The sequence below is a fragment of the Hyla sarda genome, chromosome 8 (assembly GCF_029499605.1).
Source record: "Hyla sarda isolate aHylSar1 chromosome 8, aHylSar1.hap1, whole genome shotgun sequence".
NCBI classification, from domain to species: Eukaryota; Metazoa; Chordata; class Amphibia; order Anura; family Hylidae; genus Hyla; species Hyla sarda.
Window position 1 is genome coordinate 225,666,620 of NC_079196.1, and position 72,089 is coordinate 225,738,708.

Genomic DNA, 72,089 nt, shown 5'->3' on the forward strand with positions numbered 1-72,089 from the left:
GAGCAGGAAGAAGAGGCCACCACTTCTTCCCAAATGGAGGTCTCAAGAATTGTCCGTGGGCAACATTTCCCTGGCAAATTGCCTCCCACAGAAAAGAAAAGGAGACCCCAAAAACTTTGTCGCGTCTGTTATGCAAAAGGGGTTAAAAAATATACAACCCATATTTGTGAAACGTGCCCCTCTAACCCAGGCCTCTGTATTGGTGAATGCTTCCAAGCTTACCATACAGCCCCTGATTTGAAAAAACTGTAAAAACAAAATAAATTTCTCATACTCCCTGTTTTTTTGTTTTATTTTATATCCACTTTTTCCCCATTTTACCATCTGAAATTCCCTTAAAAACAAAAAAAATTCCCATTATATCCCTAGATGAATACTTTCATGAGTAACATAAAACAAGGAAAAATTCCCACTATATCCCTAGATGAATACTTTGATGAGTGAAATCAAACAAGCAACAATTTCCATTATATCCCTAGATGAATACTTTGATGGGTGGAATTTTCCTCAAGGAGGCACTCATGTTCTTGGATCTTTTGTGAAGGGCTTTCTAAAAAAAAACATTTAGCACTTATTTCCCTTCATATATTATGTCAAAAAGTGTACAATAGCAAAATTGATGCTCTGAAATCCTCTGGGGACTGCTATCGTTTTGGGACCTGCTATGTGTCCAGACTTCAAATTAGGACCACAACGGGGATATTTCTGATCACAGAAGAAATGGGGTTATAAGTTTTGTGGTGCATTTTGTTATTTTCATGTGCACAGTAAAAAATAAATGACTTAAAAGTGACACAATGGGGAAAAAAATGAATTTTCCCTTTTTTCCTCCTGCTTTGCATAAGTTTGCTCCAAAAACTGTGAGGTCAAAATACTCATGACACCCATGGGTGAACTCCTTAGGGGGTCTAGTTTTCAAAATGGGGTACATTATGGGGAATTTAATTGTTCTGCAAAGTGTGCAATGGGGCCTGAGACATTCCCAAGCAAAATTCATGCTCTGAAATCCTCTGGGGGCTCCTATCGTTTTGGACCCTGCCGTGTGTCCATACTTTGAGTAAGGACCACAACGGGGATATTTCTGATCACAGAAGAAATGGGGTTATAAGTTTTGTGGTGCATTTTGTTATTTTCATGTGCACAGTACAAAATAAATGACTTTAAAATGACACAATTGGGAAAAAAAATGAATTTTCCCTTTTTTCCTCCTGCTTTGCATAAGTTTGCTCCAAAAACCGTGAGGTCAAAATATTCATGGCACCCATGGGTGAACTCCTTAGGGGGTCTAGTTTTCAAAATGGGGTAATTTTTGTGGGGTTTCTATTGTTACGGCAGATTATTCCTTTGGCAAATGTGCAATGGGGCCTGAGACATTAACTAGCAAAATTCATGCTCTGAAATCCTCTGGGGGCTCCTATCGTTTTGGACCCTGCCGTGTGTCCATACTTTGAGTAAGGACCACAACGGGGATATTTCTGATCACAGAAGAAATGGGGTTATAAGTTTTGTGGTGCATTTTATTATTTTCATGTGCACAGTACAAAATAAATGACTTTAAAGTGACACAATTGGGAAAAAAAATGAATTTTCCCTTTTTTCCTCCTGCTTTGCATAATTTTGCTCCAAAAACTGTGAGGTCAAAATACTCATGGCACCCATGGGTGAACTCCTTAGGGGGTCTAGTTTTCAAAATGGGGTCATTTTTGGGGGGTTTCTATTGTTACGGCAGATTATTCCTTTGGCAAATGTGCAATGGGGCCTGAGACATTAACAAGCAAAATTCATGCTCTCATAATCCTCTGGGGGCTCCTATCGTTTTGGACCCTGCCGTGTGTCCATACTTTGAGTAAGGACCACAACGGGGATATTTCTGATCACATAAGAAATGGGGTTATAAGTTTTGTGGTGCATTTTATTATTTTCATGTGCACAGTACAAAATAAATGACTTTAAAGTGACACAATTGGGGAAAAAAAATGAATTTTCCCTTTTTTCCTCCTGCTTTGCATAATTTTGCTCCAAAAACTGTGAGGTCAAAATACTCATGGCACCCATGGGTGAACTCCTTAGGGGGTCTAGTTTTCAAAATGGGGTCATTTTTGGGGGGTTTCTATTGTTACGCCAGATTATTCCTTTGGCAAATGTGCAATGGGGCCTGAGACATTAACAAGCAAAATTCATGCTCTGAAATCCTCTGGGGGCTCCTATCGTTTTGGACCCTGCCGTGTGTCCATACTTTGAGTAAGGACCACAACGGGGATATTTCTGATCACAGAAGAAATGGGGTTATAAGTTTTGTGGTGCATTTTGTTATTTTCATGTGCACAGTACAAAATAAATGACTTTAAAGTGACACAATTGGGAAAAAAATGAATTTTCCCTTTTTTCCTCCTGCTTTGCATAATTTTGCTCCAAAAACTGTGAGGTCAAAATACTCATGGCACCCATGGGTGAACTCCTTAGGGGGTCTAGTTTTCAAAATGGGGTCATTTTGGGGGGGTTTCTATTGTTACGCCAGATTATTCCTTTGGCAAATGTGCAATGGGGCCTGAGACATTAACCAGCAAAATTCATGCTCTGAAATCCTCTGGGGGCTCCTATCGTTTTGGACCCTGCCGTGTGTCCATACTTTGAGTAAGGACCACAACGGGGATATTTCTGATCACAGAAGAAATGGGGTTATAAGTTTTGTGGTGCATTTTGTTATTTTCATGTGCACAGTACAAAATAAATGACTTTAAAGTGACACAATTGGGAAAAAAAAGGAATTTTCCCTTTTTTCCTCCTGCTTTGCATAAGTTTGCTCCAAAAACTGTGAGGTCAAAATACTCATGGCACCCATGGGTGAACTCCATAGGGGGTCTAGTTTTCAAAATGGGGTCATTTTTGGGGGGTTTCTATTGTTACGGCAGATTATTCCTTTGGCAAATGTGCAATGGGGCCTGAGACATTAACAAGCAAAATTCATGCTCTGAAATCCTCTGGGGGCTCCTATCGTTTTGGACCCTGCCGTGTGTCCATACTTTGAGTAAGGACCACAACGGGGATATTTCTGATCACAGAAGAAATGGGGTTATAAGTTATGTGGTGCATTTTGTTATTTTCATGTGCATAGTACAAAATAAATGACTTTAAAATGACACAATGGGGAAAAAAAAAGAATTTTCCCTTTTTTCCTCCTGCTTTGCATAAGTTTGCTCCAAAAACTATGAGGTCAAAATACTCATGACACCCATGGGTGAACTCCTTAGGGAGTCTAGTTTTCAAAATGGGGTCATTTTTGGGGGGTTTCTATTGTTACGGCAGATTATTCCTTTGGCAAATGTGCAATGGGGCCTGAGACATTCCCAAGCAGAATTAAATCTCTGAAATCCTCTGGGGGCTCCTTTTGGTTTGGACCCTGCCATATGTCCAGACTTCGAGTAAGGACCACAACGGGGATATTTCTGATCACAGAACACATGGGGTTATAGGTTTTGTGGTGCATTTTGTTATTTTCATATGCTCAGTGCAAAATAAATGACTTTAAAGTGACACATTTGTGCAAAAAAATAAAATTTTCATTTTTTTCCTCCTTATTTGCATAAGTTTGCTCCAAAAACTGTTGGGTCAAAATACTCATGACACCCATGGATGAATTCCTTAGGGGGTCTAGTTTTCAAAATGGGGTCATTTTTGGGGGGTTTCATCATTTTTATCATAATGAGCTTTTACAAACGTGGGTTACTGCATGAAAGAAAAAGGCAGTTCAAAATTAAAAAAAATGCTAATAAAGTTTGAAGTCTTATAAAGTATTAAAAAAATTTTTTTTTTTTTTTAAACTGATGTCAAAATAAAGTAAACAAATGGAAATATGTATCTGATTAAAAAAATGTATAGTTTATAGATACCTACGTAATATATAACAGTTGAAAGTAGCAAAAACGTAATTTTTTTCAAATTTTTCGCGAATATTGATGATTTTCGCTAATTTATAAAAATGTTATCACTTTTTTTTTTACACTTAAATGAAGTACAATAGGTCACAAAAAAACAATCTCGGAATTGGGTTGATAAGTAAAAGCATTCCAAAGTTATTACCACATAAAGAGAGACATGTCAGATTTGAAAAAAAGGCCTTGGTCATTAAGGTCAAAACAGCATGTTGAGTAAAGGGGTTAAGGCAGGGCCAGCCCAAGATATCGTGCTGCCTGGGTCCAAGAGTGAAATGCTGGTGGGCGGCCAACCAGGAATTTTCCTGGTAGGCCAGTCTGGCCCTGTTCTCAGGGCAACAATTTGCCGTCCCTGTGAACGTGCCGCCTGGGTCCAGTGGACCCAGTGGGACCCATTGTAGGTCTGGCCCTGTTTTAAAGAGTACCTGTCACCAAACTAAACATTTAATATATTGTTCGTTATGTAATTATAAGAAACTTTGCTATTTACTTGCTGTTAAAATTCTCAACCTTCCTATATTTTCAATGTGATTGAAAAAAAGGCCACTAGGTGGCTTTGTTCTGCTCCCTGCACAAGTCAGTTAGTTTGGTCCCTTCTGGTCTGGCAGGAGGCAAAACTCAGGAAGTGCATGAGGGGCATGGCGGGCACAGCTCTCGCAGGCTTCAGGGATGTCGCATCTGCTGGGAAATGCCCACTTTTTCCTGCCTGGAGCTCACACAATGTGAGCAAGGGGAAAGGTATGATACACAGCTTTTTAAAGCTTTGAATTTTTTTTTTAAGGGCAGGAGGGGTGTTCGTAGTAAATAGGGAATATAATCTGAGTTAGTTTAGAAAATATGGTTTGATGACAGGTTCTCTTTAAGGTTCTGTATGGGATGCTATCCAGATTTTTGTGGCATGTTAGAGGTTCTAATCACCTCAGGTACTCTAAGCTTCTCAGGAACAAGCTCAGAACACCTACTGACTTTCATGGGTTAACTCTGCGCCAACTGCATCACCTGATACTGTTTAATTTACCTTGGAGCTGAAACCTATTCAAGGACTTCTCCAAATCGGTTGAATTTCTCTATGATCTTGTTCTTCCACCTCCCGGTGTCCCAGCTTAATCTGGACCATCACTCCGCAGTATTATCTGCTGGGGACTGTACTCAGGAGGGTCCCAAGGAGAACCTATTAACCCCTTAAGGACGCAGCTCATTTTCACCTTAAGGATGCAGCCCTTTTTTTGTGCACATCTGACCACTGTCAATTTAAGCATTAATAACCACTTTTGCATTACTTTTCATTCTGATTCCGAGATAGTTTTTTCGTGACATATTCTACTTTATGTTAGTGGTAAATTTTTGTCGATAATTGCATCATTTGTTGGTGAAAAACTCCAAACTTTGGTGAAAAAATGTAAAATTTAGCATTTTTATAACTTTGAAACTCTCTGCTTCCCAAATAAATTATATATTAATTCACATATACAATATGTCTACTTCATGTTTGCATCATAAAGTTGACATGTTTTTACTTTTGGAAGACATCAGAGGGCTTCAAAGTTCAGCAGCAATTTTGAAAATTTTCACAACATTTTCAAAATCTGAATTTTTCAGGGACCAGTTCAGTTTTGAAGTGGATTTGAGGGGCCTTCATATTAGAAATACCCCATAAAGTACTCCATTATAAAAACTGCACCCCTCAAAGTATTCAAAATGACATTCAGTAAGTGTGTTAACCATTTTCATGATGTTTCACAGGAATAGCAGCACAGTGAAGGAGAAAATTCAAAGTCTTCATTTTTTTACACTTGCAAGTTCTTGTAGACCCAGTTTTTGAATTTTTACAAGGGGTAATAGGAGAAAAAGCCCCCAAAATGTGTAACCCAATTTCTCTCGAGTAAGAAAATACCTCATATGTCTATGTCAAGTGTTCTGTGGGTGCACTAGAGGGCTCAGAAGGGAAGAAGCGACAATGGGATTTTGGAGAGTGAGTTTTTCTGAAATGGTTTTTGGGGGGCATGTCACATTTAGGAAGCCCCTATGGTGCCAGAACAGCAAAAAAAAAAAGAAAAGAAAAAGAAAAACCCCACATAGCATTCCATTTTGGAATATACACCCCTCAAGGAACGTAACAAGGGGTCCAGTGAGCCTTAACAGGTGTTTGACGACTTTTTGTTAAAGTGTGATGTGTAAATGAATTATTTTTTTCACAAAAATGCAGATTTTTTTTCCCAAATTTGACAAGGGACTATAGGAGAAAATGTCCCCTAAAATTTTTTACCCCATCTCTTCTGAGTATGGAAATATCCCATGTGTGGACATCAAGTGCACTGTGGGTGGATTACAATGCTCAGAAGAGAAGGAGTCACATTTGGCCTTTGGAAAGCAAATTTTGCTGAAATGGATTTTGGGGGGCATGTCGCATTTAGGAAGCCCCTATGGAGCCAGAACAGCAAAAAAAAAAAAAAAAACACACATGGCATACTATTTTGAAAACTACACCCCTCAAGGAACGTAACAAGGGGTACAGTGAGCTTTAACACCCACAGGTGTTTGACAATTTTTCGTTAAAGTCGGATGTGTAAATTAAAAAATTATTATTTTTTCACTAAAATGCATTTCCCCCCCCCTAAATTTTACATTTTTACAAGGGGTAATATGAGAAAATGCCCCAAAAATTTGCAACCCCATTTCTATGTATGGAAATACCCTATGTGTGGACATCAAGTGCTCTGCTGGCGCACTACAATGCTCAGAAGAGGAGGAGCGCCATTGAGCTTTTGGAGAGATAATTTGGTATGAATAGAAGTAGGGGGCCTTGTGCATTTACAAAGCCCCCCCGTGGTGCCAGAACAGTGGACACCCCACATGTGACCCCATTTTGGAAACTACACCCCTCACAGAATTTAATAAGGGGTGCAGTGAGCATTTACACCCCACTGGCGTTTGACAGATCTTTGGAACAGTGGGATGTGCAAATGAAAAATAAAATGTTTCCATTTTCATGGACCACTGTTCCAAAAATCTGTCAGACACCTGTGGGGCGTAAATGCTCACTGTACCCCTTTTATTACATTACATGAGGGGTGCAGTTTACAAAATGGGGTCACATGTGGGGGGTCCATTGTTCTGGCACTATGGGGGCTTTGTAAACACACGTGGCCTTCAATTCAAGAAAAATGTTCTCTTCAAATGCCCAATGGCACACCTTCTCTTCTGAGAATTGTAGTGCACCCGCAGAGCACTTTATATCCACATATGGGGTATGTTCTTACTCAGAAGAAATGGGGTTACAAATGTTGGGGGGCTGGGTAACACCAGCATTTTAGTAAAACATTTTTTTTTTTTTCATTTTCCCATCCAAATTTAACAAAAATGTGTCAATCACCTGAGGGGTGTTAAGGCTCACTATACCCATTATTACATTCTGTGAGGGGTGCAGTTTCCAAAATGGGGTCACATCTGGCTATTTATTTTTTTGCGTTTATGTCAGAACCGCTGTAAAATCAGCCACCCCTGTGCAAATCACCAATTTGGGCCTCAAATGTACATAGTGCGCTCTCAGTCCTGAGCCTTGTTGTGCGTCCGCAGAGCATTTTACGGGCACATATGGGGTATTTCCGTATAATAAAAAGTATGGGGCAACACCAGCATGTTAGTGTAAAAAACAAAAAAATTTACACTAACATGCTGGTGTTGCCCCATACTTTTTTTCACAAGAGGTAAAAGGAAAAAAAGACCCCCAAAATTTGTAACACAATTTCTCCCGAGTACGGAAATACCCCATATGTGGCCCTAAACTGTTTCCTTGAAATACGACAGGGCTCTGAAGTGAGAGTGCGCCATGCGCATTTGAGGACTAAATTAGGGATTGCATAGGGGTGACTCCCAAACAGGGTGCCTCCAGCTGTTGCTAAACTCCCAGCATGCCTGGACAGTCAGTGGCTGTCCGGAAATGCTGGGAGTTGTTGTTTTGCGACAGCTGGAGGCTCTGTTTTGGAAACACTGCCGTACGATACGTTTTTCATTTTTATTGGGGGGGGGGGGGCAGTGTAAGGGGGATGTATATGTATGTAGTGTTTTACCCTTTATTATGTGTTAGTGTAGTGTAATGTTTTTAGGGTACATTTGTACTGGCGGAGGTTTACGGTGAGTTTCCCGCTAGGAGTTTGTGCTACGGCAGAACATTTGCCGCAGCTCAAACTTGAAGCAGGAAACTCACTGTAAACCCGCCAGTGTGAATGTACCCTGTACATTCACATGGTGGGGGGGGGGGGGGGGGTCAAACCTCCAGCTGTTGCAAAACTACAACTCCCAGCATACACAGACAGACCGTGCATGCTGGGAGTTATACTTTTGCAACAGCTGGAGGCACACTGGTTGGAAAACCTTCAGTTAGGTTCTGTTACCTGACTCCGTATGTTCCAACCAGGGTGCCTCCAGCTGTTGCAAAAGTATAACTCCCAGCATGCACGGTTGCAAAACTACAACTCCCAGCATGTACTGATCGCCAAAGGGCACGCTGGGAGATGTAGTTATACAACAGTTGGAGGTACGCAACTACAACTCCCAGCATGGGGAGACAGCCTTTTGCTGTTTGTGTATGCTGGGAGTTGTAGTTTTGCAAGATTTAGAGGGCCCCGGTTTAGAAACCACCGCAGAGTGATCTCCAAACTGTGGCCCTCCAGATGTTGCAAAACTACAAATCCCAGCATGCCCATGCAGCAAACTGCTGTCTGGGCATGCTGGGAGTTGTAGTTTTGCAAGATCTAGCGGGCCACAGTTTAGAGACCCCTGCACAGTGATCTCCAAACTATACCGCTCTAAATCTTGCACAACTACAAATCCCAGCATGCCCAAACGGCTGTATAGTGGTCTCCAAACTGTAGCCCTCCAGATGTTGCCAGGCAACTACTCACCGGCTTCCGTAGTCTGTACCAGGGAGCCGCACGTCACCGGAGACCCGTATCACCCGGAATAGAGAGTCTTCTAGGACTGTATCCACCTTTTCCAGCCCACCGGAGCACCTAAGCGCTAAACTAATTTATGCAGGCCAAAGTCAACAAACGCCGAGCAGCGAGGTTCATGACGAAGGAATTAGGCTGGGCTCCCATTACGTTTTCCCCCATACGGGAGCGCATACGGCAGGGGAGAGCTAAAAACTTGCGCTCCCGAATGCCTTTCTATGCGCTCCCATATGTAATTAATTTCAATGAGCCGACCGCAGTGAAACATTCGGTCCGTTCGGCTAATTTTTTCCGGTTGTAAAAGCGCATACAGGGCAAAAATGAGCCGACCGGACGTTTCACTGCGGTCGGCTCATTGAAATGAATTACATACGGGAGCGCATAGAAAGGCATACAGGAGCGTGAGGTTTTAGCTCCCCCCTGCCGTATGCGCTCCCGTATGGGGGAAAAAGTAATGGGAACCCAGCCTTATTGTAACTTTGCTCATCTCTATAAGTGAACATCAGGGGCATCTTTATAGTTATTTTCAACTCTAGTTATCATTGACCCAGAATTGCTTTTTGTGGAAATACACATGCCAGCTGGCCCAGGAACCACATCTGCAGTCTCCTGTTGGTATGCGGCATGGGTCTAAAATATGTTATAAATGTGATAAACTTGTATAGGCGCATAGTATAAACCTATGTAACTTAAAAAGTACCTGTCACCAAATAAACTGTTCTCAACTACCTCCGGCTATGTTCCCTAACTACTCCTAACACCCCTCCTGCCCTTAATAACAATTTCAGAGCTTTAAAAAGCTGTGTATCTTACCTTTCTTCTTGCTCGCATAGTGCAATTTCCCAGCAGGAGAAAGTGGGCATTTCCCAGCAGGTATGACATGACTGAAGCCTGCTGGGGGACCATTTCTGCCCTCACATGGTTGCAGTGCTGTGATGAATAGAAGACCTCAGGCTCTGTGCATGTTTCAGTCTGTGCAGATTTCAGTGAGGCTCTCCTTCAGATTTCAGTCTGTGCAGCTTTCTGTGAGAATCTGTGGACCTTTCCCTTTCTGTGCAGCTGACAATCAAGCTCAGAGCAGAGAAACACTTCCTGAGTTTGGACTCCTGCCAGGCCGGGAGGAGACCGAACTCACTGTATTAATTGTGGCAGGGAACAGAACAGAGCCCCCTAGTGGAAGTTTTTTATATTACATTTTAAGCATATTAATGTTGATCATTTTAAAAGCAAGTGAATGGGAAAGTGTCTGCTAATTACACAAGGAACACTATATTAACCCCTTAAGGACAATGGACGTACTCCTACGCCCCCGTTCCCGAGTCCTTAAGGACCGAGGACGTAGGAGTACGTCCTGTCCATTCCCGGCCCCCCGCCGCTAGCCGGAGGGGAGCCGGTGCCCGATGCCTGCTGAAATCGTTCAGCAGGCATCGCGGCATATCGCCCAGGGGGGTCATTATGCCCCCCCATGTCGGCGATGGACGCAGATCGATGGACAATTCAGTCCAGCGATCTGCGGCGATTCCGGGTCAATCGGGTCTCCAGTGACCCGGTGACCCAGAATTACTGGCTGATCGGGGCCGTCAGAGACGGCCCCGAACAGCCAGAGCCAGAAGGGGTGAGGTGGCACTGGTGCCGCCACACGATCGCCCTGATTCGTCGGCCGGATTCCCGGCCGACCAATCAGGGCGCCTGCTGCGGGTGTCACTCCCGCACCCGCTCCACCCCTCTTCCGGAGGACGTGAGCGGGTGCGGGACGTGCACCCCTGGTGCTGGGGACCCCGATCCCCGGCATTAATGTTGGGATCGGGGCCCCAGGAGAGGCGGCGGCAGCGGGACTGACCTGCAAAAAGGTCATGCTGGGAGCTGTAGTTATGCAACAGGAGGAGGCAGACCACCACAACTCCCAGCATTCCCTTATGGGCATGCTGGGACTTATGGTTTTGCAACAGCTGGAGGCACATTCTTTCTATGGAAAAGTGTACCTTCAGCTGTTGTGTAATTACAACTCCCAGCTTGCACAAACAGCTAAAGTGCATGCTGGGAGTTGTAGTGGTGCATCTGCTGGTTGCATAACTACAACTCCCAGCATGCCCGTTGGCTGTCGGTGACTGCTGAGAGTGGTAGTTTTGCAACAGCTGAAGGCACACTGAGTTAAGTAGCAAACCAGTGTGTCTCCAGCTGATGCATAACTACAATCCCCAGCATCCCAAGCCAAAGTAGTATGCCTCCCGCTGTTGCATAACTACAACACCCAGCATGCCCTTCCGCTGTCCGTACATGCTGGGGGTTGTAGCTTTTGCAACAGCTGAAGGCACACTGGTTGCAAAACACTGAGTTTGTTGCCAAACTCGGTGTTTCACAACCAGTGTGCCTCCAGCTGTTGCAAAACTACAACTCCCAGCATGCACTGATAGACCGTACATGCTGGGTGTTGTAGTTTTGCAACAGCTGGATGTTTCCCCCCCCAATGTGAACGTACAGGGTACACTCACATGGGCGGAGGATTACAGTAAGTATCCGGCTGCAAGTTCGAGCTGCGGCAAATTTTCTGCTGCAGCTCAAACTGCCAGCGAGCAACTACTGTGAACCCCCCGCCCATGCGACTGTACCCTAAAAACACTACACTAACACAAAATAAAATAAAAAGTAAAAAACACTACATATACACATACCCCTACACAGCCCCCCTCCCCAATAAAAATTAAAAACGTCTGGTACGCCACCGTTTCCAAAACGGAGCCTCCAGCTGTTGCAAAACTACAACTCCCAGCATGCACTTATAGACCCTACATGCTGGGAGTTGTAGTTTTGCAACAGCTGGATGTCCCCCCCCCCCAATGTGAACGTACAGGGTACACTCACATGGGCGGAGGATTACAGTAAGTATCCGGCTGCAAGTTTGAGCTGCGGCAAATTTTCTGCCGCTGCTCAAACTGCCAGCGAGAAACTACTGTGAACCCCCCGCCCGTGCGACTGTACCCTAAAAACACTACACTACCACAAAATAAAATAAAAAGTAAAAAACACTACATATACACATACCCCTACACAGCCCCCCTCCCCTCCCCAATAAAAATGAAAAACGTCTGGTACGCCACTGTTTCCAAAACGGAGCCTCCAGCTGTTGCAAAACAACTACTCCCAGTATTACCAGACAGCCACTGACTGTCCAGGCATGCTGGGACTTTTACAACAGCTGGAGGCACCCTGTTTGGGAATCACTGGCGTAGAATACCCCTATGTCCACCCCTATGCAAGTCCCAAATTTAGGCCTCAAATGCGCATGGCGCTCTCACTTTGGAGCCCTGTCGTATTTCAAGGCAACAGTTTAGGGTCACATATGGGGTATCGCCGTACTCGGGAGAAATTGTGTTACAAATTATGGGGGGTATTTTCTGCTATTACCCTTTTTAAAAATGTAAAATTTTTGGGAAACCAAGCATTTTAGGTAAAAATAATTTTTTTTTTTACATATGCAAAAGTTGTGAATCACCTGTGGGGTATTAAGGTTCACATTACCCCTTGTTACGTTCCCCGAGGGGTCTAGTTTCCAAAATAGTATGCCATGTGTTTTTTTTTTTCTTTTTTTTTTGCTGTCCTGGCACCATAGGGGCTTCCTAAATGCGGCATGCCCCCAGAGCAAAATTTGCTTTCAAAAAGCCAAATGTGACTCCTTCTCTTCTGAGACCTGTAGTGCGCCAGCAGAGCACTTTTCACCCCCATATGGGGTGTTTTCTGAATCGGGAGAAATTGGGCTTCAAATTTTGGGGGGTATTTTCTGCTATTATCCTTTTTAAAAATGTAACATTTTTGGTAAACCAAGCATTTTAGGTAAAACTTTTTTTTTTTTACATATGCAAAAGTCGTGAATCACCTGTGGGGTATTAAGGTTCACTTTACCCCTTGTTACATTCCCCGAGGGGTCTAGTTTCCAAAATGGTATGCCATGTGTTTTTTTTTTGCTGTCCTGGCACCATAGGGGCTTCCTAAAGGTGACATGCCCCCCAAAAACCATTTGTCGCTCCTTCCCTTCTGAGCCCTCTACTGCGCCCGCCGAACAATTAACATAGACATATGAGGTATGTGCTAACTCGAGAGAAATTGGGTTTCAAATACAAGCAAAAATTTTCTCCTTTCTACCAATTGCAAAAATAAAAAAATTGGGTCTACAAGAACATGAGAGTGTAAAAAATGAAGATTGTGAATTTTCTACTTCACTTTTCTGCTATTCCTGTGAAACACCTAAAGGGTTAATACACTTATTGAATGTCATTTTGAATACTTTGGGGGGTGTAGTTTTTATAATGGGGTCATTTATGGGGTATTTCTAATATGAAGACCCTTCAAATCCACTTCAAACCTGAACTGGTCCATGAAAAATAGCGAGTTTTAAAATTTTGTGAAAAATTTCCAAATTGCTGCTGAACTTTGAAGCCCTCTGGTGTCTTCCAAAAGTAAAAACACATACATTTTATGAAGCAAACATAAAGTAGACATATTGTATATGTGAACCCAAAAATGTTTTATTTTGAATATCCATTTTCCTTACAAGCAGAGAGCTTCAAAGTTAGAAAAATGCAAAATTTTCATTTTTTTCATCAAATTTTGGGATTTTTCACCAAGAAAGGATGCAAGTTACCATAAAATTTTACCACTAAGTTAAAGTAGAATATGTAACGAAAAAACAATCTCAGAATCAGAATGATAACTAAAAGCATTCCAGAGTTATTAATGTTTAAAGTGACAGTGGTCAGAATTGCAAAAAACGCTCTGGTCCTTAAGGTGTAAAATGGCCTGGTCCTTAAGGGGTTAAAGTGTACCTATCATCAACAAAAACTTTTTAGATAATGTAGTAATAATACCATTATATGTATTTTTGTAATATACATTGGTAAAAAAAATATGTATAGTTTTTGTCCCTGCAGCTATTGCCTGTGTATCCCTATAAGGAGTCCAAATACAGGAAGTACGGGTGGACAAACAGGGCACTGTGACCTGCTACCTGCTCACAGAATGATTGACAAGCCAGCAGCCTGCACAGAGCCCTGCTTGTCCTGCCCTCACTTCCTGTATTTGGACTCCTCATAGAGACACACAGGCAATAGCTGCAGGGACAGCATTTTTTTCACCCAAAAATATGCACATTTTTTAACCAATGTATATTGCAAATATACATATAATGGTATTATCTACATTATATAAAAAGGTTTTTTTGACGACAGGTTCACTAAAAGTTTTATTTGGTGATAGGTACTCTTTAAATCATGGCCATAATACAGCTGTGTGTATGAGGTCTTATGCTGCACCTCAATATCTAGTACTCTGTAACTCATCTGAGGACAGCTGTGCCCAACACTATGAATTGTCACTCCTGTACACTCCACCATTCCACCAGCCTGCCTCTACAACCTCAAACATCTTAGGACCTCAGTGCTTCCTTAGGTCTACCTGCTGCAGATTCCCATTGTGCACTGGTTTCTTCCACATCTCCAACCTGTGATAACAACCTCCCTGTTGTGACTGCGACAAGATGTAGATCCTGAGAGCAATGTAAGGCCACCAAATCTCAACGCTTTCCTCCTCCCCTAGATGCCTTCACCTCAACAACTCCCATCTTAGAGCCTTCCTTATAAACTTTGTGTATCTTCCTGTTCACCCCAAAAAATCTTCAAGCCTGGTTACCTCATGTTCATACTAAATTATTATCATTACCCAGAATCTTACTGCTCTGCACCTCTTCATACATGCCTCATCATCTCATACCCCACATCTAATGTCCCATTTTACCACCTGACATCTCAGAACGTGTGTCCAAGGTCCCTCATACCTAGGGTCGGCACCCGGCCGGTATTTTACCGGCACAGCCGGTATTTTGGCCACTTAGCCGGTACTTTTATATTAAAAAGTACCGGTAATGCAATGGCCAGTATTTATCCAACCAATCCTCCAACTCCCGAAATGTTGCACCATAATATATACCAGTGTTTCCCAACCAGGGGTGCCTCCAGCTGTTGCAAAACTACAACTCCCAGCATACCCGGACAGCCAACGACTGTCCGGGCATGCTGGGAGTTGAAGTTTTGCAACAGCCTGAGGCACCCCAGGTTGAGAAACACTGACCTATACTATATACTACTATATAGTCTAACATGCTGGGAGTTGTAGTTTTCATTAGGGGCAGCTGCTGAGCCACAGTCTGTATCAGGGCATGCTGGGAGTTGTAGTTAGTAACTAAATGCAACTCCCAAATTTTCTAAAAAAAAAAAAAAAAAAGGGATCAAAAAGTCACATCAAAACAAGAAGGGTCCTTTTATAAACTACAGATCGGGGTGCCATAATACAGCCCTGTATAAGGAGAAATAAAAAAGTTATGCATATAGAATTATGCAAATTAGCATGGCCACTATTTTTTGGCAAGAAAGGTGGCAACTCTACTCATACCCTTGCTTCTTACCACCTCCCTTATCACACTTGTACCCCATTTCCCATCCAATCATCTTTCTCTCCATCAGATCTGGACATAGTTTTCCCATCTAATCATCTATTACCCCATCACATTTTTGTCCCATTTACCATGATTCTCCCCTATTGTATATGTACCCCATTGCCCATCTCATCATCTTACTTCCCATCACGTCTGTACCCCATTTCCCATTCAACCATGATTCTCCACATCACACCTGTACCCCATTTCCCATTGGACCATGATTCTCCACATCACACCTGTACCCCATTGTCCATTGGATCATCTTCCTCCCCATCAGGTCTGTACCCCATTTCCCATTGGACCATGGTTCTCCTCTATTGTATATGTACCCCATTGCCCATCTGATCATCTTTCTCCCCATCACGTCTGTACCCCATTTCCCATTGGACCATGATTCTCCACATCACACCTGTACCCCATTGTCCATTGGATCATCTTTCTCCCCATCACATCTGTACCCCATTGTCCATTGGATCATCTTTCTCCCCATCACATCTGTACCCCATTTTCCATCTGATGATCTCTCTTCCTCATCGCGTCCATTGGTTTCACACCTCCGTTACCACCATCCCAAATATCTTCTTGCCTCCCCCCAGCAGCTCTGCGTCCCTCAATACAAACCCCAACATGTTGCAGTCTCCCTTATCACATCTATATTCCTTTCTTCCCAAACCACCACATCGCTTCCTCCGCCTACACCTCCCCATCCCTCGCTGAGAATCTACTGTCTTGATGTTATTTTTCTTCATCTCATCCCCCCCGGCTGTCATATTTCTCCAACATCCACCCTTAGACGCTGCGTTGTTGTTCTCCTATCTGAATGGCGCATCTCTGCTCAGATTCAGGGTGTTTTCTCTGCTCAGGGAAGCCCAGATCTCCGCTTCATTGAGCAGAATCTCCTCAGCTTTGTATGGCGGGGGTTAACACAGAATCTCTCCTATGGGACGTCCTGCAGTCATGAATAATTCATGGACCCAGACGTGTCTACATTATGGATGGAGAGTGAGAGATGGAGGTGTAGGGACAAGCAAGTGTGAAGGGGCAATAGAGCCAAAACCCAGACACTACTGGGTCAGACACTAGGGAGGTAAAAACACCTGAAAATATGGAAACTCTAAACGCCCGGAAACCCTCAAGGTGCTGGGGAACTACAAGTCCCAGCATGAGACACTAACCCTTCTAGACAAATAATAAATAGATCGTCCATGGAGACAAAAGGAATAGATACTGTGAGTTGCAGATTATAGTGGGGATATAGCGGTGGCGCAGTACATGTGCCCATGTCACTGTAATATTCGTGGTGCACACAAATGCTGAAACATCTCACGAGAAGCTGTTAAAGGGATTTCCTACCCCAGATATAATGTATAATTTATCAGCCTGTTTCATGCTACAAGTATTTTCTTTCCATCTTCTTTCTGCAGAGTTTATACCCTTAGGAAGATGTGTTAAATCCCTTGTCCCCGGACACCGAGAGAAGTGTAAGAGTCCTGACAATAATAAGATAGAGAGGTCCAGCGCGGGAGTATTATCACCAACTGAGCCATACAACTACGCCTAATACCACCGTCATACTCCAGGATTATTACTCCTGACATTACATCCATACAACTACACCTAATACCACCGTCATACTCCAGGATTATTACTCCTGACATTACATCCATACAACTACACCTAATACCACCGTCATACTCCAGGATTATTACTCCTGACATTACATCCATACAACTATGCCTAATACCACCGTCATACTCCAGGATTATTACTCCTGACATTACATCCATACAACTACACCTAATACCACCGTCATACTCCAGGATTATTACTCCTGACATTACATCCATACAACTACACCTAATACAACCGTCATACTCCAGGATTATTACTCCCGACATATCGATACAACTACGCCTAATACCACTGTCATACTCCAGGATTATTACTCCTGACATTATATCCATACAACTACGTGTAATACCACCGTCATACTCCAGGATTATTACTCCTGATATTACATCCATACAACTACGCCTAATACCACCGTCATACTCCAGGATTATTACTCCTGACATTACATCCATACAACTACACCTAATACCACCGTCATACTCCAGGATTATTACTCCTGACATTACATCCATACAACTACACCTAATACCACCGTCATACTCCAGGATTATTACTCCTGACATTACATCCATACAACTATGCCTAATACCACCGTCATACTCCAGGATTATTACTCCTGACATTACATCCATACAACTATGCCTAATACCACCGTCATACTCCAGGATTACTACTCCTGACATTACATCCATACAACTATGCCTAATATCACCGTCATACTCCAGGATTATTACTCCTGATATTACATCCATACAACTACGCCTAATACCACCGTCATACTCCAGGATTATTACTCCTGACATTACATCCATACAACTATGCCTAATATCACCGTCATACTCCAGGATTATTACTCCTGACATTACATACATACAACTACACCTAATACCACCGTCATACTCCAGGATTATTACCCCAGACATTATATCCATACAACTACACCTAATACCACCATCATACTCCAGGATTATTACTCCTGACATTATATCCATACAACTACGCCTAATACCACCGTCATACTCCAGGATTATTACTCCTGACATTGCATACATACAACTACACCTAATGCCACCGTCATACTCCAGGATTATTACTCCTGACATTATATTCATACAACTTCACCTAATACCACCGTCATACTCCAGGATTATTACTCCTCACATTACATACATACAACTATGCCTAATACCACCGTCATACTCCAGGATTATTACTGCTGACATTATATCCATACAATTACACCTAATACCACCGTCATACTCCAGGATTATTATTACTCCTGACATGACCTACATACAACTACGCCTAATACTACCGTCATACTCCAGGATTATTACTCCTGACATTACATACATACAACTACACCTAATACCACCGTCATACTCCAGGATTATTACTCCTGACATTACATACATACAACTACATCTAATACCACCGTCATACTCCAGGATTATTACTCCTGACATTAAATCCATACAACTACGCCTAATACCACCGTCATACTCCAGGATTATTACTCCTGACATTACATACAACTACACCTAATACCACCGTCATACTCCAGGATTATTACTCCTGACATTAAATCCATACAACTACGCCTAATACCACCGTCATACTCCAGGATTATTACTCCCGACATATCCATACAACTACGCCTAATACCACTGTCATACTCCAGGATTATTACTCCTGACATTATATCCATACAACTACGTGTAATACCACCGTCATACTCCAGGATTATTACTCCTGACATTATATCCATACAACTACACCTAATAGCACAGTCATACTCCAGGATTATTACTCCTGACATTACATACATACAACTACGCCTAATACCACCATCATACTCCAGGATTATTACTCCTGACATTATATACATACAACTCCACCTAATACCACTGTCATACTTCAGGATTATCAGCAGTAACATTATATCTATACAACTACACCTAATAACACCATCATACTCCAGGATTATACCAACAACATTATATTTATACAACCACACCAAATAACATCGTCACATACTGCAGTATTATTACTCTTGACACTATATCCTTACAGCTACACCTGATACCATCATATACTCCAGGATATTTACTTCTGACATTATATCCATACAACTACACCTAATACCACCATCATACTCCAGAATTATTACTGCTCACTATATTCTTGCAGCTACACCTAATACTGCCGTCACATATGGCAATATTATTACTCCTGAAATTACTGAGCACTGTGGTCAGACAGAAAGGAAATTCTAAAAGAAAAGAACTTCCTGTGGAGAATACAGCAGCTGATAAGTACTGGAAGGGTTAACATTTTAAACTATAAGTAATTTACACATCTGCCAATGTAGAAATAAAGACGGCACTCACCCAGGTAGGTACTGCTAGCAACTGTACTTTATTCCATCATGAAATCAAGCGGGGAGGTGCAGTGTCAGGCAGGTGTCGAGACAGGGGCGCTGGAGCCCACAGCGTGATGGCAACAGCTGTGTCGTGCTTCCGCACTACGTCTGACGAATTGCGGAAGCACGACACAGCTGTTGCCATCACACTGTGGGCTCCAGCGCCCCTGTCTCGACACCTGCCTGACACTGCACCTCCCCGCTTGATTTCATGATGGAATAAAGTACAGTTGCTAGCAGTACCTACCTGGGTGAGTGCCATCTTTATTTCTACATTGGCTGGTTTCACTGTATCCTAAGCTATTTGGACTGAGCACCCCCACATGGCTGCTTGATTCCCACACCTACACTCCAGTTCAAGCTGTCTTCCACATAAGCAGTGCCGGACTCTGTTTCTAGTTCATGTGACTAATTTACACATCTGTTTAACTTTCTGACACCAGTTGATTTGAACATTTATAAATAAATGTTTTCCAGTGGAGTACCCCTTTAACAGCACCAGCCTCCAAATTCTTGTGAATCTCCATCTAGGTGTCCTTAATTTTCTAGAAGACATTCATGACAGCAGGTACTAGAGACTGAGCAGAGATTGGAAAAGGAAGTCTTCGCCCATAGACTGTCTCAAAAGGTGATTTACTGAAGGACTTGGAGATTGTAGGCCAACTCTTGTCAATTCAACAGGTGCCTGAATGGAGGAGACAAATTCCTAGGTATCCTGATTATACTCTGGCCACCAGTAGGAGCAGGAAAGGGGTTCACATGTGCACTGGACTCGGGAATAACCAGACAAGCAGGATGAATGTGCCTGGGTAACATCTTTCAACCCTTAAAGGGGTACTCCACTGCCCCAGCATTCGGACCATTTTGTTCCGAGTGCTGGGTGCGCTTGTGGGGGTAGTGATGTCATGGCCACGCCCATTGTACCATCACGCCTCGCCCCCTGAATGCAAGTTTATGGGAGAGGGCGTGGCAGCCTCCCCTCCCCCTCCCATAGACTTGCATTGAGGAGGTGTGGTGTGACCCCAGGAGGGGTCATTTTGGTTATTTGAGTTGACAATGCCCCAACCTGGGTTATATTGAGTTTTCATTTAAAACGTGACGTGCTTCGTGGCACATGAGACCCCTGTTGGAGGAGAAGATTTCTGGATAAGCCCGCACTCCAGATTCTCCTTAAAGGGGCCGCCACTGGAATTTTTTTTTTTTTAATCAACTGGTGCAAGAAAGTTAAACAGATTTGTAAATTACTTCTATTTAAAATTTTGAATCCTTCCAGTACTTGCTGTGCCAGTGACCGGAGACGCTCCCTGCCTCTAGCACGGCATAAGCACTGAGGAGGTAGGCGGCCGGAGCGAGCGCTTGCCATGAAGACACGCGCTGTGGCATGCACGCGGGATTAGCGAAAGGCGTGCATGCGCTGGGACCTGTGTGTCAATCACACAGCGTTCCTAGCAGTGATGTGCAGGGGATAGGCATGGCGGCGGGGCATTGCGAACCTCGCGCCACGCCTATCCGACTGTGTGCGGCTTCCATTAAAACTGTTTTTTGGGGTAATAAAGGATGGCAGACAGAAGGTAAAAACTGCCTAATACACAATCTGCACACAGTACAAAGGCTGTGTGTAGGTTATATGGCCCAGATTTGATGACAGTTGCGCTTTAAGTACAGTGATCCCTCAACATACAATATTTTCCACATACAATGGTCTTTTCTGTTCTTTTCTAGACAACTGGAACTTGAAACCAGACTCAACACACAATGCTACGGACAGTCCAGATCTGCAAAACATGTCAATGGTTGGAAGAACCGACTTATCAGAATGGGCAACTGGTAAAACCCCTGTATTACTGAAGTTTATGCACTGACTGGTGTCTGGTAGCACCTCCTACAGTACAGGGAGGTATTACATGTTCTGTACTCTTTACCTGTATTACTGAAGTGTATGCACTGACTGGTGTCTGGTAGCGCCCCCTACAGTACTGGGAGGTATTACATGTTCTGTACTCTTTACCTGTGCAAGGGTTAGCTGCTCCTTTAGACACCAAGTAAGGGCAACTCCATTTAACTTTTTTTTTTTTTTTAAGGACATTGTGTGTACTGTACTGGACCCTGAAGAAGCTCCTGTCCTCTAAATAGACAGCGATTTACAGATCCTAGCAGGTCTTTATTACTTTTATATGTAAGGATTTGCTTTATCTATATTAGTTATCTACTTATTTTTGTTTAATCCTCACTTTTTCCTATTTTTGGATGACATTTTGGTGGCTTCAGAACCAATTCCCAGGTTTCCATAGAGTTAGGGTCTCAATTTACAATGGACGTCCTGGAACCAATTAATATTGTAACTTGAGGGACCACTGTATGTTGACCCATGGCCATCATAGTATTTCCTTTGTGCACTGCTCTGACATGTGGAGTAAGCTAGGCAAAATCTGGTGAACTGGAATTTTTCTTGACTTATTTTTGGTACTAATATGTCCTAACAACATGGGAGCAAGCCCTAGAAGCAGTCAATGGACCTTGGACTGTGTGCCCACACTAAGTAAGGTCCATTTCATGCTTCTCCCTTGGAATGTCACAATTGGTGTTGATCCTGGAATCCAGAGGGTTAGATATCAGAACTTCTAATCGTATGGGCACAAAGTAGAAAAAAATATGTGCATCTAAATGCATGAATTGCCTGTTGACAAGAATGAGTATACACGTCCTGCATCAGGCCTGACATCATCTTGGAAACCAGATGCCACTGTCTGAAGAGGTCAGTATATTTGCATCCCATACCCACAGATAGTCAGCAAAATGCAGAACCTGGAGCATGAAGAACAGCAAATGGACGTGGTCTTCAAGAGGATCAGTGGCCGCTCACAGTGCTGGAATGGGGTGAGATGAGCAACACATTATTGCTAATTTCTGAAAGTCTCATCTATGCTTGCGGTTGTCTGGAGGATTTACTCTAGCATGTACTGCTATTTCTGTACCTCATGCTCCAGGGTACAAACCGGTACTGTTCAATTCCAGAAAATATTTTCTACGTTCATCGAATGAGCCTCATTAGAAGCCATACAATAAATTACAATAATACAAAGCATGACAGTATAATACACAGCGGAGGTTCCTAAGCTATACACTATACCACATGCTACGCTAACATTCCATTCCATCACTCTTTATAAAAGAAGCAAAGTCGAACAACAATACATTACATTCTGTGATCTGAAAATATCTTCTAAGAGTTCCGAGAACTCTACTTATAGCATTATTATTCTGAAGTATTTTACTTTTCTTTGTCCGATTCAGGGACCTAGCATCTGTATAACTTAAAGTCGAATAATAGTCTCTACTATTCCAACACTGCTTTTAGCTTCCTTTCTAAAACAAGCCATTGTGGCCCACCAACCCTGATGGACATCAGCCCTTGGTAGACTTAGAAGCCTTACACTGTATTATCTTTCTGAAAAAAATGTCACAAAAATGTGACTGTTTTTTATAAGAATGACTGTGGAAAACTAAACAAACTGACAATCGAATTCACTTGAGAAGTCACCGGGTGACACCATTCATGTTCTCTTACGGGCAGAAGGTATGTGTTTTAAGACTATCTTTGTGCCATTTCCACTTTCTCAACATGACATGAAGATTGAAGCTGATATATTTTTTTATTCGAAATTTTGGGATATTCCGATTCACGATAACTTGGAAAAGTTGGCATCTGGTGGAGCCTGGTTAACAAAGGTGAGTCTCTAGGACAGTGGTGTCCAAACTGTGGACCTCCATATGTTGCCAAACTACAACCCGCAACATGCGCGGACAGCCGATGCCTGTCTGGGCATGCTGCGAGTTGTAGTTTAGCAACATCTGGAGAGCACACTGTTCTAAGGAGAGGTTTCTCTTCGAGGAGAATGTCAGAACCATGTATGGATGACTTTTCCTGTTGGATGAGACTCTGGTAAAGCTTGTTCGTCTTCTTCCTTTTGGGGGACGCTTTATTGATCATTCAGTCGTCATTACAAGTCATACAATAAATTACAATCACACAAATCATGATGGTATAATTTACAGCACAGGTTCCCTAAGCTATACACCATACCACATGCTACACTAATACTCTGCTCCATCACTCGATATCAAAGATACAAAGTCTAAAAACAACACCACATTATAGTCTGTTTCCCCATGGAGCATCGCCTGAAAATAGGGTTTCCTTAATGAGACTCAGAACCTCTCCCGAATTTCATGATTTGGAAGCCTATGGTTAGAAAAGTACTGTAAGGAATGATATCCCAGCATATTGGCAGGATAACGTCAATGCAGCATAGTAACGTTCAGTAGATGGGTGACAGGGACCATGTCTCGTCCTGGAGCCCAGGGGTGCGGAGTGACTATTCGGAGAAGTCATTCAGCACCGGGACTGGAACAGCAGAGGTTCTTGTTAGGGTTAGCACCAGGGAGGTGCTGAGCGAGAGCCGGAGCATCCTTACAGCTGCTACAAGACAGCTAGATGGAGTGAAAGTGGGAGGGAGACAGAAAGAGGGGGAAAGGAGCGAAAGTGGGAGGGGGAGAGAGACACAGACACAGTATCCTCACAACCAGACACACGCTGCTCGCATTGTGTCAGGGGGTGGGTGGGTGATCCGTGAGGTTTAGTGTCCTGTGTCCCCCCCCATTTTCCAGATTGACCCCAGAAGACTGCTGGAGAGAGGACAGAAGGAGAGAGAGGAGGTGAGAAGCTGACAAAAAGGTGTGTCGGGAGGGGCAGTGTGCAGCACACCATCACTGGGCACTTATTTTATGTTATGCGTTTGGTCATTTTTGTAGGGTGTTTGCGGGTAGAAGTGGGTAGGGCGCTGGGAATTTGTTGGCAAGGGGTGCAGGATTTAACACACTATGCATTTTTTTTGGGTGCAGGGACGGCAGGGTGCGATATATTGATGTCTCATTATATAGTGTTAGTATGGGGAATCCAAGGAGGAGGAGGAGGAGGGATGGCCACGATGTGCTTACTGTACAAGATTCCAAACGCATGCTGCGTAGGAATGGATGAGCACACATGTACACGGGCGCCACACATACCACGCCAAACAAGTGAGCGCGCCCCAACACATGACGGTGTGTGTGGAAGACGGGGCAGCCGGTACACAGACAGTTAACATCTCATTCATGGCTTGTCCAGGTGAAGAGCTGACTCTGCTCTGCATCTTCATCCCCCTCCTCGTCCCCCTCCTCCCCTCCCCTGCATCTCATCTACATTCACATCTAATAGGTCCAGAAGCTGCAGATAGGAGACAGTGCGGGCTCCCCATGTGTGGTGCACAGCGGCTGCCTGCTCTACACTGTATATATGTATCAGGGTGGTGCTGTATGTATAGTACTGCTGGAGGGGGGGCAGACAGGCACAGGCAGGGTCTGGGTGCTGGGTGGGTATAATGGGGAAGGTGGGTGAAGGATTTGTGTGCTGGTTGGGGAAAGTAATGGGGCAGGGTCTGAGTGCTGGGTAGGTATTGTGGGGAGTGCTAAGTCTGGGTGTTAGGTGGGTATAGTGAGGGGCACAAGTGGGGGGGCAGGAGGACACAAGGTCTATTTGTTTGGTTGGTATAATGAAGAAAGTGGGTGCAGGGTCTTTTTGCTGGGTTGGTATAGTGGGGGGGCATAGGATCTGGGTGCTGGGGGGGGGGGGGGGGAACAAGGTCAGGGTGGATTTTGCTCATTCAATATCCAGCTGTTATATTGTAAAATGTTTTTTCTTCTGGAGACACCGCATATATATATATATATATATATATATATATATATATAGAGCTGTGTATACTGTACTATATACTGTATGCTGAGTGAGGGAACAGGGGCCGCTGTAGCTACAAGTGAATGATCGAAGGAAGCTGAGATATAATGAGTGCTACATGGAGGTATATGGAGATATAGGTGTAATAGGAGGAGTTCTAGGAAGATATATGTGTAATAGGAGGAGTTCTAGGAAGATATATGTGTAATAGGAGGAGTTATAGGAAGATATATGTGTAATAGGAGGAGTTATAGGAAGATATTATATATGTAATAGGAGGAGATATAGGGAGATATATGTGTAATAGGAGGAGATATAGGGTGATATATGTGTAATAGGAGGAGATATAGGGAGATATATGTGTAATAGGAGGAGATATAGGGTGATATATGTGTAATAGGAGGAGATATAGGGAGATATATGTGTAATAGGAGGAGTTATAGGAAGATATATGTGTAATAGGAAAAGTTATTGGGAGATGTTATATGTGTAATAGGAGGAGTTATAGGAAGATATACGTGTAATAGGAGGAGTTATAGGAAGATATTATATATGTAATAGGAGGAGATATAGGGTGATATATGTGTAATAGGAGGAGATATAGGGAGATATATGTGTAATAGGAGGAGATATAGGGAGATATATGTGTAATAGGAGGAGTTATAGGAAGATATTATATATGTAATAGGAGGAGATATAGGGAGATATATGTGTAATAGGAAAAGTTACTGGGAGATGTTATATGTGTAATAGGAGGAGTTATAGGGAAATAATATATGTGTAATAGGAGGAGTTATAGGAAGATATATGTGTAATAGGAGGAGTTATAGGAAGATATATGTGTAATAGGAGGAGTTATAGGGAGATATATGTGTAATAGGAAAAGTTACTGGGAGATGTTATATGTGTAATAGGAGGAGTTATAGGAAGATATATGTGTAATAGGAGGAGTTATAGGGAGATATATGTGTAATAGGAAAGGTTATTGGGAGATGTTATATGTGTAATAGGAGGAGTTATAGGGAAATAATATATGTGTAATAGGAGGAGTTATGGGAAGATATATGTGTAATAGGAGGAGTTATAGGGAGATATATGTGTAATAGGAAAAGTTACTGGGAGATGTTATATGTGTAATAGGAGGAGTTATAGGAAGATATATGTGTAATAGGAGGAGTTATAGGGAGATATATGTGTAATAGGAAAGGTTATTGGGAGATGTTATATGTGTAATAGGAGGAGTTATAGGGAAATAATATATGTGTAATAGGAGGAGTTATGGGAAGATATATGTGTAATAGGAGGAGTTATAGGGAGATATATGTGTAATAGGAGGAGATATAGGGAGATATATGTGTAATAGGAAAGGTTATTGGGAGATGTTATATGTGTAATAGGAGGAGTTATGGGAAGATATTATATGTGTAATAGGAGGAGTTATGGGAAGATATACGTGTAATAGGAGGAGTTATGGGAAGATATTATACGTGTAATAGGAGGAGTTATAGGAAGATAGTATAGGTATAATAGGAGGAGATATAGGAAGATATAGGTGTAAGAGAAGGAGTTATAGGAAGATATTATAGGTGTAATAGAAGGAGTTATAGGAAGATGTTGTATGTGTAATAGGAGGAGTTACATAAAATAATAAGAAGCTCTATGGAAAACTTCTATAGTATAAAGAATAGTAGGAGAAGTTATAAGGAGACGTTAAATAGAGAAATATTAAGGATTATAAAGTGTAGTGGGAGGATTTAAAGGAAATAATAGGAGGGGCTATTTGGAGTGCGCCTATGGTATAATAGGAGGGCTTATACCAAGTAATAGGAGTAAGAGTTATAAGAAATAATTTGAGTTATAGGAAAAATGTATATAGAGTAACAAGGGGAAGAATAAGAAGCGGGAGGAGTTATTTGTGTAATAGGAGGGGTTATGTATGTAATAGGAGGAGTTATATGTGTAATAGGAGGGGTTATGTGTGTAATAGGAGGGGTTATGTATGTAATAGGAGGAGTTATATGTGTAATAGGAGGGGCTATGTGTGTAATAGGAAGAGTTATGTGTGTGATAGGAGGGGTTATGTGTGTAATAGGAAGAGTTATGTGTGTAATAGGAGGGGTTATGTGTGTAATAGGAAGAGTTATGTGTGTGATAAGAGGGGTTAAGTGTGTAATAGGAGGAGTTATATGTGTAATAGGAGGGGTTATGTGTGTAATAGGAAGAGTTATGTGTGTGATAGGAGGGGTTATGTGTGTAATAGGAAGAGTTATGTGTGTGATAGGAAGATTTGTGTGTGTGATAGGAGGGGTTAAGTGTGTAATAGGAAGAGTTATGTGTACAATAAGAGGAGTTGTGTGTGTAATAAAAGGAGCTGTGTGTGTAATAGGAGGAGTTATGTGGTGTAATAGGAGGGGTTATGTGTTTAATAGGAGGAGTTATGTATGTAATAGGAAGAGCTATGTGTGTGATAGGAGGTGTTAAGTGTGTAATAGGAAGAGTTACATGAAGTAGAGGAAGAGCTATAGTGAGTTGTAAAGATAGAAGTGTAATGTGGAGTTTTAGGTGGAAGCTTCATTAATAGGGTATAATTACATGTGTAATAGGAGGGGTTATGTATGTAATAGGAGGAGTTATATGTGTAATAGGAGGGGTTATGTATGTACTTGGAGAAGTTATGTGTGCAGTAGGAGGAGTTATGTGATGTAATAGGAGGAGTTATGTGATGTAATAGGAGGGGTTATGTATGTAATAGGAGGAGTTATGTGATGTAATAGGAGGGGTTATGTATGTAATAGGAGGAGTTATGTGATGTAATAGGAGGGGTTATGTATGTAATAGGAGGAGTTATGTGTGCAGTAGAAGGAGCTGTGTAATAGGAGTTGTGTGTGCAGTAGGAGGAGCTGTGAGTAGTAGGAGGAGTTGTGTGCAGTAGAAGGAGCTGTGTGTGTAATAGGAGGAGTTATGTGTGCAGTAGGTAGAGATAAATGTAATAGGAGGAGTTACGTATGTAATAGGAGTTATGTGATGTAATCGGAGGAGTTATGTGATGTAATAGGAGGAGTTATGTGTGTAGTAGGAGGAGCTGTGTGTGTAATAGGAGTTGTGTGCGCTGTAGGAGGAGCTGTGTGTGTAATAGGAGTTATATGTGCAGTAAGAGGAGCTGTGTGTAATAGGAGTTATGTGTGTAATAGGAGGGGTCATGTGATATAATAGGAGGGGTTATGTATGTAATAAGAGGAGTTATGAGGAATATGTGGAGTTCTAGAACATTATATCGAGTAATAGCAGGAACAACAAGGAGCTAAGTTATATAGAGGTGTTATAGGGAGATGATATTTGGTGTAAAAGGAGTTATATAGAGGAGGAGGACACAGAATAAAAGGAGGAGCTATAAATACTGCTTCTATGGAGTTATAGAAGCTGTAGAGAATCGTAGGCGGGGCTTTATATAATAGTGGGAGGGGTTATAAAATAATAGGTGGTGGCTTAGGGAGAGGTCACATAGAATAATAGAAAGAGTTGAACAAAGAAGTTATTTGGTGTAATAGGAGGAGGTACAAAAAAAAAAGGAGGAGGAATAAGAGTAATAGGAAGAGTTCTATGGAGGGATTCTCTGGTATAATAAGAGGGGCTATAAAGAAAATTGGGAGGAGTTATAGGAGAACTTATTAAGTGCAATGGGAGGAGTTATAAAGGATAGTGGGAGGAGTAATAAAAAGTGGGAGGAGGTATTATAAAGAATAGTGGGAGGCGTTATAAAGGACAGTGGAAGGAGTTAAAGAATAGTGGGAGGAGTTATAAAGGATTAAAAAATTAAGTTATTGAAAGATGGTATATAGTTTAGTAAGAGGGATTATGCAGAGAAGTGGGAGGAGTTATAAGGATATATGGGAAGAGTTATATGGCAAATTTCTAGTATTGTATGAGAATTTATAAAGAACATAAGGGGTTACAGATAATAGTGGGAGGAGTTATAAAGGATAGTGGGAGGAGTTATAACAGTAACAAAAAGTTTTATGAAGTTTTTTGGTATAATAGGAGGAGGAATGAAAAGTAGGAGACGTTATATGGAGTACTCTGGTGTAATGAGGGAAGAAGTGTGTAAGGAGTTAAATTAAATTATAGAGACATTATGGGAGAACTAAGTTACATAAAATTAATTCGGAAAGTCTTCAGACCCTTTCACTTTTTTACATTTTGTTATGTTGCTCCTTGCGCCAAATTAGAAAAAGTCAGTTTTCCCCCATGATTCTGCCCTCAGTACCCCATAATGAAAACACCATTTAGATATTTTGCTTATTTGTTAAAAAGTAAAAATGTAACTTTTGCATGGCCATAAGTATTCATACCCTTCACTATGACACATGAAATTTATCTCTGGCTATACCCATTTCTCTTGATCATCTCTGAAATGTTTCGCCACTTTGGTTGGAGTCACCTGTGGTAAATTATGCTGATTGGACAAGACACAGCCCTGTCTATAAAATGTCTCACAGTTGACAATGTATATCAGAGCAAACACCAAGACATGAGGAAGAAAGAACTGCCCGTAGAGCTCAGAGACAGCCATGTCTATATAATGTCTCACAGCTGACAATGTATATCAGAGCAAACACCAAGCCAATAGGGGAAAAGAACTGCCTGTAGAGCTCAGAGAGAGGCTCAGCTCTGGGGAAGGGAACAAAACCATTTCTGCTGCACTGAAAGTTCTAAAGAGCTCAGTGGCCTCCATAATTCTTACAATGAAGAAGTAACAACCAGGACTCTTCCTAGAGCTGCTACCCCACCAAACTAAGTAATCGAGGGAGAAGAATCTTGGTAGGCGAGGAGACCAAGAACCCAATTGTAAGTCTGGCTGAAAGATCCTGTGTGTAGATGGGAGAAACTTCCAGAAGGTCCAGAACCATCACTGCAGGCTCCACAATCTGGGCTTTATGGCAGAAAGAAGCCTCCTCAGTAATAACACATGGAAGATGCCAGAGATTATGAAAAAGGATCAGACTGTGAGGAACAAGATTCTCTGGTCTGATGGAACCAAGAATGAACTTTATGGCCTCATTTCTAAGCATCATCTCTGGAGGAACCAGGTACTACCTATCACCTGCCCAATACCATCGCTACAGTGAAGTATGGTGGGGGCACATCATGCTGTGGGAACAGGGAGACTGGTCAGGGTTCGAAGGAAAGCGTAATGAGGCAAAATAGAGAGTTATTCTTATTCAAAAACCTGATCTTTGACCTCATATGGGGCCGATGGTTCACCTTCCAGCAAAAAAATGACCCTAAGCACACAGCCAGGACAACACAGAAGCGTCTTAGGGACAACTCTAGAAATGTCCATGAGTGACCCAGTCAGAGTCTGAACCCAATAGAACATCTATGGAGAGACCTGAAAATGGCTTCCACAGATGGTCCCATCCAACCTGACAGAGCCTAAGAGGATCCGCAGAGAAAAATGGCAGAAAATCCCCAAATGCAGGTGTGTAAACTATGTGGCTTCATCCCAAAGAAGACTGGAGGCTGAGATCACTGCCAACTGGGGCTTCACCTAAGTCCTGAGTAAGGGGTATGAATACCTATGTCAATGAAAGATTGTTTTTCCTTTTCAATAAATAAGTAAAGATTTGTAACATTCTGCAATCACTTTGTCATTATGGGGGAGGGGGGGGGGTTGGGGGTTAGAATGATGGGGACACAAGGAGGGACAGAACAAAATGTGACAGAAGTGACCGGGGCTGAAGACTTTCTGAATGCTTTGTAGATTAGTTATATGGAGATACAGGAGAGGTTGTAGTTTTGGAGGTTATATGGTTTTTCAGAGAATTTCTTCTCAGTAGTCATATTACACATAAGAAGTGAAGATGGAGATGCAAGTGATGTTCTATGCTATAATAGGAGATCATGTGGGTTACCCTCTGTAGTAAGTATTAGTAGAGCATTTATAGAGCCCATATACTGAAGGTACCTGGGCAGGAGATATGAGGACAGTGGGGGGGAGGGAGGGCTTTATATAGAGAGGATGGACCCTCCCTCACACTGTGCGTCAGATTTTCTTTGGGCTACAATTAAAACCTCGCACCAGATGGAATGAATTAAATGTGTTTTTCACCGATGTCTCTATTAATAAGTACCGTATGTGGACTTACCCACCCAGTGTATGATTCTTCTTTTCTTCAACTATTCTAGAATCCAACTCTTGCTTTCCTTCTTGACATCTCTTTTCTGGGCCCATCACCCACAATCTTTGACCTTCTTCTCTACTGGCTCCCTTACCCATGGCAACACCTCCTGCAGATACGGGGCCTCCACCCGTGGTTGAGACTACTCCGGCGGCGGAGCCCTCAGAGCCAGTATGCTCTACCACGGTTGTGATTGAAGAGCCTGAGCCAGAACCTGAACCTGCTCAAGAAGCTACTGGTTCAGAAATGGAACCATCTGTGACCATCCAATCAAAATCTTCATCTGTTAATGACCTGACGGGCCAGCCAGCAGTCAATGGAGGACCTCGTGCGCCTAGTCTGTCCGGCTCAGAAGGTCGACTGGCTCATGCTGCTTTAAATTCCTCTCGGCCAAGTCTCTGTCGACAAGGGTCTACTGCCACCACCAGCGCCGCTGAGGCAGAAAAGCCAAGGGACTATCTGATATTTGCCATCCTGTCATGTTTTTGCCCAATGTGGCCAGTCAACATTGTTGGCCTTGCGTATTCCATCATGGTAAGGAAAATGGCCATTGTGTCATAGTCATTTGTGGATATCAAACATTATTCATTGGTCCTTTACATCATAATGTCATATTTCACCCACTGTTATCCTCTTTTCATGACAATGTATTTGCATGAAGCTAGGGATTGCATTCAGTCAACTCTTTCATGAAAAATAACAAATGTATGCAGAGTAGAGATCTACGTGGCATGAATCCAATTTTTTTCCCTGATTCCTCCCAAAAAATTGTTGATTAGGCCAATGTGAAATCTCTCAAAACGGGACACGCTAATACTAGCCATGCACAGCCACACATCTCCTGCCTTGTCCATCGTATTCTGTACTGACATTGCCAGGGACCCTTCAGTGCAGGACAAATGTATCCCAAACCTATGTATACCAAGTCTACAATGTATACCAAGCCTAAAATGTATACCAAGCCGTAAATGTATACCAAATCAAAAATTTATACCAAACCTAAAATGTATACCAAACCTAAAACGTATACCAAGCCTGAAATGTATATGAAACATGAAATGTATACCAAACCTGAAATGTATACGAAACCTGAAATATATACGAAACCTGAAATGTAGGGATTGACCAATTATCGGTTTGTCCGATATTATAGGGCGATATTCACGATTTTCTAAGTTATCGTATCGGCAATTACCTTCTCTCCCCCTGTCTGTCCAGGGGTCCTGAGTCCAACCACCGCCGCTGCCAGAGACCGCCGCCACCCGCTTCTGTCACCCTGCCTGTCCTGAGTCCAACTACCGCCGCTGCCAGAGACCGCCGCCGCCCCATTGCCTCCCCCATCCCCGGTTTTATAATTACCTGTTCCCGGGTCCGCGCTACTTCTGGCTCCTGCGACGTCCTGCGCTGTTGCTGTGCGCTGCGCAATGACGAGTGACGTCCTCAATGCAACAGTCAGTGGCCCGGCGCACAGTGACAACTCAGGACGCCACCAGAGCCAGAAGTAGCGTGGACCCCGGGAACAGGTAATTATAAAACCGGGGATGGGGGAGGCAATGGGGTAGCGGCAGCGGTCTCTGGCAGCAGTGGTGTTTGGACTCAGGACCCCAGGCCAGGCAGGGGGAGAGAAGCGGGTGGCGGCGGTCTCTGGCAGCGGCAGTGGTTGGACGCCAGGACAGGCAGGGGGAGAGAAGCGGGTGGGGGCGGCGGTCTCTGGCAGCTGCGGTGATTGGACTCAGGACAGGCAGGGGGAGAGAAGCGGGCGGCGGTCTCTGGCCCCGCAAAAGCCGCTGCAGTTCATTGATTTAAAGCTCCGAGGTGATTAAAATGCACGGAATATCGGTATAAGTTATCGGCTATCAGCCTGAACAGGCTATCGGTATTGGCTCTAAAAAAATCAATATCGGTCGATCCCTACTGAAATGTATACGAAACCTGAAATGTATACAAAACCTGAAATGTATACAAAAAGGAGATTTTTTATGCTTACTGTAAAATCTCTTTCTCGATGGATCCATTGGGGGACACAGACCATGGGTGTATGCTGCTGTCACTAGGAGGCTCGACACTATGGCAACAAGAGAAGTCAGCTCCTCCCAGCAGGGTATACCCGCCCACAGGCACCTGAGGTAATCAGTTTTAGTCCCAGAGCAATAGGAGAAGACCGACAGGTCAAGAGAAAACCACAAACTGTCCGAGCAATCAGAAGAAAAGGCCACTGAACACACCTTCGGACAGATGACTGAAATAAGAACACCAGAAAAAAGGGTGGGAGCTGTGTCCCCCAATGGATCCTTCGAGAAAGAGATTTTACGGTAAGCATAAAAAAATCTCCTTTTCAATATCGGCTCCATTCGGGGACACAGACCATGGGACGTACCAAAGCCGTCCCTTGGGTGGGTAAGGAATCAGACAGGTGGACGGTTGGACCACCGCCGTCTGCAACATCTTACAGCCCAGAGTAGCATCAACTGATGCGAAGGTATGAATCTGGTAGCACCTTGAGAAAGTGTGCAAAGACGACCAGGCGGACGCCTTACAGAACTGCAGGGCCGAAGCCACGTAGCGGAGGGCCCAGGATGCCCCAAAAAACAGGTGGAATGAGCCAAACCCCTGAAGGGTGGGATCTTCCACTTGTAGCGGTAAGCTCCCAAAATAGCAGACCGGATCCACCGAAAAATGGTGGTCGTAGAAGCAGGTTGTCCTATACAACAACATTCAAAAACAAAAAAGGGGGAGTCACACTGCCGAAAGGAAAGAGTGACTAAGAGATAAGTCCGAACAGTCCTCACCACAACCAGGTAGTGGAACAAACGCTTCCAAGGATGAGAAGGGGCCGGACAAGAGGACGGTAGGACGATGTTCTCATTGAGATGAAAAAGTAAAAAACCATCTCAGGTAAGAAGGACGAACCTGGACGGAAAACAACTTGTCCTGGTATACCACCAGGAAGGGAGAACGGCAGGAGAGAGCTACCAGCTCTGACACCCTCCTAACAGAGGTAAGAGCAATAAGGAACGCCACCTTCCGGGGAAGGAGGCGAAGAGAAATGTCCCTGAGAGGGTCAAAAGGGGCGCCTTGCAGTGCACCTAAGACCAAGTGTAAGTCCCAAGGGAAAGAAGGGGACTCATAAGGAGGGGCAGCTTGTGCCACTCCCTGAACGGACATGATAATTGAACGCCAAAGAACGTTGAAAAAGAATGGAAACGGCCGAACCTTTGACCCCTAAGGGAGCTGAAAGGCAACCACAACCGGAGAAAAAGTCTGAGTTTCACACCAACAGAAATAAGACCGCCAGATATGGTAGTAAATCTTTGCGGAGGAAGGCTTGTGAGCCCTCAGAATGGTGCGAACCACTTGGGAAGAGAAACCGCGGGTCCACAGAACCGCTGTCTCAACTGCCACGCCGTCAAAAGCAGAGACGGTAAATAGGGGTGGCACAGGAGACCTGAAATAGGAGGTCTGGACGATAGGGAAGGTGCAGAGGTAAGTAGGTCAGGAGCCTGACCACGACGACGTACCACGCCCGCCAGGGCCAGTCTGGGCCACGAGAATGGCGGGAACACCCTCTGCTGCGAGTTTCCTCAGGACCCCGAAAAGAGAGGAAGGGGAGGAAACGATAAGGTAGGGCAAAGCCCGACCAATAAACAGATAAGGTGGGACAAAGCCCGACCAAGAAAGAGGAAAGCTTGGTTGTGGCGGGACATGCAGATGTCCACGCCTGGAGCTCCCCAGAGGTTGCAGATCACTGCAAACACCTCCGGATGTAGGGACCACTCGCCTTGGACGGCTGAGGACCGGCTGAGAAAGACCACATAACAGAAACGCCCGGAATGAAAAGCGCTGAAATGGCAGGAAACCTGAGTTCCGCCCAGAAGGGAATTTCCCAAGAAGCAAGCAAAGAAAGGGTTACCCTAGGCCCCAACATGTTGAAGGGGAAAAGGGCTTCTCGAGGGACCAAGGTCCCAGACCGGCCAGTCCTTGAAAACACTTCCCCAGCCTCACAGACTGGCAGGGAGGGGCAGGAAGCCCCCGAAAAAAGCAGGGGGGAAACGAAGCCACCATAGAAGGGACCGACAAGACTGTCGAGTGACAATGGAGACCTGTCCCACCGGAAGAGAATCACCAATTGAAGAGGTTGGTGATGAAACTGGGCAAATGGCACGGCCGCCGCTAACCGACCCAGGACATCCATGCAAAAGCGAATGGAAACTGGATAAGGGTGCCGAAGTCATCGGACTCTTGATAAGAGAGTCAGCCGATTGGTCGGCAGAATTGAAAGCGGGCAGAGGCCGCGTCGAACTGGAGCCCCAGGAGAGCGATTGGACTAGTCCCGATAGACCATCCAACCGAAGAGAGACAAGGTCTGGAGGTTGAGACTAAGACTCTCCAGGATCTGGGCCCTGGCTGGAGCTCTGATCAGGAGGTCGTCCAAGTAAGGAATAACGGAAACAACTGTTGTCCGTAAAAGAGGATATCACAGGCCTCAGGATTTTGTTAAAAGGTACGCGGAGAAGTGGTCAGACCAGAATGGAGAGCCACAATAGAAAATGACCGTCCGGAACTGCAAAGCGGAGGTATCGCTGATGACCGGAACAATGAGATGTGGAGGCAGGCATGATGTCCACCGAGGAACGAAAATTCCCCATGAACCAGGGACGCCAGCACCAAACGGAGAGACTCCATTCGGGATGGCAAGCAAAAGATGCTGGCTGAGATATTCGAGAACCAAGATTCGGCAAACAGAAACGCCTTTCTTGGGGACCACAAAGAGGTTGGAATAAACCTTGAAAACTTTCCCCTGAAGGAACCGGGACAATGAATGTGCGTGGTCCAGGCATCCCGGAAGAGTAAGAGGCGACCAACCACCCGAGAAAGATCGGCGGGTGGGGGCGACCCATCAGATCGACGAAGGCCTACGGGCACCTGATGGGGCCGCAAAACGGCCTGAACGGATAGCCAACCTCCAGGAGGGACAGGTCCAGAAGGAGGGAGCCCTCTTCCCGCGAAGGTGCCCGGCTGGACCCTTTGTTGTTACCCTTTGGTGGCACCAAAGGTCCGCAGAACCGAAGGAGGACTTACGACGGAAAGCGGTTCTGTGAGCCTTATACAGAGGTAATAAAGAACTCTTTTCCGCCCGACGCCTCACTTCCTGAAGGCGGCGTCCACATCCCAGGCTTTAAGCCACATGGAGGGACGGTGGCTACCAGGTAGTTTGTGGCAAAGGCAGCCCAGTGGCTGCGCATGGAAGCAGAACACAGAAAATCTCCAGCTGCGTCGCATCGGGAGTTAGATTAAATAAATCCTCCAGAGGGATCTTGAAGACTACCCTGGCGGAGATGGGAGACCATACTGAAAGGGCCCTTGACCCCCAGGCAGAAGCAAAAGCAGGAAGATCCTGCTGTCTCAAAGGCAAAGTTTTGCCAACCTTCATGTCTGCTGGATCCTTGAAGGCAGCCGCATCAGCCAAAGGCTAGGTAGGCGCCTTAGAGAGGCGGGAGACCAGTAGATCCACAGTTGGAGAGGAGGTCCACCGAGCAATGAGGTCCTCAGCAAAGGGATACCTCGTTTGAACCTTCTATGTTTCCTGAAACTTCTTGTCAGGGTGCCTCGAGGCGGATACCAGCAGGGCATAAAATTCAGCGTGAGAGCTGAAGGTCTTGGGTGCCGGTCGGGCACGAAAAAAAGGAGACTTCTGGAGCCACGTCCGAAGTTCCTGGGTCCTTTAGATGGAAGGTGTCTCTTATGGCCGAAACCAATGAGTACACCACATCAGGCATCCGTGCGTTCCTTTAAGTCGGAGCCCGAATCAAAAACCTCATCCGCAAGTTCTCCAGGTGAATGGGAACGAGGTGAGGCAGCCTTGGAAGAGGTCGGGCACGATGAGAGAAAACTTCTGGACCACGTCCGAAGTTCCTGGGTCCTTAGCTGGAAGGTGTCTCTTATGGCCGAAACCAATGAGTACACCACATCAGGCATATCCGTATGGTATTCTGAGTCGGAGGCCGAATCAGAAAACTCATCCACAAGTTCTCCGGGTGAATAAGAACGAGGTGAGGCAGCCCTGGAGGTTGGGCACGATTAAAGGAAACTTCTGGAGCCACGTCCAAAGTTCCTGGGTCCTCTAGATGGAAGGTGTCTCTTGTGGCCAAGACCAATGAGTGCACCATGTCGGACATATCCATGTGGTCCTCTGAATCAGAGGCCGAATCGGAAACTTCATCCACAAGTTCTCCAGGTGAATGGGAACGTGTGAGGCGGCCCTGGAAGAGGGGGAGACTGACCAGGTACGCGGGTCTGGAGAGCCAGAGCGGCGACCATGGAAGCGTCCTCTAGGGGAGCGACGCTTGCTACAGGGCGGAGTAACGGAGCGATGCCTGTGAGGGGAGCGCCCGTGCCTGCCAGAAGACTCGGAGGATGTGTCAGATGAAAAACACCCCCATGATGCTGCGAGAGCATCAGTATAGGGGGAGAGTGGGACCCTCTGGAGTGCCGGGAGGGCCTCTCCAATGCAGTCACCACATAACGGGAGACCTGAGCCAAGTCGGATATAGACTGGGGGAGGGAGAGAACCCAGGCTGGAGGGACAGCCGAACCCACCGGGTCTGGTAGACAACCGGGGTAGAATAGCAGGGGGGTCTGTGGGAGCAGTGGAGCAGGCAGAATAAGTGGTTCAGCAGAACCAGACATTTTTTAGATACAGCTTTTACAGATGTAATGAGTGGCTATCACTCCAGTTAACTGTTTAGAGGGAGCAAATGGGTTCAGCAGAACCAGGCATTTTATAATTACAGCTTTTACAGACAAAATGATGAACTAACGCTCCAGTTGTCTTTGCAGCCCAAGTCTGAGACCCCAGGGTAGCTGCTGTGAGGAGAACTCCGTTCTAGTATAGATAGAGAAGGGAGAAATGCCGGCCAATAGCAAAAGAGGGGCGGGCCAGGAGCAGGGGCACTGCTGATTGGCCCCTGCCTCTCACAAACGCGTGCACAGCGCTGATTGGAGGCTAATTCGCGCCTCTTAGAAGCCCCAACAACAGACGGGGCGGAGCTATAGTGCCCTCAGCTTCTGACAAGAAGGTCAGTAATGGCGCCCAAGCCCGCTCCTCTCCCCGAGCGCACATGTCATTCGCATATGCGCTTGCGGGGAAGCGAGCGAGACGCCGCCGGCAGCCGACTGCTGCCGAAAGCGAAAATAAGCCAGCGCTTCATGCGCCCGCATAGTAAAAACGCTGCGGCTGTCAGCCGCTTAAAGAAACACACACACCGCACACACCCACCACACACACACCACACACACACCTATCATTCAGGAAAGTGAAAAGCATGAATAAAGCTGTGCCCCAGTCCAAAAATGCTCCTGCTCACCCCAGCAATAAATATAGAAAAAAAAACCTGTCCAGGCCAGCCCCTGAGAAAAAGTGGGCAAAAAGTGAGGGTCTACAGAGGTTGCAAGGCTGTACCTAAGGGAGAAAGGGAATATACTCATCTCAGTCAGAAGAACTTACCTAATTAAGTCTTCTATGAGGTCTTCAGTCAGCTTGCTGTAACCTGCATCACGCCGAGCTACCATGCGCGAGCGAGGCGAGCAGGGAAATAGGGGGACCCGGACCTATGAGGTACAACCCCAGCTGACCGTTGGCGAGAGGGGGTTGACAGCCCATATACGCAATGTCTGTGCCCCCTCAATCGGAACGGGGAGACAGTGAGCCGCAATTCCTGAATCCCCACCTGAAAACATGAAAGAAAAAGGAATAAAAAAACTAACACATCCCTAACTAGGAAAATAATAAAACATAGGACCTGGTCCGGAGAGAATATGTATGCATTTATGTATACCAAACCTAATATGTATGCCAAGCTTAAAATATATACCAAACCTGAAATGTATACAAAACCTAAAATGTACACCAAACCTAAAATGCATACCAAACCTGAAATGTATACCAAAAATAAAATGTATACCAAACCTAAAATGTACGCCTAACCTAAAATGTACGCCAAACCTAAAATGTACGCCAAACCTGAAATGTATACCAAACCTGAAATGTACACAAAACCTTAAAGGAGAACTTCAGAATATAAAAATTGACCTCCATACTGCCGGCAGTAAAAAAATAAAGATGTACATACCTTCCTCCGCTCCCCCTGGGCCTCCGGTAACCGGCTCCGGTCTTCGCCGCGATGCTCTGCCTGGTTGCCGGTGGTCGGCGAGTCATACTCCGCCAATCACTCGGCCGGCGATAGGCTGAGCGGCAGTGTGAGAACGTTTCAGGGCACAAAATTCTTGACTACACCTGCACCTGCTGCCGGGGCCGAAAACGTCACACTACCGCTCAGCCTATCGCCGGCCAAGTTGGGACTTCGCTGCGGCCGGTGATTGGCTGAGCGCAATATGACTCACCGACCACCGGCATCCAGGAAGAGGATTGCGGCGGAGACCGGAGCCGGTAACCGGAGGCCCCGGGGGAGCAGAGGAAGGTATGTACATCTTTATTTTTTACTGCCGGCAGTATGGGGGACAATTTTTATATTCTGGAGTTCTCCTTTAAGGGGGAGATTTATCAAAAACTGACCAGAGGAAAAGTTTCTGAGTTGCCCATAGCAATCAATCAGGTTGGTTGTTTGATTGGGCAACTCAGCAACTTTTCCTTTGGATAGGTTTTCATAAATCTCCTTTTAAATGTACACCAAACCTAAAATGTATACCAAAACTAAAATGTATACTGAGCTTGAAATGTATACCAAACCTAAAACCTCGAAGACCTCAAAGAGCAATCTAGGCTTTTTCAATTTGGTAAGAATTTTTTTAAACCAAATTGAATCCGAAAGCCGATTCTAATGAACGGAACCTAAAAGAAATCTCAAGAGTTTCGCTCATTTCTAAGTTATGGTTAACATGGGGGTGTATGGTCAGTAGCAATTACCATATGATATGTTTGTTGTTGCTTTGGTTGTTGAGGCTACATCTGCGTCGTTGGGTGGAGATATTGTGTGAAGGTCAGTGGTCTCAAACTGTGGCTCTCCAGCTGTTGCAAAAATTCAGTTGTGGTTTTGCAACAGCTGGAGGGCAACAGTTTTAAGACCATTGGTTTAGGTCGAAGACTGTGTACACATGAACAGATGCTACGCAAGACCTGCAGAGAGTGAATTCAGCCAAGAGTACTGTGAATCATGGACAACGGGAGATGAATTGGGAGGAATGACAAGTTGTAAGTGTTTCGCACATTAGGCAGTCGGCAGAACCGAAAAGAGGAAAAAATTAAGGGACTGAGGGAAAAAAAAAAAAGACTCCAAATCAGGGGAACGCAGAACATAAGGTAACACCAGACATTGGTTCCAGCAGGAGACAGTGAGACATATATGGGGAGGAAGGAATTCTCAATGGGGACAGATAATGGATATTTCTAACAAATCTTGTGAAGTAAAATAAAAGTCATGAATAATACAATAATAATACAGACTATTTCAGATCAGGGACAGATTGACTGGTGAGGAGCACATAGCCGGAGGTGGACCACCTCTACATAATGTAATATTACAGAGGGAAGATGAGCGAATGTGGAGATAAAGATGGTTAAAGCAGAAGGGAATACTGAGCGGGGTAGGAACATTGCAACATGTCTCGAGGAGGTAAGATTAAAGTAGAGCAGATCGAGGTGGGTGGTCCGAGTATGCTGCATGAGATGACGAGGAAGAACAAGGGGTTTGGGCAATGGTTGAGATGACGGTATTAGACGACAAATGATAGCGGTTATGTAGAAGGATGATGGGAGAACAAGGTGGTGAAGGGTTGGATGGAGTAGTGGAGCCTTCAGTGAGGGGTTAGCTGTGCACGTGGACACGTTGGATGGAGTAGTGGAGCCTTCAGTGAGGGGTTAGCAGGGCAGGCGGACATGTTGGATGGAGTAGTGGAGCCTTCAGTGAGGGGTTAGCTGTGCAGGCGGACATGTTGGATGGAGTAGTGGAGCCTTCAGTGAGGGGTTAGCTGTGCAGGCGGACATGTTGGATGGAATAGTGGAGCCTTCAGTGAGGGGTTAGCTGTGCAGGCACTGGCAGACATGTTGGATGGAGTAGTGGAGCCTTCAGTGAGGGGTTAGCAGTGCAGGCAGACATGTTGGATGGAGTAGTGGAGCCTTTAGTGAGGGGTTAACTGTGTAGGTGGACATGTTGGATGGAGTAGTGGAGCCTTCAGTGAGGGGTTAGCTGTGCAGGCACTGGCAGACATGTTGGATGGAGTAGTGGAGCCTTTAGTGAGGGGTTAGCAGTGCAGGCAGACATGTTGGATGGAGTAGTGGAGCCTTTAATGAGGGGTTAACTGTGTAGGTGGACATCTTGGATGGAGTAGTGGAGCCTTCAGTGAGGGGTTAGCTGTGCAGGCACTGGCAGACATGTTGGATGGAGTAGTGGAGCCTTTAGTGAGGGGTTAGTTGTGCAGGCAGACATGTTGGATGGAGTAGTGGAGCCTTCAGTGAGGGGTTAGCAGTGCAGGCAGACATGTTGGATGGAGTAGTGGAGCCTTCAGTGAGGGGTTAGCTGTGCAGGTGGACATGTTGGATGGAGTAGTGGAGCCTTCAGTGAGGGGTTAGCTGTGCAGGTGGATATGTTGGATGTAGATGTAGATCTGGTGTCTGTAGGATGACATAACGGGATGGAGATTGCATGGAGAAGGAGAGTGATGACTAATTCAGGATGATCTAAGGACAAGGATGATAGGGATATGGTGTGAACAGGACAGATGTTGACCTGTACAGACGGATGATGGATGAAATGATGGAGGAGGTTTAACATAAGAAATTGTGCCTAGATGGTGGTGAGAGGTCTATGTGCCTGGATGGATGATATACAGAGGTTCTTATACCTCCCTTCCCCATTGCTATGGCCTCCTCATGTCTAATCCTTCTCCTTTCCTTTACCCTAGTCCCGTAACAGCCTCCAACAAGGGGATGTGGACGGGGCCTTCAGACTGGGCCGTGTGGCTAAACTGCTAAGTATTGTGGCCATGGTGGGAGGAATACTGATCATCACTGTGTCCTGTGTCATCAACTTCGGAGGTAAGTGACAAAAAAAATACAACCTAATACAGGAAAGTTTATGATGGGTATGAATGTGAATATGAATTATGACACTGCAGTTCAACATAGTACTTAAACATATACTACACTACAAAGATAGATATAAGATAGATATGAAATAGATAGACAAATAGATTAGATAGATAGAAGATATATATGGGATAGATAGATATGAGATAGAAGATAGATATGAGATAGATAGATATGAGATAGATAGATAGATGTGAGATAGATAGAAAAGAGATAGATAGATAGAAATGAGATAGATAGATATGAGAGATAGATATGAGATAGTTAGATATGAGATAGATAGATAGATATGAGATACAACCAAAGAATAAGTGCCTGCATTCTCCTGTTGCTAGATATGAGATAGATAGATTTGAGAGAGATATGAGATAGATATGAGATAGGTAGATTTGAGAGAGATAGATATGAGATAGATAGATTTGAGAGAGAGAGATATGAGATAGATAGATTTGAGAGAGAGAGATATGAGATAGATGCATATTAGATATATAAATATATATGAGAGAGATAGACAGAGAGATAGATATTAGGTAAATAGATATATATGAGATAGATAGATACACTGTAGAAGGAGAAGCAGCAAAACTCTAAACGGTATAAGCGGCATTTGGGTGCTGTAGGTACACGGTCCCGGTTTGAGGGCCAGATGAGATGCAGAGTGAAAGACGACCATAGCACTCAAAGGATGAGGTGAAGGAGTAGCTTTATTCTGTGATAGAGGGTGTGATGCAAAGGGCAGATGGAATTACCCTAGGGGCAGATGGCACTAACCCTTGTATTCGTGACGCCAGGGCGTTGTTTATCCTCAATACCACCCAAAGGTATACCACTGAATCATGGGCTAGGCAAGGGGGCAATAACGACTCCGACGCCAAGTTACAGACAATGGTAGCTTTACTGAGGTTATACAGGTGGAAAAGTCTATACAGTTCAGCCAGGGCCCACGGAGGTGACCAGTGACGCAGAGACCTTAACCCCTTTTTCAGTTTTTTGCACTTTCATTTTTTCCTCCTTACCTTTTAAAAAATCATAGTTCTTTAAATTTTGCACCTAAAAACCTATACGATGGCTTATTTTTTGCGCTACCAATTCTAATTTGTAATGACATCTGTCATTTTATCCAAAAATCGACAGCGAAATGGAAAAAAAAAAATAATTGTGCGACAAAATTGAAGAAAAAAACCCAATTTTGTATGTTTTGGGGGCTTCTGTTTCTACACAGTACATTTATGGTAAAAATGACACCTAATCTTTATTCTGTAGGTCCATACAATTAAAATGATACCCTACTTATATAGGTTTGAATTTGTCGTACGTGGCGTAGCGCGGCGCCGTGCCCATGGCCCTGACTTATTGTTTTCAACGCAGGGTGCCTCCAGCTGTTTCACTACTACAACTCCCAGCATGCCCTGACAGCCAATAGATGTCAGGGCAAGCTGGGAGTTGTAGTGGTGAAACAGCTCGAGGCACCCTGTGTAGATGATCTAAGGGCAGAAGTAAGCCCCCCAAGCAGGCATCAGTGACGCTGTGCCTGCTGGGGAAGTCTGCCTGGTAGTGAGCACACTACCAGGCAGACAGAAAAGCATTTTTAATATAGTAAAAAAATTTTTTTTAAAAGCAGGGAGGGGGTAAGGGATAGATGGGCAATAGGCAGGGACAGAAAAAAAAAAAAGGATGGTGGGAGCTACCCTTTAAAATTGTCATCTTCTGACCCCTATAACTTTTTTATTTTTCTATGTATGGGGTGGTAGGAGGGCTCATTTTTTGCGCCGTGATATGACGTTTTTAGCGGTACCATTTTTGTATTGATCGGACTTTTTGATCGCTTTTTATTCATTTTTCATTATATAAAAAGTGACCAAAAATATGCTATTTTGGACTTTGGAATTATTTAGCGCGTATGCCATTAACCGTATGGTTTAATTAAGGATATTTTTTTTTAATTCGGACATTTCCGCATGTGGCGATACCACATATGTTTATTTTTATTTACACAGTTTCTTTTTTTAAATGGGAAGAGGGGGGGGAGGGTGATTCAAACTTTTATTAGGGAAGGGTTAAATGATCTTTATTAGCTTTTTTCCCCTTTTTTATTTTGCAATGTTATAGCCCCTATAGGGGGCTATAACACTGCACACACTGATCTTTTACATTGATCATTGTTATCCCATAGGATAAGATTGATCAATGATTCTGCTGCTTGACTGCTCATGCCTGGATCTCAGGCACGGAGCAGTAATTCAGCGATTGGACACGCAGGAGGAAGGTAGGGGCCCTCCTTGTGCGTTCCAGCTGTTCGAGATGCCGTGATTTCGCCACGCCCGAACAGCCGACTGAGCTAGCCAGGAGTAGTTTACTTTCACTTTAGATGCGGCGATCAACTTTGAACGCCACGTCTAAAGGGTTAATAGTGTGCGGCCGCGCGCTATTAGACACAGGTCCCGGCCGTTGTTAGAGGCCGGGCCCACCCTGCTTTATAGAAAGGAAGCAGACTCAGGGGGTACAGGTACGCCCTGAGTCCTTAAGTGGTTAAGGGCTTGCTGGGACTTGTAGTAGATGGGGTCCATTTTATGCAGACATAGAAACAAATGACACTGCACACGATACGCATTTTAAAAAATTTAGCTTTTAGTATCATTAACCATGCGGTTACTTCTTAGCGATAATACAGCAATATTCACCCAAAGTGCATACTGAACTGCGCGACTGTCCATATGGTCTCCGGCGTATGCTTCACCCTTTCCATGTATTTAATGGATGGATGTATGGATGTATTTAAAACGCAGCATGTATGGCCTCCGAAATGTCAGAAATGTCCGGCGCTCATTGCGGCTTCTCCTTCGTGAGAGGAAGGTGAACCTCATGGACTCTGGAAAGCCCGGAAAGGGTGAAGCATAAGCCGGAGACCATATGGACAGTCGCGCAGTTCAGTGAGCACTTTGGGTGAATATTGCTGTATTATCGTTAAGAAGTAACCGCATGGTTAATGATACTAAAAGCAAAAAAATATTTTTCATGCATATCGTGTGCAGTGTCATTTGTCATATGTCTGAATACGGATTGAGCCTTCGATTGTCAAGTCACATGATATACCCTAAGTGCATATCTATGGTACCGCTATTTATGCTATGTCCATTTTATGCAGGCCACGTTGACTTGACAAATGGTGACTGACTTGATAATGACTGACAATTCTGAAACTGCGGCTCACTTGTAGCTGCAGACTGGACTTGAGGCCTTCTATGACTCTGGACACACACCTAGACTCGACTGCACTGGACCTCAGCAGGAAGCAAGGAAAGAGTGAGCTAGCTCCTCCCAAGACTAGCAGAAAGCCCATAGGCCACCCTTGGGTCATCTGGTCACTGATACCTCCTGGGTAACAATTACATAACAACTTCACTTAAAGTTATAACACCTCTTTACACATTTTATAATACAACAATTGGTGGAACATATGTACATGGGGAACAAGTGCAAGGGAGGCCCAGGGGACACTGTAGAAGGCTGCCTGACAGGGCAGCAAGGGTATGGGCTAACACCTCCCGTACTGGGCCACCATAATTACATCACAACACAGCTGGCGACGTTTTGGCTACGCAATTGCAGCCATTATCAAGCCATGGCTGCAATTGCGTAGCCGAAACGTCCCCAGCCGTGTTGTGATGGAATAAAGCTACTCCGTCACCTCATCCTGTGAGTGCTATGGTCGTCTTTCGCTCTAGATATCCACAAAGCAAAGAATGTCTCTTCGCTCTAGATAGATAGATATGAGACACCTCCTCCCATTAATCAGGCACTATTAGGAGCCCTCCTTAATCATGACAGTCTCAGCTCCAGAGGAGCAGGCGCAGGGTTGGCTGCCGGTGGCAGGATCCAGTGAAGCGTGACGGACAGGGACACGCACGGGACACGCCATCTCTCTTGTAATTTCACTTCCCATCAATCTCTCATCCTTCCATTCAGTCTTCTGAGGTCTCTCCTCCCTCTCCGCTCCCATCTCATCCTCTCATTAGAACCAGCTACATCTATCCCTGTAGGTCTTATATGTGGTGCAGTATGGCTTTGTATATTGTGTCATATCTAGGCGGTATAGATGGTGGTAAATTCACAGGTCCCATCAGTATTCAGGATGCTCAGGACATGACGGTCATAGGGTGTGTAGACCACAAGGGTCTTATAAGAAGACACCAATGATCCTCAGAGAGTGTGCCCACAGTGGTCCTCCATATGTTGCAAAACTACAACTCCCAGCATGCCCAGACAGCCGTTGGCTGTCTGGGCATGCTGGGAGTTGTAGTTTTGCAACATCTGGAGGGCCACTGATTGGAGAACACTGCGTAAAGGATGTTTATTTTATTACAGTCATACACACAACTGTAGTTTGTACCACGTTTGCGTTGTTTTGAATTTTCGATCACTTTATAAAATATATATTTTTTGTTCTGGCATTCGATGTGACCAAAAATCTGAAATTTGGCAATTGGATTGGAATACATTCTTTATTTATGCAGTTGACCGTGCAATACTTTAATAGTTCTGACAATTCTGCACACAGCAATACCAAATATATTTATTTTAATTTTGTTTCATTTTTTATTTGGGAAATTGCAAAAAGGGGGGTGATTAGAATTTTTATTTTAAGGGGGGGGGGGGGTTTAGTTGGAAAAAAGTGCACAAAAATGTTTCCAAACACTCTATTATGCCTTTTATAAGACATCATTAGATTGCTTATATAAGTCAATGTACCTGCCTACCTATGCATTACATTGATCTATTAGATCGGCACTCTTTTGGTACAGCCTGCCACAAGCTAGCATAGGCCTAGGGCTGCCCTGACAACCAGTTGTTTGCCCTGCGATTTAAAGGGGTACTCCCGTGGAAAACTTTTTTTTGTTCAATCAACTGGTGCCAGAAAGTTAACCCCTTAAGGACTGAGGGGTTTTCGGTTTTTGCACTTTTGTTTTTTCCTCCTCACTTTTTAAAAATCATAACCCTTTCAATTTTGCACCTAAAAATCCATATGATGGCTTATTTTTTGCGCCACCAATTCTACTTTGCAGTGACATCAGTCATTTTACCCAAAAATCTACAGCGAAACGGGAAAAAAAATCATTGTGCGATGAAATAGAAGAAAAAAAACCATTTTGTAACTTTTGGGGGCTTCCGTTTCTATGCAGTACATTTCTGTAAAAATGACACCTTATGTTTATTCTGTAGGTCCATACGATTAAAATGATCCCCTACTTATATAGGTTTGATTTTGTCGTACTCCTTTATACGTTTAAAATTGTCATCTTCTGACCCCTATAACTTTTTTATTTTTCTGCGTATGGGTCGGTATGAGGGCTCTTTGTTTGTGCCGTGATCTGACGTTTTTAGCGGTACAATTTTTGTATTGATCGGACTTTTTGATCGCTTTTTATTCATTTTTTCATGATCTAAAAAGCGACCAAAAATACGTTATTTTGGACTTTGGAATTCTTTTGCGCGTACGCCATTGACCGTGCGGTTTAATTAATGATATATTTTTATAGTTCGGACATTTACGCATGCGGCGATACCACATATGTTTATTTTTATTCACACTGTTTTTTTTTTTATGGGATAAGGGGGGTGATTTGAACTTTTATTAGGGAAGCTCCCATAGGGGGCTATAACACTGCACACACTGATCTCCTATGCTGATCCCTGCAGAGCCATAGCTCTGCAGGGATCAGCGAGATAGGGGCTCGATTGCTCAAGCCTGTAGTTCAGGCTTGGAGCAATCAAACCCCGATCGGACGCCGCGGACACAGGTAAGGAGACCTCCGCCTGCGTCCCAGCTGATGAGAACATCGCGATTTTATCGTGATGTCCCGATCAGCCCGACTGAGCTGCTGGGAAGCATTTACTTTCGTTTTCAGACGCGGCGGTCAACTTTGATCACAGCGTCTGAAGGGTTAACATCTGCTCCCCCGTTCTCCAGAGTGCTGGCTGGTTTACATGTCTAGATCATGAAGTCCTATAGAGGAGCATATATGAGGATACACCTCGCGCTGTGTCCTTCATAGGGTTACACTTTGCAGGCACAGTGGAGGAGGCAGAGTGATGTGTATGGTCATATGCTCCTCCGTAGGACACAATCTTATTACAGGGAAACCAGCTAGAGAACAGGGGAGCAGAGCTTCTCCACACATGCACGACCATCCTTTCATTCACAGTAAGACTTGTTAGGAGCCTTTTTTCTTTTTAAAAAACTAATAAATAATTTTATGAAGCGCTATAATGCAATCTCCTCGACTACTTTGCGCACTTCCCCCCCCCATGAAACACCATTTGTAAGTCTCCATAGACTAGCTGGGTCTCTTCAATGGAATCTAGTACTCCCTGAGTTGCATCTAAATCTCTTTGAGGAAGAATCGCATATTGGTGGTCTACAGATGGTCACCTCATGGATAGCAGATAAGTATATGATCTCAAGAACTGGGCATCTTCTTACCGCCACCTCCTTTATTGTCATAAGAAACTCCATAAATAGCCAAGTGGTGCCAAAAACAATGAATGGAGGGACGGAGTGCACACGCAACCACTGCTCCATTACACTACGTTTTGAGTTCTGCAGGGAGTCCTGTAGATAGGGCTGGAATACCCTATGACACTTATTCCCTAGTTTCAAAGAATTTGAAGCGCAGCACGCCAGGAAACTATGAATAAAAGATACCCCCTGCATAATATATAAGATTACAGCAAAAACACCTTTTAAGGAAAAGAGATTGAGATCGAACGGTCATTAAAGCCGATGTCCACATCTTGCAATTACTCTTAATGCTTTAAAAATGAAAAATTAAGTAATATTATCCAGTGTATACAACTCCTGCGCACATCTATGTGTTTTCATGGTTACAGACTACAAACTGTGCGGTCTGATCCTCTATTCTCTTGCATCTGTTCCTCTTCTTCTTACTATCCAACTGAATATATATTAGCAAGAAGTAGGGGACCAGTGAAGAGAGTAAAATATAACTGCAGAGAAGTGGTGTAGCATGGGTTGGAGCACCCAGGGCAAGGCAAAGTATTGTGCCTCCCCCATAAGGTAGATGCCCCCAGTTGGTAGAAAACTCCCACTCCCATTAGGTAGATGCCCCAGTACTTTGGTAATTTGTTCTCATTAGACAGATGCCCCCATTAGGTAGATAACCCCAATTTGTAAATAATTCCTACCCCACTAGGTAGGTGTCCCTAGTTGGTACATAATTCCCACCCTCATTAGGTAGATGTCCCCAGTTGCTAGATAATTCCCACCCTATTAGGTAGATGTTCCAGTTGGTACATAATTCCAACCCCCATTAGGTAGATGTCCCCAGTTGATAGATAATTCCCACCCCCATTATGTAGATGTCCCAGTACGTAGATAATTTCCCATTAGGTAGATGCCCCAGGTAGGTTGGTTATCATCCCTTATTAGGTAGAAGCCCCCAGTAGGTAGAGAATCCCCCACCCCCATAAAGAAGATGTGCCCCGTAGGTATAGGTATATAGTCCCCAAGTGCTCCCACCAGGATGCCCCTAGTAGGCAGCTTTCCCCTATTCATTTATTTTTGCTCTGAGCTTTGTCACCTGGAGCGGTGCAGGACCTTCTGCATACTTAATGTGATGAAATCATGTCACCGTGCCTGGCCCACATGAGAAGCCCTGCACCGATACACAGTACAAAATCTTGCGCCCAGGGAAAACACCTCTCCCCCCCATGCTATGCCACTGCTGCAGGGTCAGACTCAACACAGGCTTTGTAGTCTGTTACCATAGAAACACATAGGTCTGCCCAGGAGCTGTATTCACAAAAATTTTATTGCTCCGTAGATTTTTATTTTAGACGCATTGGAGCAATGTTGGTGAAGAGGGACACCAAATTGTCACCATGTAAAATCCTGGAGCAGCTAAGTCCTTCCAATCCCTGCACTTAACCCGTGCGGTTTTGTCTTGTTAGGAAGAAAGATATTAAATGCTTCATTCCTATTTAATATTTAATCTGAGGATACTTTACTTTCCTCCCTGGTTTCCTGTGGGCCGCAGGCTCTTTGCTGTCAGCTGAATGGCCGTAGCCTGGTAATTACGTAGCCAGGACTGACAGATGGTGCCCGTGTTATATGTAAGAAATGTATCGGTTCAGTATGTGGCGGCCCGCCAGACTGTATTATAGATTTCTGCGCCTTCGCTGAGAAGCTGACGGTATAGGAGATGGAGGATCGGGCTCTGATGGAAGACACTAGAGGCTTCGTCTAGACAGCTGTGAACTGTAACCTAGAGGAGGCTGAGGGGAGATTGTATCCTCTGTGGTCTGGAAATAATACTTAGAGAAGAAGAATACAAAATACCAGAACAAAGACGCAGAATATAGAAAACGTAGGAAAAGACAGAACACCGAGAAGTAGTACTGGGCACTGGAACTAGGAATCCAGGACTGCTGCCTATTGGAAGTAATACAGTACTAGGCATACACACAGTACCACTTCCTATAAATATCCCTGAGATAGAAGACTAAAAAAAAATAATACCGGTGTGAACCCAAACAGAATGTATAGGCAAAATAATACTAGCATGAACATAACTAGAATGTATAGGCAAAATTATTTTGGTGTGAACCCAACCACAATATATAGGTAAAATATTACCGGTGTGAACCCAAACAGAATGTTTAGGTAAAATAATACCAGTGTGAACGCAACCAGAATGTATGGGCAAAATAATACCGGTGTAACCCCAAACAGAATGTACTGTATAGGTAAAATAATTCAGGTGTGAACAAACCAGAATAAATAGGTAAAATAATACCGGTGTGAACCCAAACAGAATGTATAGGCAAAATAATACTAGCATGAACATAACTAGAATGTATAGGCAAAATTATTTTGGTGTGAACGCAACCAGAATGTATGGGCAAAATAATACCGGTGTAACCCCAAACAGAATGTACTGTATAGGTAAAATAATTCAGGTGTGAACAAACCAGAATAGGTAAAATAATACCGGTGTGAACCCAACCAGAATGTATAGACAAAATAATACTGATTTGAACCCAAACAGAATGTATAGGCAAAATAATACTGGTGTCAACCACCCAACCAAATCTATAGGCAATATAATACCAGCGTGAACATAACCAGAATGTATAGGCAAAATAATACTGACATGAACCAAAGCAGAATGTATGGGCAAAATAATACCAGCGTGAACCCAACCATAATATGTGAAAATTCTATAGCACTCCAGTGCTAAACCAGATCTCACCTGGGAATAGGAAATCCGCCCGCACGGGTGGTCTGGAGCAAGACCACAGCAGCAATGCCAAACAAGAGTTTCCAGCTTAACCAGATTCCTTAAAACAACAGGATTTATTTCAAATTTTTAAAAAAGCTTATTCCATACAAAGAGAGACATGTTAAAAACTCTGGCGTTTCGACCATGGTGGTCATAGATGTGCTAGCAGCTATTTTTTCTCCTAGAGCAGAGTTCAGGAATGAGACCTCTGGACACAAGGATTCTGTAAAACTACTTGTAAACTTTACACAAACTTTTGGTGCAATTCCAATAAAATACAGCCTTAGTATAAACCAGGCATACCAACAGCTTTAGAGTCAGAAAATGGATATTTGGTCACTGTCCCTTAAAATGTTATATATTTATTTTATTTTTTTTTACAAGTTTTACTGAATTTATCAACTTTGAGGTATTTCTTACTATGTGTACATGTAATGACTAACGCAGATGTGTGTGCTCTCTGGTTCTCAGTCCAATTATACACCCAGGGAAGTCATCCTAACACTGCAGACATGAGGCACTGAGCTGACCGTAGGCCAACAGAGATTAGTGTATTCAGAGAGGCCCTTGTTCAGCTTTCTCCTCTCTTACGAAGACATAATTCTCCCTCTCAAGAGACTAGAATGTTGTAGAACAATATCCTAGTAAAAAAAAAAAAAAAAATGTGCCAATGGCTAACTAACCAGCTTTAACAGGTTTAGGTCCACCCTTTTTCCTGGAATACAGATGTTGGACTAAGGATTTTCTCCTGCAATTATTGGCCAGGAGTATCATGTGACCAAAGCATTATTTTTCTTTGTACAAATATTAACCCTTTACACTGTGTAGTGCCTCAGTGTATGCAATAACCAAGATGCAAAGCAGATAAACAGATTTTATTTATGAAGCAAACCTTTCTAAGGATGGTAGCTGAACCAGTTGTACAGGCACACTACATACAGTATCTAATACTATTATGTGTGATACTGTCTGCTGGGCTTATGTATCTAATCCCTCCATGTGTGATACTGTTGGATGAGCTAGTGTATCTAATCCTATCATGTGCAATGTTTTCTCAGCCATAGTATCTAAACCTAACATGTGTTACTGTGGTAACCACAGGGACAATAAGCTTATGCTGGAAATAGTAGTCCCCTAACAGCTATGTCACATAGCAAAGAGGTGTAGTTAACCCGTTGTTTCCTATATTTTTGTAAATTGAGTTTTCATAGAACAAAGTGTTGTAGGATCACTAGGATTCTGTGAAACAACTTTAACACTTTACAAAACTTCTTGTTCAAATCCAGAATAACAGTTACTTTGGTGCATCATGGAATGTTACAGAAGAATGGATATTTAGTCACTGTCCCTTTAAATGTTGCTTTTATAGCAGCTCTGCTGAATTTAACAGTACTTACAGTACGCATAAGAACTAATGCAGAAGCAAATGTAGACATATGTAGATGTTAATGTTCACAGTTACCTACTGATAAGAATCTTCACAGGGTGGCTTACAGTTATGCAATCTAAAGGAAGACTTCCTTTACTAACACAACTCTGGTTTGTGACAAGACGTGTAAAGGAAACCCTACATGACATGACAGATAGTAAAGTATTGCAGAGAGGTCCAGCTTTATTTTCTCTGAAGTTGATAAACTCCTTCTCTTGGAAAGGAACATGGAAAGTGACTGGATTGTACACAGGATTTCACATAGTGATAAAGCGTGGCCTATGTGTAGGTATGCAGAGCAATAGCAAAAGCTAGGAACTATGCATGCTTTTCTGACTGACTGGACTACCCAGAAGGTGCAGGGCTGTGAGATGGTGCTCCAGGGCCAAACCAGAACTGACAGGTCTTGGGTCCTTGGAAATATAAGCTTCACTAGGGACTTCTCCCACATCCATTGGTTGGGAGCATCATGTGATCTGATTCTGTACATTTGTGTCTAACCTTATGTGTGGTATAGTCTGCAGAGCCAAAGCATCTAATACTATCGTGTGTTACTGTCTGCCGAGCATGTGTATCTAATGCTATCATGAGAGACATTGGGGGATATTTATCAAAGCTGTCTATGTCCCGCATCAATATAGACCAAACTACAGATGGTTAGGCTGATCTATTGTACGCCTAATTTATCAAAATGCGCACGGCTCTTGATAAATTCTGCGCACAGACTTCATGATCTATGCTTTAGACTGTATTTAAACCTGCTCCAACATGGTCTGACATTTCGGCGTACTTTCAGCCGATGCGACTTTTCCCTGAAAAGTCGCTTTTGATAAATTCAGCACCATTGCATTTTCCAATGCATTTCCGTCTAAAATAGACTTGCATGCATCATGTTCTAAAAATCCTCTAGAGCAAAAGTCGCAAAAATGTCGCACATATTTAGACTGCGACTTTCTGTGCGACAAATTTAGACAGGAAATCTGTGCGACTTTTGCTCTAGAGGATTTTTAGAACATGATGCATGCAAGTCTATTTTAGACTGAAATGCATTGAAAAATGCATTGGTGCTGAATTTATCAAAAGCGGCTGAAAGTACGCCGAAATGTCAGACCATGTTGGAGCAGGTTTAAATATAGACTAAAGCATAGATCATGCAGTCTGTGCACAGAATTTAACAAGAGCTGTGCGCCATTTGATAAATTAGGTACACAATAGAGCAGCCTAAACCTCTGTAGTTTGGTCTATATTGATGCGGGACATAGACAACTTTGATAAATATCCCCCAATGTATCTAGTACTGTCATGTGTGATACTCTAGTCTAAACCATGTATCTAATCCTATCATGTGTGATACTGTCTGCTGAGCATCTGTATCTAATCCTGTCATGTGTGATACTGTCAGTTAAGATATATCTAAGTTGGGTGGGGGGTATATGACTTATTATGTCCGGGGTTACTCATTGATGTATTTTCTCTTTCTTCTCTTGTAGTGTTGTGAAATGGTGCCACGCTGCCCCCCTCTACGGACATCACGGGGCTGAGGGGACCCCCCCAACGTTTCATAGAAAAACCCTTCACATTCCCACAGAGACACCAGCCAGGGATATGAGCGAGACCCCCACCGGTGTGAGTGGCAGAGAATGTGATTGTGAGCAAGGTGACTGTGTGAGTGTGCGGGTGTCTTCTCATCTCATTGCGATTCATACACGTCCCCGCAAGATCTGACATCCTTCAGCTATAGAATCCTGTCCTACTAATAATGGCAGGAAATAAAAGCACATCACACACTATTCCCAATGTGCACACGCTCCTATCTCTTACAGTGGTGCAGTGGTGACCTCCAGTGGTCGCCATGTGTATAGCAGGTGCATGTTTTGTTAATGCGCTCATCTACTGGTGCTGCAGGGTGCCAATCTATTAACCCTTCACCCCCTCATTTGAACAGAGGCCTGCCCATCATCAGACATCACTAATTGTTTACCAGGAGCTCTGCAGAACCTCATTCCCTGCTCTGCAGAGCTTCGCACCTTCATCCACCCATGCAGGTCCTCATGGTATTACTAACCCTTTCCCCATTGTACACGGGTCACACGGAGGAGCTGGCTGGGTCGATTTATCCCTTCCACATCAGGGAAGAAATCCAGCGCAGAGCATCTCTGTTGACTCTCCCCGCCTGCTTCGACCTGACTATGTATACGTCTCCTATCTGATGACTGTTACCTGTAATACTCACCTATGGTCCTGCATGCTGCTTGTATTACATGCACGCAGGGGAGGGCTCGTCACCAATCTTTCTTCTATGGTGGAGAGAGGGACGGTGATGGAAACACGGGGTGAAATTCTTTTCCTAGAGAAGAGAGAGACATTTGTGCACTTTGAAGGGGGAGATTTATCAAAACTTGTGCAAGGGAAAAGTTGCCCAGTTGCCCGTAGCAACCAATCATATTGCTTCTTTCATTTTTAACAAGGCCTCTGTAAAATGAAAGAAGAAATCTGATAGGTTGCTATGGGCAAATGGGCAACTTTTCCTTTTCACAGGTTTTGATGAATCTCCCCTTTCTTGCTTTCTTTCCCTCTGATTTGGCCGGTCAAGCGCCCTTGGACTTGCAGTTGCACAGCCGGTATATTAACCCCGTCCGGCACATAGCAACCAATGCACCAGAATTAGGCTGAGACGTAGGATCCGATACGGTTTCCTTCTCGCACTTGTTTTATATCGTTTTGATACAGTCACGTGATCCCGGGCATTGGTCGGCCGCGCACATCTGTCTCACTCTTCTGCCTCTTCTCTTTATATAGTGGGGTGGGCATCGGGGCTGGGGTATTGAGAATGTATTTTTATTATATCATGTTCTTGCAGGAAAAAATTGACTAATATACAAGGAGCATGTCACGTGAGCCAGCGATGTTTGTATATTCTGCACATTTTTTGTATGAACTCAGCATGAAATGAAATAAAATATTTATGCATGAAATTATGGTCTCCTTGTGGTGTCTACTAAGGACCATTAAAGTAAATGGGAGCTGGGTTGCAGTAACCTGGCATGGCCACTACACTATGTATGGCGCTGTCTGCTTCTGGATTTGTTCATTGTGTAGGTCAGTGTTTTCCACATAGTGTGTCTCCAGCTGCTGCAAAACTATAACTCCCAGCATGGAGTTATAGTTTTGCAGCAGCTGGAGGCACACTGTTTGGAAAACACTGGCGTAGGTACTGTGACTCAAAAGCGGGGTGCTGGGTGTTGGACCCCTACCGATCACAAATTGAGGAAAAGGCAATCAATGAAAAAGTCTCCCTCCAAAAAACCTTTAAATGGGCGTTATCAGATTTGAAACCTTTTCTATGTTGTACATCTTGGCAAAACATTAACCTTTCTAATATACTTCATTAAAAAAATATATATATATATTTATTAATTTCCTTAAGGAACAGGCTAATTTTATTTTTGCGTTTTCGTTTTTTCCTCCTCGCCTTCTAACATCCATAACTCTTATATTTCCATCTACGGACCCATATAAGGGCTTGTTTTTTGCGTGACCAATTGTACTTTGTAATGAAACCTCTCATTTTACCATAAAATGTACGGCAAACCCCCAAAAAATTTTTTAGGGAGGAAATTTAAATGAAAACTACAATTTTGCACATTTTGGAGGGTTTCGTTTTCACACTGTACACTTTAAGGTAAAAATGACCTGTTCTTTATTCTGTGGGTCAATACGATTAAAATGATACCCATGGCTAGATACTTTTATATTTTTGTACCGCTTAAAAAAAAATAAAAAAAAATTTTTTGTACTAAATCAGTAATCTAAAATTGTCCTATTTTGACCACCTATAACTTTCATTTTTCTGTATATAGGGCGGTATGAGGGCTAATTTATTGCGCTGTCATCTGTACTTTTTATTGACAGCACATTTGCATATATAACACATATATCATTTTTTATAAAAAAAAAATTGGGAATAAAATGTGACAAAAAAGCAGCATTTTTGTACTTTTTTTTTTTACGTTTACCCCGTTCACCGTACGGGATCATTAACATTATATTTTGATAGTGTGGACATTTATGCATTCGGCGATACCAAATATGTTTATATAAAAAAACAATTATTGGGGGAGGGGATTTTTACCTTTTTATTTTTAAATTTTTCAACAATTATTTTTTTTTTAAACTTTTTATGTCCCCATAGGGACATCATTTGATTGCTAATACTGTTCAGTGCTATGCATATAGCATAGCACTTATCAGTATTATCGGTCATCTTCTGCTCTGGTCTGCTCGATCTCAGATCAGAGCAGAAGACCCGAGGAGACGGACGGAGGCAGGTGAGGGGACCTCCGTCCGCCATTACAGATGATCGGATTGCCGCGGCAGCGCTGCGGGCGATCCGAACATCTATTTTAACATGTGCATTGCCACAGATGCCGTGATCTGTACTGATCACGGCATCTGAGGGGTTAATGGCGGACATCCGCGTGATCGCGGATGTCGGCCATTACCAGCGGGTCCCTGCCTGCTGATAGCAGCCGGAACCTGCCGTGTATAACGTGAGCACCGCTCCGATGCTTGCGGTCATACACAAGATGTAAATGTACGTGCTGGTGCGCAAAGTACCGACAAACCAGGACGTACATTTACGTCCGTGATCGTTAAGGGGTTAAAGAAATCATGGCTTATTAAACCCAGATTGCATTGTGTCTTTTTTTGACTCCTATAGAAGTCTATGGGAAGAAAATGGCAAGATTCCTAGAAAAAAAAGACCGTAGTTTCAGCATGCTTCTAATTTTTGAAAACCAACACTGAGCCAAAAACACCATAGGGTAAAAAAAAATGCCAAGTGGGTTTGGCATTTTATATTTCTCTATTGCAGTGTTTCCCAACTAGGGTTCCACCAGCTGTTGCAAAAGTACAACTCCCAGCATGCCCAGACAGCCAAAGACTGCTTTATGGGGTTCAATGGGTTTTCCCCTATCCACAGAACAGGGAATAACTATCTGATAACAGGGGTCCAACTGTTGGGGCCCCTCCCGATCTCGATATTTGGGACCTGAATCTCCCCTTAGAATATGGCAACTGGTGGCACATGCACACCGCTTCGTCATTCATTTTCTATGAATGAAGCTGCCAGAGACATATAAAGCATTAGGTTGTCTCTGTGGCTCCCTGAGCAGGGAGAAACAGCACTCAACTACACACTAATGATCAGTGGGGGTTAGAACACCAAAACTCCAACTGATCAAAAATTTGGCATGTCCCTAGGACAGTGTTTCCCAAACAGGGTGCCTCAAGCTGTTGTAAAAGTACAACTCCCAGCATGCCCAGGAATGCAGAATTTCTGTGGCGGAAAACCAACAGCTGTCCGGGAATTGTAGTTTTGTAACAGCGGGGGGCACCCTGGTTGGGAAAAAATGTACTTAACTCTGGTAATCTCAAATGTACAAAGGGCCGTTTCTAGGTATTAATATCTGGGGCCTGTGTCTCTGATAAAAATGAATAAACCCCTAAGCTTTACTCATCCAGAGCAGGAGAAAGCATTGCATGTCTCTTTCTTTCCGATTTACTAAACCGCCCCCGGGTTGCCCCACTACATATAAAAGATTTTAATACAAAAACATTTCAGTTGTCAAAGATCTAACAACTGGAATGTTTTTTTTTATTAACATTTTCAGTACAGAGCAGCAGGAAATGTTAGTACAATGCTTGGGTGTATAGGAAGAGGTATTAGCAGTAGAAAAAAGTGCTCATGGGTGTATAGGGAGAGATATTAGCAGTAAAGGGGGAAGTGCTCATGGGTATTTAGGGAAAGGTATTAGCAGTAGAGAAGAAAGTGCCCATAGGTGTATAGGGAGGGGTATTATTAGTAGATGGAAATGCTCATGGGTGTATAGGGAGAGGTATTAGCACTAGAGGGAAGTGCTCATGGGTTTATAGGGAGAGGTGTTATCAGTAGAATGAAATGCTTATGGGTGTAAAAGGGAAAGTTATTAATAGTGAAGAAGGAAGTGCTCATGGGTGTAAAGTGAGTTATTAGCAGTAGATGGAAGTACTCATGCCGCTGTACAGAGCTCTGGTGAGACCTCACTAGGAGAATAGTGCACAGTACTGGAGGCCATATCACTAGAAGGATGTAGATACTCTAGAGAGAGTTCAGAGAAGATACTAAACTAGTACATGGATTGCAGGATTAAACTTACCAGGAAAGGTTAAAGGACCTTAACATGTATAAAAGAAAGAGGAGACACTGGCTGCGAGGGAGGCAGCTAGATTTGAATTTGGAGATAAAATTGTAAACTTTTGGCCTACCTGTCTAGGGAAAGCCGCCTGTGGCTTCTATACCCTGTGTGCGAGCTCGGGACGCATCCTTTAGCTCTGAACCGTCAGTCATTAATGAGGTATTCCTTTCCTTCTATAGCTCCTTGTATTCCTCCTGCTCTGGGGTGACCCCTGAAATGATACTGTCCTTCCTGAGAGAGCTCCCCCTTGTCCCACTGACCTCGCTCCAGTCCTCTGGACTGGAGGACCCACTAACAGCTGAAGAGGTCTCCAGGGTTATTAAAGACTTGCCCTCTGGGAAGACTCCGGGACTTGATGGCTTGGTGGGGGACTGGTATAAGCTGAATGAGGACAAACTGATCCCCATCCTCCTTAATTTGTATAAGGTGGCCTTTGAGTCTGGGGCCTTGCCTGATTCTATGAGGGAGGCTCTGATTGTGGTGCTGCCTAAACCAGGGAAGCATACGACCTTGCCGGACTCTTATGGCCCTATTTCACTCCTCAATGTGGACATAAACATTTTAGCGAAGGTCCTTGTAAACAGGGGGTCATTTCCTCTATAGTTCACCCTGACCAGACTGGGCTCATGCCGGGGAGGGCGACTGATGTAAATGTAAAACGACTTCATCTCAACATCTCCGCAGTGGAGGAGAGTGAATGCTCTGGTTACGTGGTTAACCTTGATATCTATAAGGCTTTTGATTCAGTTGAGTGGCACTATATTTGGTGCCTGATGCGAATCCTCCACTTCGGACCTGTTTTTCGGAAATGGGTTTGATTGCTGTATGACTCCCCCAGGGCCCGGGTATGCACTAATTTGGACATCTCTGAGTCGTTCCACTTGGGTAGGGGCAAAAGGCAGGGTGCCCCCTGTCATCCTGTTTGCTTTAATTGTAGAGCCCCTGGCGGTGGCAGTTGACTCCTCTGCTGAGATTAAGGGGGTCACTAGGGGTTCCCTGACAGAGAAGATATCTCTATATGCAGATGACACCTTAGTGTACTTAGCTGACACTGGGGATTCACTGGGCTCTCTATTCTGCCTGTTGGAGAGATTTGGGGAAGTCTCGGGTCTGCGGGTTAATTGGGCTAAATCATCTCTAATGTCCTTGTCCCGTACCCGGGTTCTGCCCTCTGTACTTCCTAATGGGTTACAGGCAGTGTCCTGCTTTAGATATTTGGGAGTGGAGGTGTCCCCTAACAACTCTTGAGTTTCTGGCCCTTAATTTGGATCCCCTCCTAAACAATACGCTTGCTCGCTTACAGGCGTGGAACTCCTTCCTCTTGTCCGGTAGGGTTAATATTTTCAAAATTATCTATCTTCCCAAGTTCCTCTACCTGTTTCACTTATCCCCTATTATCCCTCCCAAGGTTTTTTTTGTTAAACTTAATCGGACTCTGAGATCCTTCTACTGGCAGAATAAACCTCCGAAGTTGGGACAGGCTCTACTCCAGGCGCCTAAGCAGCGGAGGGGGGACTAGCCGCCCATAATATGCATAATTACTTTTTAGCCTCACAGCTGGTGTACGTGGCCTGGTGGATCGACCTGGACCTTTCCAATGCTTGTACGGCTTTGGTGGGGGCTCTCCTGGGTTCTTATGAGACGCTAATACATTGTACAGGTATGTTCCCTCTCTATCTTTACCGGCACCTATTAAGACAATTGCTGCGGTCTGGTCGGTGGTTACTGGACGCTTTCCTCAGTCGGTTGTCTCTCCAAGGGCACCCCTGTGGTGTAATCCACATTTGGAACACCTACAGGGGTTGGAGGCAGCAGGATTTTGGAACTCCCCGGGAGTCAAATTTGCCGTTCACTTGTTTGGAGAGGACTGTATCTTTCCCTCGTTACCCGTTTTTAATGATCTGGAGCTGCTTCTGGGGACCGCCGACCTGGTAAAGCCACTTACACAGAGTTATGCTTTACTTCAATCAGTGGGTCCGGACCTGTTTGCTGTGGCACAGGTTAAGTGGGTTGAGGATATTCTTAATCTGTCTGAGGATATGTGGAGGGAGGTTGTCAAAATGTATTATCCTACGGTAGTTAGCACCCGGGATATGCTTATTCAATCCAGGTTTATCCTTTGTTTGTGCTATACCCCTGTTAGACTGCATCGGATGGGGGTCTCGGGGTCGGAGGTCTGTTATAGGTGTGGGAGAGAGAGGGGGACCTTTCTACATGCAGTTTGGAATTGCTCCTGTGTTGCACCCTTCTGAAGGGAGGTGATGACTTTCTTGTCGGATTACTTAGAATTCCCCTTTGTTTTAACGCCAGAGGTGTGTCTGCTGGGGGTTTGTTAATGGGTTGGAGAAGGGCTCCTATAGGCGTATTTTGGTCCGATTCCTCTTATTTTGTGCACACAAAGTTGTAGTGATGGCCTGGAAGGATGTGTCTTATCCCCTCTGGCTCGGTGGATAGATAGCTCTAGTTAATAAATATGTCCCATTATATCAGGCTCTTTATGTCAGTAGGAAATGTCCGAAAACATTTGACAGGGTTTGGGTTCCATGGTTGTTGCTGGATGTCTCTATGGATCCTCCGATTCGGGGTGCCTCTCTGACCTAAACTGGCTATATGGGGGCTGAGGATCTCATAGGGTATGTCTGGATAGGTGTGTGTGAATGGAATTGTCCGTGGTGTTGTCCTCGTGTGGTGTTCTTTTGTGTGGGATCCCCTTCCTCGATTAGGTGTGGGGGGAGGGGGAGGGTTCACAGGAAATGTTTATGTGTCTGTTATTCAGTTGTTTGAAAACCAATAAAAATATGTAAAAAAAACAAAAGAAAGACGAGACAGAAGATAAGAACGAAACTTTTATATACATAACGGGAATCAACACAGTAAAGGAGGAGATTTATATAGAAAGAACACTCCCACAAGATGACAGTGTTATATAAAGGGACATATTGTTATGGAGATAATGTTATACATAGAGGGCATAGTGTTATATAGAGGACATAGTTTTATACATAGAGGCCATGGTTATATATATATATATATATATATATATATATATATATATGGCATAGTGTTATATAGAGAACAGTGTTATACAGAGGACATAGTGTTTTATAGAGGGGGAAGGTTTCTGCAGTAATATCAGGAAGTATTACTTTACTGAGTAGTGGATGCATGGAATAGTCTTTCTGAAAAAGTGGTAGCTGCAAATACAGTGAAGGAGTGTAAGCATGCATGGGATAGGCATAAGGATATCCTTCATATAAGATAGAGATAGGCATAAGGCTATCCTTCATATATGATAGGGATATGCATAAGGCTATCCTTCATATAAGCTAGGGATTTGCATAAGGCTATGCTTCATATAAGATAGGGATAGACATAAGACTATCCTTCATATAACATAGGAATAGGCATAAGGCTATTCTTCATATAAGATATGGATAAGCATAAGGCTTATTTTCATATAAATAGGGATAGGCATAAAGTGATCCTTTATATAAGATAGGGATAGGCATAATGCTATCCTTCATATAAGATAGGGACAGACAGAAGGCTATTTTTCATAAAAGATATAGGCATAAGTATATCCTTCGTATAAAATAGGGATAGACATAAGGTTATCCTTCATATAAGATAGAGATAGGCATAATGTTATCCTTTAAATAAGATAGGGCCAAAGACTATTCATAGTATTCAGAAAATTGGGCAGACTAGATGGACAGAATGGTTCATAGTTTGCTGGCACATTCTACATACAGGGTATTTATATGGTATTTATATAATAAGCTAAATTCTAGAACATTTTTTCACTAAGCTCTATAGAAATACTAAGACGTGTCAGTAGATGTCAGTGTCACCTAACTTTTGTGGCTTAGGCTGGGTTCACACTATGTTTTTCAACTACGGTTCCCGCATAAGTTTTCTATCAAAAACCGTATGGAAAGGGGGGGGCGTGGTTTGCCATGCTGGTGTGAGGATGTGTCGCTGAGGAGCTCCGGTCCCTGCACCCCTAACTAGCCCGAGACCTCCGTCCCTATCTATGGGGAATCAAAAAAAAAAAAGCAGAGGAGACTCACCCGGTCCCGCCCGTCCTCCCCTCAGAGAGATTTGAGGGGTTACTTCACCCTCAAAGAAGCACGTCCCTAACTCCGGTGGCGCAGCCCGTCAAGATGGCGGCTTCTTCCTCCCCGCTCCCGGAGCGGCGGTCTGCAGGAGGACCATGCTCTCCACCAACAGCTGCATCGTTCCCGGCTCCTGGGTTGCCTGTGCCCGAACCGCGTCTCCTGGCTCCTGCCTCATCTGCTCTGCCTACTGCCCCGGCCCCGCTACTACAGCCTGAGGCCCGCTCCTCCACTAGGCCGCAACTGAAGGACCCCGGGGCTGCCCGTGACGTGCCTGCCGGCTGCGCGTCACGGAGCCCGACACCGGGCGCATGCAGTGAGGATCCCGGCATCAGCGGAGCAGTGGCCTCCCCACTCAGGGGGAGTGAAAAGGTAAGCGGGGGACCCCCTCTTCCTAATACCATTAGTGGCTCTCTGCCATTGAGCCCCACAGTGCCTCCTCTCCAGGGACCTGGTCAGTGCCTGCCCCACACTGCGGCCGCATCCACACTTCTGCTGGCCCCCTCCTCGCCTCAGCCGCCATCTTGGCCCCAGCGGACCTCCAGATACTCAGCGGTGGGACACCCTGCATCGCCTGTAGGAGGACTGTTCTTGGCCCCCCCTGCAGGGACCCAGCTCATCCCCCCTGGTAGCGTTCTATGCGGTGCCCCAGCCGGGCCCTGCATCCCAGCTGGTAGTTGCTCCAACGTCATCGCAGTGGTCCTCAGGCTCCCCCTGGGACCCCTCGGCTCAGCGCTCCCCTGCCGCCCTGGGTGGGGGCGACCTGATGCCTCTTCAAGAAGGACCCCTCCCTGCCGGAGATATACCCATGGCCTCTCAGCATTATACTGACCCCCCTTGAGTCTCCGGGGAACCCCACTCATTTTCAGGACTCTCTCACCTGGTCCCTCTATCCCGACTCCCCCCATGGAGACTTTGCCTCTCCCCCTGGTGAAGGAACTGACCGTCCACTTACCTTGGCGGATTTACGCTCCTTAATTGCTTCTTTACCTACTAGAAACAATTTATTTTCGATGGCTAAACAAATGGTGGCAGAGTGCAAGCAGGAATTTGTTCAACTCTGTTCTGAAGTCTCCACTTTATCATCCAAAGTGGATACTATTGCTTTCGCTCAGGACTCTTCCTCCACCGCCATTCAGTCTCTTCAGGAAACGGTGAAAAAACATAGTGATCACCTGTTCCACCTGCAGCAACATTTGGATGATGTTGAGAACCGCAATAGGCGGAATAATATCCGCATAAAGGGCTTGCCTGAAGCGGTTGGCCCTGATGAACTCCACTCTGCCTTGCTCACGGTTTTCAATGACCTGTTGGATCGGCCCGCCAACACTCATATTGAACTTGACAGGGCCCACAGAGCACTGCGGCCCCGATCACCGGACGACCGGTGCAACAGGGACATTATCTGCCGGGTGCACTTTTATGCCATCAAGGAGGACATATTACGGCTGGCTCGTACCCGTTGTCGGATTTGCTACAAGGATGTGGAAATACAACTTTTTCCTGACCTGTCACGTCACACTTTGGCGCAACGTGCTGCACTACGTCCCTTGCTGGAAGTGCTTAGAGAGAGGGGCTTGCTGTATCACTGGGGATTCCCCTTTGCTCTCACAGTTCGTAAGGATGGCAAGCCCTTCACTTTCCGCTCCCCGGATGAACTCCCTGGATTCCTTCGTGACCTGGACATTCCCCCTCTGCCCTTGCCGGACTGGCCCACACTTGCCTCCCTGGCCCCGAAACGCCCTATCCAGAGATCCCCTCAGAAATCCTCTAAACAGGCCTGACCTGGCCTCCCGCCTCAGAACAGTAGACGTCAGCGCTTGGTCACCAGATGTGAATCTGTTCCCTCCTCATCCCGAACGGGCCCTCTTCCTGCAACCTGAGGGTTTTACCATATTGTGATGTTGTTTGCTTACTGATATGTGATGTTCTCTGCACCTGTTTTTTTTTTTTAATATTACATATATTTCCTTCCCCCTTGTTCCAGTATATGGTGAAGGATCCATTATATGTTGTTCTTTAACTTGTTTTCTCGTTGAACAGGTCCGAGTCATCCTGCAATTCCGTGATTTAACTTCCTCTCTGTTGTCTGGTGACTTGTTGTCCCTACTCCCTACGTCTGCTCCATTCATCCCCCCCCCTCTCTTTTTACTTGCTTCCCCTCTTTCCTCTCATTCCTCTACCCTCTGCATATCTTTCTTGATTGGTCATTGGTTATTGCTCTCTCCCCATTTTCCGTTTGCACTTTTTCAGTGTTCCTGCTTTCTGACGGAGGTCTCCCTTCTCTGCCGTGGGTCTCATGCTTATTTTCTGGGGTGTCGGGTCCGGCCTCCTGCACCTGCTTGCTTTCAGCTTTCCCCCGTAGGTTGGGACCGCCGAGGGACTCCTTTCCCGGCGTCGGTCTCCCTGGTCTTGGACCCTCTCTCCTATAGTTTGTGCCGCAGCGGCTACTTTGTCTTTCTTGCTGTTGCTCTTCATCTTTCTTCTCCTCCCCCTTGCTCTTCTTCTCTCCTCTCCTCCCCCTTCCTCCTAGCCCCCCTTCTTTCTCTTCCTCCTGGTTCCCCCCCCCCTTTTTTTCTCTCTCTCTTTCTGCCTTCCGGTGGAGAGGGAGGCGGCGGACACGTGCACTTCTCACATTTGACTCCCCATGGCGGATCTCAATTTTGCCTCCTTTAATGCAAAAGGTCTCAACACGCCAGCGAAGCGGACGCAGATTTTACACCACCTGCACAAACGTAAGGTACATATTGCTTCCTTTCAGGAAACACACTTTAAAGTTGACCACGCCCCCAAATTAAATAATAGACACTACCCAGTTTGGTTCTGCGCTGATAACCCGGAAACGCGCGCTAAAGGGGTTGCAATTGCCATTCACAGATCTCTTGTACATCAGGTCCTTAATGTAGAAGTGGATCCGTTGGCTAGATATATTATTTTGTCCCTTTGCCTTGGAGGTTCCCTTCTGACGGTGGTAAATACGTATGCTCCCAACCAGGGCCAGGTGGATTTCCTTGTTGAACTGATAGACCTACTCCTGCCTGTAGCCTCGGGGACTGTGGTTCTGTGCGGGGACTTGAACTTAACTCTAGATCCCACCCTAGATAATTCCCTGGGCCGATTTAGCCTATCCTACGCTGCCATTAAGCGTGTTAAAACGCGCTCTTGGCCTCTTGCAATTATACTATGTTTGGCGTCTGCAACATCCAGCAGACAGGGATTACAGTTTTTTCTCTCCCCCGCACGGAACCTACAGTCGAATTGACTATATTTTTGTTACCACATAGCGCTCTGCCCTGGGTACGGTCCTCCTCAATAGGCAACATCTTGTGGTCAGATCATGCTCCGGTATTTTGCTCCATTTGCCTGCCTTCCTTGACTCGGTCTTCCTGGTCTTGGAGACTGAATGAGTCCTTACTGTTAGATCCCCTCTGTATGTCTGATCTGACCGCAACTGTGTCCTCATTTTTGGATGACCACAGTAGCGACCCCACAGCTCCCTTTTATCAATGGGAGGTGCTTAAGTGCATCTTACGGGAAATTCTCATCAAACATGGCTCCCGATTGAAACAGGGTAGGGCCCATGACCTCCGTAGGGCTCTCCTCCTGGTCTCCTCCCTCGAACTCTCCCACAAGCGCTCGCTTTTCCAGACGGTGCTTCGTGAACTGCAGCTTGCTAGGTTAGAGGTCAGAAGACTCTTGGAGGCTTCTTGGGGGCGCTGGCTGCAAGTAGGCCGCAGTCAGTTCTATGAATTCGGTAATAAAAGTGGGCGCATGCTAGCTAGAGCGCTACGTTCCAAAATAGTTCAAGCTCATATCCCTGCCATACGCTCCCTTGCTGGAGACGTTGTACATTCCACCCCTGACCTAGCTGTTAAACCAAGCTCTCCGGGTCCCCGCTCCTCCCCGGAGCGCTCGCAGCGTTCACCTTGTCGCAGCGCCCCGGTCAGACCCGCTGACCGGGAGCGCTGCGTTAGTGTCTCTGGCGGGGATGCGATCCGCGATGCGGGACGCGCCTGCTCGCGGTTTGCATCCCAGTCTGCTTACCCGTCTGTTCAGTCCCGACGCGCACGCGCCGGCTCTCTGCGATTTAAAGGGCCAGTGCGCCTCTGATTGGCGCCTGGCCCAATTAATGCTTACACCTGTGCCATAGCCTATATTACCTCACTTCCCCTTCCCTACATCGCCGGATCTTGTTGCCCTTGTGCCAGTGAAAGCGTTTCCTTGAATGTCCCAAGCCAGTGTTCCAAACCTTCTGCCGTTGCCCCTGACTACGATCCTTACTGCCTGCCCTGACCTTCTGCTACGTCCGACCTTGCTCTTGCCTAATCCCTTGTACCGCGCCTATCTCAGTCGTCAGTTGGGGTTGAGTCGATATCGGGTGGAACGACCTGGGGGTTACCTGCCGCAGCAAGTCCATCCCGCTTTGCGGCGGGCTCTGGTGAAAACCAGTAACCCCTTAGACTCCGTTCCCCTGGTACGGCCTACGTCATCACCCCACTGACACAGAGGATCCACCACCAGTATCCTCACTGTACCCGGATCCTGACAGTAGATCCGGCCTTGGATCCCGCTGAGGTTCCGCTGCCAGTTGTCGCTGACCTTACCACGGTGGTCGCCCAGCAGACTCAACAGATCGCGCAACAAGGACATGAGCTGTCCCAACTGACAGTTATGCTGCAACAACTTTTGCCACAGCTTCAGCAACCATCTCCTCCGCCAGCTCCTGCACCTCCTCCGCAGTGAGTGGTCGCTTCCAGACTCCGCTTGTCCCTGCCGGACAAATTTGATGGGGACTCTAAACAATGCCGTGGTTTCCTTTCTCAATGCTCTCTGCACTTGGAGATGATGTCGGACCAATTTCCCACAGAACGGTCTAAGGTGGCTTTCGTGGTCAGTCTCCTGTCTGGGAAGGCCTTGTCATGGGCCACACCGCTCTGGGACCGCAATGATCCTGTCACTGCCACTGTCTAGTCCTTCTTCGCTGAGGTTCGCAGTGTCTTTGAGGAACCAGCCCGAGCCTCTACTGCCGAGACTGCGTTGTTGAACCTTGCCCAGTAAAATTCTTCTGTGGGCGAATACGCCATCCAATTTCGTACTCTCGCTTCTGAATTATCCTGGAATAACGAGGCCCTCTGCGCGACCTTCAAGAAAGGCCTATCCAGCAACATCAAGGATGTACTGGCCGCACGAGAAATTCCTGCTAACCTGCATGAACTTATCCATTTGGCCACCCGCATTGACATGCGTTTTTCCGAAAGACGCCAGGAGCTCCGTCAGGATATGGACTTTGTTCGCACCAGGCGATTTCTCTCCCCGGCTCCTCTCTTCTCAAGTCCACTGCAATCTGTTCCTGTGCCTTCTGCCGTGGAGGCTATGCAAGTAGACCGGTCCCGCTTGACCCTACAAGAGAGGACTCGCCGCCGCAATGAGAATCTATGCCTGTACTGTGCTAGTACCCAACACTTCCTGAAGGATTGTCCTATCCGTCCTCCGCGTCAGGAAAGACGTACTCAGATTCCGCACAAAGGTGAGACAGTGCTAGGTGTGAACTCTGCTTCTCCACGTCTTACTGTGCCTGTGTCTTCTTCTGCTAACTCCTCCTTCTCAGCTGTGGCCTTCTTGGATTCCGGTTCTGCAGGAAATTTTATTTTGGCCTCTTTCGTTAATAGGTTCAACATCCCAGTGACCAGTCTCGTCAGACCCCTCTACATAGCTTCAGTTAATGGAGAAAAATTGGACTGTACTGAACCGGACTACATCCCAAAAAAATAGAATTTATGGTCATACCCAACTGCACTTCTGAGATTCTCCTCGGCTTACCTTGGCTCCAATGTCATTCTCCTACCCTTGGCTGGACCACCGGGGAGATCAAGAGCTGGGGTTCTTCTTGCCTCAAAAAATGCCTCACGTCTGCTCCCGGCTCCGTCAGTCAAACCCCTGTGGCTCCTCCTATACCAGGTCTTCCCAAGGCCTATCAGGACTATGCCGATGTTTTCTTCAAAAAACAAGCAGAGACTTTGCCACCTCACAGGCCTTATGACTGCCCTATTGACCTCCTTCCTGGTACTACTCCACCCCGGGGCAGGATCTATCCTCTGTCCGCTCCTGAGACTAAAGCCATGTCAGACTACATCCAAGAAAATTTAAAGAGGGGATTCATCCGCAAGTCCTCATCCCCTGCCGGAGCAGGGTTCTTCTTTGTCTCAAAAAAAAGACGGTTCCTTACGGCCGTGCATTGATTACCGCGGTTTAAATAAAATCACTATCAAAAACCGCTATCCCCTGCCTCTTATCTCGAAACTCTTTGACAGCCTTCGTGGCGCTAACATCTTCACTAAATTGGACTTAAGAGGCGCATATAATCTTATTCGCATCAGAAAAGGGGATGAGTTTTTGAAAATTCTGTCCATTTTTAATGGGTTGTTGGTGGGGACTTTAGGATGCAAATGCGCATGTGCAAAGAAAAAACGCATACGGTTTTGCCGTATGGAACCGTATACATGTGCATTTCCCATTGACGTCCAGGTTAAAAAAAAAAGGTATGCGGTTGCAATACGGTTTTAAAACTGGAGTCAAAACCGTGGTTGAACACGGTTTGGAGTACTGTTAAAAACCGTATTGCAAGCAAACCGTGCGCAACCGTATGCATCAGGGTGCATACGGTTTGCAATGCTTTGTCTATGTATACGGTTTTCAATACCGTTCCATACGTTTTCACTAATGAAAACGTATGCGGGAACCGTAGCTGAAAAACGTAGTGTGAACCCAGCCTTAGTGTAATGTCTGGGGGTGTCAACTTCTGGTAACCCTTTCACTGCCTGCCAGTTAAACTGAAACAGATAGTAAAAAAGCATAGAAAAACATTTTAAAAAGGTTTTTGGTTGTGTCGTGAATTTTATAAATGAAATGAAAAGTGTCATTGCGAAATGGTTCACACGATAAACAAGCCCTTATGTGGGCCTGTGGATGGAAAAATAAGAGAGTTATGTCTCTTAGAAAGCAAGGAGGAAAAAACTAAAACACAGGGGCTGTGTCCTTAAAAGGAAAACTCCCCCCCCCCCCCAAAAAAAAGATTAATGCCATAACGTAGCCCATTAAAATACCTTTTGATGGAGCCCTCAATCGTGTAGAAGGGCCCAGCCCTTTTCGCGTTATGTGCATGGCCCGCGCTGTAAAAAATACATCTCCCAGCATGCCCGCTCGTCACATCCGGCCAGCTCCTGCCTGTATCTCCCCTGCTCGGCCCCCTCCAGAAATTATAATAAATCACGCCCCCTTCGCGTTTGCTGAGCTGAGCCTATGGCAGCTCAGCTCAGATATGAATATATTAGTGAGGGGGGAGTAGCGGCAGAGCCCGCAATGACTCATGGGAGGTATGAGTCACCGGGCGTCATCAAATGCAGGAAAAGGACCCAGCTTCTGGTCGGCGGAAAAATGCAGGAGAAGACTGGGAAAAGGGCCATATGGAAAGCACAGGTATATTAGAATGTTATATAACTTTGCTTGATGCTTCTTTTGCCCCAGAAAAGATTTGCATCAGACTACTCCTTTAAGGGGTTAAAGGTCGACTTGTCCTGATACAGCTTTATCAATAGAAATATAATTTATTGTTTCTACGAGGATAAAAAACATAAGAAAAAAAAAAGGAAAATTGCTGTGACAAGAAGGAGATACTATCATTTCCAAAAAATATTGGCCATATCCAGTGGCAATGGGAATCTACAGAAACCGGACAATGTATAAAATAGAAAAATAAGGTTTATTTTGGTATACACAGACGCTTTTTGGAGGGAACCTCCCCTCTTCATCAGGTCCTGGTCAAATAATGTCAGGAGTAATGATTCTGCTACTCCCGCCTTTAAGCCTGGAATGATTCTGATCTGATGAAGAGTGGAGATTCCCTTAGAAAGGCGTCTGTGTATACCGAAATAAACTTAACATTTATAGGGATACTGGGGGAGATTTATCAAAACCTGTCCAGAGGAAAAGTTGCTGAGTTGCCCAGAGCAACCAATCAGATCGCTTCTTTCATTTTTCAGAGGCCTTTTCAAAAATAAAAAACTATCTGATTGTTTGATTGGTTGCTATGGGCAACTCAGCAACTTTTCCTCTGGACAGGTTTTGATAAATCTCCCCCACTATACCCATTTGTTCGATCCTTAGAAGAATTGTAACACTTTACCCCTTAAAAGGGGTACTCCACTGGAAAACATTATTTTTAAATCAATTGGTGCCAGAAAGTTATACAGATTTGTAAATTACTTCTATTTAAAAATTTTTAATCCTCAACGTTTTCTCTATTTGTTTTTTCATTTGCACTTACCCGTCTGTTATACCGTCTTTGTCTTGTATTGTATGGCTCTTTTTTCTGCCCCTGTCCGCCCACTTGCCTGGGCAGCCTGGCTTTCTACTTGCTTGCCCCCTCATCTTACTGTTTATATGCCCCTGCCCAGGTGTTTGGACGTTTTTCTCAATTTCTTTGACTTTACTTTCTCTTGGTGTTTTCGCACACTTGTTCCAATGTTTTAC

The 72,089-nt window shown here is 44.6% G+C and overlaps 2 protein-coding genes across 3 annotated transcripts in view; both read left to right on the forward strand.

Annotated features, from left to right (window-relative positions):
- Positions 1-252, forward strand: part of LOC130285350 (piggyBac transposable element-derived protein 4-like) — a 1,689-nt gene extending 1,437 nt beyond the window's left edge. Inside the window, exon 1 of the mRNA XM_056536710.1 lies at positions 1-252. This exon is cut by the window's left edge and continues 1,437 nt beyond it. Within this exon, the coding sequence (XP_056392685.1) occupies positions 1-252 (252 nt within the window).
- Positions 253-23,982: 23,730 nt separating this feature from the next.
- On the forward strand, positions 23,983-56,184 carry PRRT2 (proline rich transmembrane protein 2). Of its 2 annotated transcripts, none has more exons than XM_056533445.1 (4): positions 23,983-24,141; positions 31,388-31,914; positions 42,298-42,430; positions 54,700-56,184. In XM_056533445.1, exons 2-4 carry the CDS (start codon positions 31,477-31,479, stop codon positions 54,705-54,707), a joined length of 579 nt encoding a protein of 192 aa, XP_056389420.1. In that variant the 5' UTR covers positions 23,983-24,141; positions 31,388-31,476; the 3' UTR covers positions 54,708-56,184. The 2 variants fall into 2 exon arrangements, with proteins under 2 accessions (XP_056389420.1, XP_056389421.1); XM_056533446.1 differs by having other exon boundaries at positions 24,003-24,160.
- Positions 56,185-72,089: the final 15,905 nt, after the last annotated feature.

Excerpts from the sequence above, each read along its gene's own strand:
- PRRT2 (XM_056533445.1), top strand. The coding sequence starts at position 31,477 with ATGGCAACACCTCCTGCAGATACGGGGCCTCCACCCGTGGTTGAGACT. Across the intron at positions 31,915-42,297 it reads GCCTTGCGTATTCCATCATG|TCCCGTAACAGCCTCCAACA; the intron begins GTAAGGAAAATG and ends CCTTTACCCTAG.